We start from the raw sequence: 72,089 nt of genomic DNA on the forward strand, positions 1-72,089 counted from the left end.
TAATAGCTTCAATAGCTTCAATTGCGTATTTGTAATTTTTTTTTGACAAGTTACATATAAAAACAAGTTTTGTAATTGCAAGTGTCACTTTCACTTGCACTTTTGTAAAAATGTAATTACATGTAAGGCAACTACAAGTTGAGTTAGATTAGGACTGTAGTTAGAATAATTCATTGTGGTTGAGAGGATTTCTCAAGTTAGTTAGGATCCTCCCACCTTTTTCTCAAGGATCCTCTCCTATAAATACTTGAGGGGTTCTATTGGGTTAGTGTGGGATCAAGGGGGGGCCAAAAAGTGGCGATGTGAAAAAAATAGCCTTCTTCACTCACCTTAAAATGCGAAAATCCGTGTTGACTTTTTGCTTGGCTTGGGTGTCAGTACACCTTGGCCTGGTAATTACCTATGCAAATCGGATATCCAATTTTTATTTGTAATTTTAATTTAAAAAATATATTGTATATTACATATTATATAATATATAATATATTATTATATTATATAATATATATAATATAATAATATATTATATAATATAATAATATATTATATTATATATATTATATAATATAATATTATAATATAATAATATATTACATAATACACATTATATAATAAATTATTATATTATAATATAATAATATATTATATAATACGTATTATATTATATATATTATATAATATATAATATAATATTATATTATATATTATATAATACAATATTATATTATATTATGTTATATATAATATAAAATAATATAATATAATATAATATTATATATTATATAATACGTATTATATAATATATAATGTATAATATTATATTATATTATATTATATATTATAATATATATAATATAATACAATACATATTATATAATATATTATTATATTATATATGTTATTTTAAAATAATTTAAGTATAAAAAATGGATATGTGATAGAACGGATATCCGATTTTCTGAGACTTTTATATTTCGACAGTGACAACCCATGAGTCGTTTTTAACTCATGGGTTGTGCGATTTTAACAAAATCCAATATCCGGTGTTTTGGCAAAAAATTGCTAAAAAATATATTGAGAGGTAAGAATTTTATCTTTTTCAATCATTTTCATTTATTTTTTGTATTTTTTGTTAATGTTTATTTGATTTTTCATTGAAAATATGGTTTTTTTCATGAAAACTAGGTTTTTTTAAATCAAATACCTAATTGTTTAAATTTATTAACTAAATTTAATTGTTTGCATTCAATTAGGTTAAAAATGGGGGATAACAATGAAAACACTGACCAACCACAACTGCAACAACTAAACCCCCATTTGCCAAACCCCCCCTCAATTCAGGATTTGATTGCACAAAATTTGAATGAATTGAGGGGGATTACAGAAGTATACCGTAGGATGCCTCGTTTAAACCCAATGTTTGATCCTCTCACATCGATCATAAAGAGTATGGAAACCATGACTGAGGAGCACAATGCCACCCTTTTGTGGTGAGATTCTATGAGGGAAAAATATGCAGATGGCTTGTTGTATAAGAATATCAAGGATCTTGAGATATCCAAAGCCGAAATCACCTCATTGTTTGTCAATCCCCGCATTGGTCAACCCATAGATCCAAAAAAAAAATTCTATTAAATGGTGCGCAAATGATGGGATTGTGAAAAACTTTTGGGATTGTTGGTGGATGGTTTTTGACATACCACCCAACAACAATCTTGATATCCCCTTCTATTTTATAAAAAAATTGTATGCTGAGTTTGTTTTACGCAAACATGTGAACTACTTTGACATCCAACTTTTCCAGGGTGTAGGTTTAGGCATGCCCCAAAATAGACCTGAGGCAATCAGAGTAGTCTAGGGCCCATATGTCCCCCCTCCTCCTGTTGATCCCCCACTTGCATTGCAACATCCTGATATCATTTGTGAGGCGGCTTCACGGACCATATCGGTTATTCACTCTTTGAGTAGCCTTTTGGTTTCTCAAGTCGCGTCAGTAGCTTAGCCTACTCTTGATGGTAGTGGTGCATCCAGTGGCGTTGACACTTCATCCTCGGCTCTACACATATGCATACACCATAGTTGTGTCATGCGTGGGCATGTATGCTTGGGTCCAGTTGGACAACCCATTGATCCTCTTGTGGACAGTGCAGATTATGAGGTGCATGAGATGCATGATGCACCAGATATTATTACACAAACTGGAGTATACCCTAGGGAGTCCTCACATGCTAGAGATGAGGAGGTACCATCATCATACATTGATGATGTAGTGGTAAGATTTGTATTTTCACAGTTCATGTTATATTTTAATAAAATATTTATAAATTAGATAATATTAAGTACAAATTTTTATTTACATGGTCTATTTAATAGTTGATGACCGAGGATGAGTTGAGACAGATTCAGGAGGGCACCTTGTTGGCCATTTCATTTGGCCTTGATAGCTTGACGGTACATATATTATTGCACCTAATCATTTGTATTTTATTGTACATAAGTGCTCATCATTTATATTGGTATTAATTAGATTATGTAGTAACTTGCATGTATATCTTATTTTACTCTTGTAGGGCACAAGCAACACGAGTGCGGGGCAGTGTGATTTAGGATCTGGTAGTGCAGTTGGAGACAAGGGAAAGGTAATTGAATGCAAATATGATTGAATGAATAGTTTAAATAACTTATAGTGATTATACATGTCTAGACATAGATTGATAGTTTCATATACTTGTTGTGTATATATATAGAGAATTCTTGGCTTCACATCCTTGATGACTACACCCAATATACCTAAAGAAGAAGAAGAGATGCCTTGGGTAAATGTATGTTTATTTTATTTTTTGATTAGTAGATATAATTTGTTATTATCAGTGACAATTATATGCTAACTTGCATCAATGTCATGTTTCTGAACATATGTAGGTTGTGTATGAAAATATTCAAAACATACCTCCTCTACCGAAGACATACATCAAGAGTCCTGCAAAGCTAAAGAGAAAATGTGGAGATGAGGTAAACATGAATAGTTCAATTATAGTTCATTTTTATGTTAACTTTTCTAATGTGAATTATATAATATAACTAATATTAATCGTGGTTTGTTTTTCTTATGCGGGATCCTTTAGAGCTGAGCAATGTAGCGAAGAGGATCAATTTTGATGATCCATCAACAACTTAGGATGTTATAGATAGTTTTGGGATGCTTACATGTCTAGTTGGCATGTATATTTTGTAAATGGACATACATTCACGTATTTAGACATACATTTTGTTTCAGTTGGTGTTTATGCCATATTTGTGTATGGACATACATTTGTAATCATTTGACATTTTTATATATACAAAAGTTGATATTAGATCATATAAATTGTTGCTCATCTATGCATGGTGTTATCATGGAAATCTTTAATCTTCATTCCAATAAATAACAATGGTTAATAACGGCTATTTAATGAACAATACAATTCATTTCAATCCATCGTAAGTGTTGTTTTTATAATGAACAATATAATTCATTTAATGAACAATATAATACAATTCATTTAATGAACAATACAATTCATTTAATCAACAATACAATACAATTCATTCAATGAACAATACAATTCATTTAATGAATAATACAATGTAATTCATTTAATGAACAATACTTGATACAATTCATTATTACCCTATGCATGGTCCTATTTTGCCCCCCACCTCGGTCGAACGCTCAGGGTTTTAGTAGGGCAGCAATTTTTTGGTTGGCAAAAAAATTGTCAATCTAACTCAATTGAATGTTGTCGGGTGGTCGATTTCTTGTTCTGCTCATTGCAATGATGAACTGTCAGCTTTGACATGTCCAGTTAGGCATTCTTACCCTACGCATGCTCCTATTTCCCCCCTTGCACTTGATCAAACACTTGGGGTCATACCCTACTGATGCCGTCCCTTGAGAGCCCTAAGTGCTCAAAATTGTCAAACTTTGACAGGCCCTAACTCGAAATCCGTGGCACCTACAAACGATTCATTTGAACCTATGGGGCCATGAGAGGGGTCCCTACAAAATCCTATCTTGGTTTTTCAAGTTGCCCTACAGTTTTATTAGGGCAGCAATTTTTCTTTTGGCGAAAAAATCGTCAGTCTCACTCAATCGAATATTGTCACGTGTTTGATTTCTTGTTCTTCTCGTCGTGATGACGAACCATCATCTCCAACATGTCTAGTTAGGCATTATTACCCTATGCATGCTCCTATTTTTCTCCCCCACTCGATCAAATGCTCGGGGTCATACCCTATCGGCGTCGTCCCTTGAGCGCCTTAAGTGCTCAAAATTGTCAAAATTTGACGGGCCCTAACTCAAAATCCATGGCACCTCTGAACGATCCATTTGAACCTACAGAGCCATGAGAGGGGTCCCTACAAAACCCTATCTTGATTTTTCAAGTTGCCCTACGGTTTTATTAGGGCAGCAATTTTTCTGTTGGTAAAAAGATTGTCAGTCTCACTCAATCGAATGTTGTCACGTGGTCGATTTCTCGTTCTGCTCATCACGATGATGAACCATCAGCTCCAACATGTCTAGTTAGGCATTATTACTCTATGCATGCTCCTATTTTTCCCCCCCACTCGATCAAACACTCGGGGTCATACCCTACCGACGTCGTCCCTTGAGCGCCCTAAGTGCTCAAAATTGTCAAACTTTGACGGGCCCTAACTCGAAATCCGTGGCACCTGCGAATAATCCGTTTGAACCTACGGAGCCACAAGAGGGGTCCTTACAAAAGCATATCTTGGTTTTTCAAATTTCCCTATGGTTTTATTAGGGCAGCAATTTTTCTATTGATGAAAAAATCATTAGTCTCACTCAATCGAATGTTGTTGCATGGTCTATTTCTCATTCTGCTTGTCACGATGATGAACCGTCAGCTCCAACATGTTCGAGTTAGGTATTATTACCCTATGCATGCTCTTATTTCCCCCCCCACTTGATCGAACGCTCGGGGTCATACCCTACCAGTGTCATCCCTTGAGTGCCCTAAGTGCTCAAAATTGTCAAACTTTGACGCGCCCTAACTTGGAATCCCTGGCACTTGCAAATGATATGTTTGAACCTACGAGGCCATGAGAGGTGTCCCTACAAAAGCCTATCTCGGTTTTTCAAGTTGCCCTATGGTTTTATTAGGGCAGTAATTTTTCTGTTGGTGAAAAAATCGTCAATCTCACTCAATCAAATGTTGTCACGTGGTCGATTTCTCATTCTACTCATCGCGATGATGAACCATCAGCTCTGACATGTCCAGTTAGGAATTATTACCCTATGCATGCTCCTATTTTTCCCCCCCCACTCGATCGAACGGTCAGGGTCATACCCTACCAACGTCATCCCTTGAGCACCCTAAGTGCTCAAAATTGTCAAACTTTGACGGGCCCTAACTCGGAATCCATAGCACCTCGGAATCCATGGCACCTGTGAATGATCTGTTTGAACCTATGGGGCCATGAGAGGGGTCCCTAAAAAAGCCTATCTTGGTTTTTCAAGTTGCCCTATGGTTTTATTAGGGCAACAATTTTTTTGTTGGTGAAAAAATCGTCAGTCCCACTCAATCAAATGTTGTCGCGTGGTCAATTTCTCGTTCTGCTCATCAGGATGACAAACCGTTAGCTCCAACATGTCCAGTTAGGCATTATTACCCTATGCATCCTCCTATTTCCCCCCCCCACTTGATCGAATGCTCGGGGTCATACCCTACCGATGTCGTCCCTTGAGTGCCCTAAGTGCTCAGAATTGTCAAACTTTGATGGGCCCTAACTCGGAATTCATGGCACCTGTAAATAATCTGTTTGAACCTATGTGGCCACGAGAGGGGTCCCTACAAAAGCCTATCTCAGTTTTTCAAGTTGCCCTACAGTTTTATTAGGGCAGCAATTTTTCTGTTGACAAAAAAAATTGTCAATCTCACTCAATCAAATGTTGTCGCGTGGTCGATTTCTCGTTCTGCTTGTCACGATGATGAACCATTGGCTCCAACATGTCTAGTTAGGAATTATTACCCTACGCATGCTCCTATTTCCCCCCCCCACTCAATCGAACGCTCAGGGTCATACCCTATCGACGTCATCCCTTGAGTGCCCTAAGTGCTCAAAATTATCAAACTTTGACGGGTCCTAACTTGGAATCCATGGCACCTACAAATGATCCATTTGAACCTACAAGGCCATGAGAGGGGTCCCTAAAAAAGTCTATCTCGGTTTTTGAAGTTTCGCTACGGTTTTATTAGGGCAACAATTTTTCTATTGGCAAAAAAATCATCAGTCTCACTCAATCGAATGTTGTCGTGTGGTCAATTTCTCGTTCTACTCATCGCAATGATGAACCGTTAGCTCTGACATGTCTAGTTAGGCATTATTACCCTATTCATTCTCCTATTTTTTCCTCCCACTCGATCGAACACTCGGGGTCATACCCTACCGGCGTCATCCCTTGAGCGCCCTAAGTGCTCAAAATTTTCAAACTTTAACGAGCCCTAATTCAGAATCCGTGACACTTGCAAATGATCTGTTTGAACCTATGGGGCCATGAGAGGGGTCCTTACAAAAGCCTATCTCAATTTTTCAAGTTGCCCTGTGGTTTTATTAGGGCAACAATTTTTCTGCTGGCGAAAAAATCGTCAATCTCACTCAATCGAATCTTGTCACATGGCCGATTTCTTGTTCTGCTCATCGCGATGACAAACTGTTAGCTCCGACATGTCTAGTTAGGCATTATTACCCTATGCATGCTCTTATTTCCCCCCCCCCCCCCCCACTCGATCAAACGCTCAGGGTCATACCCTACCAACGTCGTCCCTTGAGCACCCTAAGTGCTCAAAATTGTCAAACTTTGATGGGCCCTAACTCAGAATTCGTGGCACCTGCAAATGATCCATTTGAACCTACAAGGCCACGAGAGGGGTCCCTACAAAATCCTATCTCGGTTTTTCAAGTCGCCCGACAGTTTTATTAGGGAAGCAATTTTTCTGTTGGCAAAAAAATCGCCAGTCTCACTCAATCGAATTTGTCGCGTGGTTGATTTCTCGTTCTGCTTGTCGCCATGACGAAACATCAGCTCTGACATGTCCAGTTAGGCATTATTACCCTACGCATGCTCCTATTTTGCCCCTATTGAGCAATTCTACCTTCAATGTTAAAGTTTTCCATATTTTCACCTTCTATGTCAAAATTTTGCACATGTTGAGCATTTTCATTATCACTTTCAACATTTTCAAAATTTTCAATATTTTCACTTTCAAAATCTACATTTTCATTTTCAATAACTTGTGGCACATTTTCAAATTCAATTTCCTCTTCAATTGAAGTAACATTAGCAATATTTAACATACCTTGTCTTCTCCTCCTATGACATTCTCTATCTCTTTCTCTATACACTTCAATTTGGTCATTTGAAAGTTTTCTTTTGCATTTAGACTTCCGACGACTACTACTCCCCATTTCCCTCCACACATATGCTCCTACATGATTGACAATGTAAGTTTTCACTTTAAGAATCTCCCAAAAGAACAAATTTGTCTCTACCTGTCTGAAAACCCGTGATGCTTGACAGAAAACAAAATATGTAGACTGTGGGCCGTTGGAATCTACAAAATGGCCCACAAGGATTTTTTTTCTTTTTTTTTGTACTAAAATCAGATATCTGATTTGAGTACAAAAATTTGTGGTCCCCAAAAATTTTCCCGTTGCCGCCTTTTATTTACTAAACTGCCACATGGTAGAAATCCAATATCCAATTAAATCCAATATCTGATTTTATTAGTCATATTTTAGAGAGAGAGAGAGAGAGGGAGAGGGAGAGAGGGAGAAAGAGAGAGAGAGAGATAGAGACAGAGAGAGGTAGAGAGAGAGATTAGGGGAGAGGGAGAGAGAGAGAGACTATAGGACCCAAAGCGACCCAATATGGTGTCATAATGGGTCGTATGGCATCTTAAGGGGTCATATGATGACTTAAAGGGGTCATATGACACAATATGACCCACTAGGACACAATATGACCCACTAGGACACAATATGCCCATAATGACCAAATATGGTGTCTTAAGGGGTCATATGACCCCTATGGACACCATATGACCCCTAACAACACCATATGACCCCTTAAGACACCAAATCGTGTCATTAGGGGTCATATGGTGTCCTAAGGGGTCATATGGTGTCCCATGAACCCTTATGACCTCCTAGGACACCATATGGCCCCTAATGACACCATATTGCATCGCTTTGGGTCATATTGTGTCCTAAGGGGTCATATTATGTCCTACGACTCCTTAGGACACCATATAACCCCTATCAACATGATTTGGTGTCTTAAGGGGTCCTATGGTGTCATTAGGTGTCATATGGTGTCCATAGTGGTCATATGGTGTCTTGGGACACCATATGACCCCTAATGACACCATATTGGGTCGCTTTGGGTCATATTGTGTCCTAAGGGGTTGTAAGACACAATATGACCCCTTAGGACACAATATGACCCAGAGCGACCCAATATGGTGTCATTAGGGGTCATTTGGTGTCCTGAGAGGTCATAAGGGTTCATGGGACACCATATGACCCCTAACAACATAATTTGGTGTCTTAAGGGGTCTTATAGTATCGTTAAGGGTCATATGGTGTCCATAGGGGTCATATGATGTCTTGGGACACCATATGACCCCTAATGACACCATATTGGGTTGCTTTGGGTCATATTGTGTCCTAAGGGGTCATATTGTGTCCTATGACCCCTTAGGACACCATATGACCCCTAATGACATGATTCGATGTCTTAAGGGGTCATATGGTGTCGTTAGGGGTCATATGGTGTCCATAGGGGTCATATGGTGTCTTAGGACACCATAGGACCCCTTAAGACACCAAATTGTGTTGTTAGGGGTCATATGGTGTCCTAAGGGGTTATATGGTGTCCCATGAACCCTTATGACCTCTTAAGACACCATATGACCCCTAATGACACTATATTGGGTTGCTTTGGGTCATATTATGTCCTAAGGGGTCATATTGTGTCTTACGACCCCTTAGGACACAATATGACCCAAAGTGACCCAATATGGTGTCATCAAGGGTCATATGGTGTCCCAAGACACCATATGACCCCTAATGACACCATAGGACCCCTTAAGAAACCAAATCATGTTGTTAGGGGTCATATGGTATTTTAAGGGGTCGTAGGAAACAATATAACCCCTTAGGACACAATATGACCCTAAGTGACCCAATATGGTGTCATTAGGTGTCATATGGTGTCCTAAGAGGTCATAAGGGTTCATGGGACACCATATGACCCCTTAGGACTCCATATGACCCCTAACGACATGATATGGTGTCTTAAGGGGTCCTATGGTGTCCATAGGGGTCATATGGTGTCTTGGGACACCATACGACCCATTATGACACCATATTGGGTTGCTTTGGGTCATATGGTGTCCTAAGGGGTCATACGGTGTCCTAACACCATATGACCCCTTAAGACACCATATTTGGTTGTTATGGGTCATATTGTGTCCTAGTGGGTCATATTATGTCATATGACCCCTTTAAGACATCATATGATCCCTTAGGACACCATATGACCCCTAATGACACCATATTGGTTTGCTTTGGGTCATATGGTGTCTTATGACCCCTTAGGACAACATATGACCCATAACACACAATTTGGTGTCTGAAGGGGTCATATGGTGTCCTAGGACACCATATGATGCCTATGGACACTATATGACCCCTAATGACACCATATGGTGTCATAAGGGGTCGTATGTTTTCCTTAGGGGTCATATGGTGTTCCATAAACCCTTATGACCCTTTAGGATGCCATACGACCTGTTATGCAACCATATTGGGTCACTTTGGGTCCTATGGTGTCTTAATCTCTCTCTCTCTCTCTCTCCCCCTCTCCCTAATCTCTCTCTCTCTCCCCTAATCTATCTCTCCCTCTCCTTCTCTCTCTCTCTCTCCCCTAACCTCCCCCTCCCCATCTCTCTCCCTTCCCCCTCCCCATCTCTCTCCCTTTGTCTCTTTGTCTCTGTCTCTCTCTCCCCTAATCTCTGTCTCTCTCTCTCTCTCTCTCTCTCTCTATCTCTCTCTCTCTCCCCTAAGCTCTCTCTATCCCTCCCCCCTCCCTCCCTCTCTCTCTCTCTCTCTCCCCCCACTCCCCCCTCTCCCTCTCCCTCTCCCTAATATCATATACTAATTTATTTATAAATTAATAAACAAATCTAGTTAGAGAATTTACTGATTAAAATCGGATATCTGATTTTTGCAGTCAAATTTTCAAATTTCAAATTTCGGCTCAGGAATGTTTTGGTATTTGACTTGGAATTGACAAGCCTAGAAAGTCAACTGAAAAAACATGTTTTTCAGTATTCCTTGATTTTCCAGACTTTACATTGGTGGCTGACGACTTTTTTTGTAGCTAAAATTGATAAAACGAAAAGGGTTTTTTAAGGATGTTCCCAAATTTCCAAAAATATAAGGCTTGTCTTATTTCGACTTTAATAAATAATAATTATTTATTTTCTAATTGAATTCTGACAATAGTCTTGATTGATATACTGATTAAAAAACACTCATAACTTTCAAACGGTATAACATTTTTTGAATCCGGAATATGCATCACATGCTATGCTTCATCTACTATAGGGAAAAATTAACAAAAATTAAATTTCATAAGGTTTTGACCAAGTTAAGGTGGTCAGACGTAGGAGTTTCTTAAATTCTGAAAAGCTATAGTAAAAAATTCATAAATAATTATTTACTTTATAAAAAATTAAAAAACAATATGTGTCACATTTGGACATGAGTCTAATACTTATATTATAAATATTATAAAAAAATATTATGATTTGATTGTGATTAGGGTGGTCAGACATATGTGTACTTATATTTTTCCTGAAATTTTAGTACCACTGCATTGAAATTTGAATTTTTTTTTCCAAAAAACAACTAGTAGCTTAGAAACTACATTCAATTTTCTATATATTCTCTTTTTACATATTTTAAAAATAATGTTCATAGCTTATTCAAATTTTCATGTCAAGTTGCATAACTCTGATTTTCTGAATTTTCATTGCCACTTAAGGGCCTATTTTGGCACACCATGATCCTGCACATACCCTATTGTAATTTTTATCTTTTGGCAATGCAACAAAATTATGCCAGTTTGTAGGTGCACTCTAAGGCTTTGAGCTTAGATGTAAATCAAATTGCTTTCAATAAAAGAGGCAAGTTGTGTCGAGACTTTGTGCTAATAAAAGTTGTTATGTGATGACATTTTTTGGAGTTGATTGTGATTTTTGTTCTATTGTTCAAGAGGGATTTAAATTCAATCTGGTAGACTTTGAGCTACTAATTGTATTTAGAGTTATATGTTTGGTTTTTAGATTTGGTCTTGCGGACTTTGAGCTTCTTATCATATTTGTTGTTGGTGTAGAAATCTCAAGTGGGAAGATAGCTTGTAGAATTTGTGTTGCTTCTATTTTTAAGACTTGTGCATATAAGGTGAAGTGCATCATGTAGTTAGACTTTGAGCTACTACATATTGTGCTTGGTTACTAGAAAATCATCTAAGAACGTTGATAGGATAGTAGAAGTGATGAAGACTTTGTGCTTTCATTTCTGCTTTCTCATCCCGAGGAAGTGACAAAGGTCTTTGTGCTTTCATGGAAATTTTGCTTCCCTTTATGTCCCAAAAATCCTACAAAAAAGTCTCATTTATGTATTTGTTGATGTAAAGCGGAAAATCGCGAGCGAACCCTAAGTGTTCCCCCCACCACTCCAAGGAGAGGGGAAGGAGGTCACTAGGGTTGATGGTTTTCACTTAGGGGAGACTTTACATTCAAAAGAGGGGTTGAAACCCACAAGATTCAATCCCACACAATGCAAGATTGGATTCTAAATGAGTTTCAAGGGTTAAGACAACAAGGCTACCCTCTTTTGTAAAGAATGTAGATAGAAAGATTGAACTAGGAATGCAAGAAAAGTGAGAAAGATTCAGTTATAAATAGAGATAGGAATATGGGATGAAGCTGCGGACCTGGAATTAGCAGTAAAATGTTGAGACGGTGCTGTCCTGCAAATTTGAGCCAAAGTTGACAGGAGGATGGCGCCCGGCGTGCACACGGTCCTCCGAAAAATCCGCGAAACGAAGGGGGATCTGTTCATCTCTGCACAAGGATTCCAAATCTTCAATTACAGCTATGTACCTGCAACCTACACACAGAAAAGAGAGGATGATTGGGGGGTTAGGGATTAGGGGTTTGCCCTTAGGTTAAACCCCAGTTTTGGAATTAACCAAGAAATGAGAAATGTTGTAAATGTAAATGTTTGTAATGTAAACAAGTGCTGATACCTTGTTGTAAGAATGTTTGTATTCTTACATGCGAAGGTGTAAATGTTGTTGTATGTTGTATGTGATCTCCTCTTCAATGGTTGAATCCTTGTCTTGAATGCAACACTTAGCCTTGAATGGAGACTTAGAATGATCAATTGCTTGAAGGAATGCTTGAATGCTTGAATGTTTGAGTATCGCTTCCACCTTTTTTTCCATCTTCCCAAAATGGGAGAGGAAATGTAGTTTATATACTTGTCAATTAGGGTTAAAAGATTGATTTTTCCAACCTTAGGCCGACCAAGAAAGATTATTTTCCAATTTGCAAACATAAAGACCCGAAGCCCCATAAGAGACTGGGCCCAAAATAGGGCCAGGGACCAGGGCACTGGGCGCCATGGTCCTGGGGGACCAGGGTGCTGAGTGCCCTAGTCCTGAAGGACCAGGGCGCTGGGCGCCATGGTCCCACCTCCAGGGACAGCAGGGTGCAAGGAGGATCAAGCTAGGGTGCTGAAAAATGCAGTTTTTGATGTCATGAACAAGTTTCGGGGTCTCCATTCAGGTTCAGTGTTGCGTCGCCATCGTGAAGACCCAAATGCGGTCGAAATTGCAAGTGTCGCAATTTTAGGATGCTACATTTAGCCCCCACTTTAGCGGGAGTATAAGCATACACTCATACTTCCGGTAAAGTACAAGGAAACAACATTGAAAGACTTTCACCACATCAAGGAGGCAAGATACACCAAGCCCCCAGTGGACTAAGGATCTTACGACTTTGATTGACAAAGTAAAAGGGAAGATCACGAGGGAGAACCATGACTGTCAGTAGTAAGGTTCCCTCACTATGAGTCATGCAAGAGAAATACCAAAAATTTTGAAGGCAAAGCTAAGTTCACCAAGAAATTTTCAAGTATTCCTAAAGGGATAGACAGGGTGTATGCCCCCCTACGTTAAAGCGATCACACATGCCTCAACGGGGGTGATTGCTTTAAGGCAGTGATACACATAAGAAATGAGAAGGGAAAGGAGCACGTTATCACAAAGATTTAGCCCCCCAAGTGTGAGATAAACCCAAGGATAATGGACACAAAACACAAAGCACGAGGTGACTTCGCTTTCCTCGGGGTTAGTATGCTGTATGATAATTCATGTATATCATATGTATGTATGCATAATTATTCTTCATTCCCCAATCAAGGAAGGTCACCTGGAAGAAGGGAACACATGTGTCTTTTGAGTCAACATGAGAGAGACCAAAAGAGATCTCAATGCTTTGCATCGTCCTCAAGTAGACAACACTAAGGACAACAAATAGAAGAATGAGAATAACACATAGAAGAAGTAACAAAAGAGAGGAGGAGAGAGTTTGCTATGCTAATGAAACTAGTCTAGCACGTCATCCACCCCCCGATCTTGCTGATCAATATTTTGGGAAGGCAGGAAACACGCTAGAGGAGGAACATTCAACACAGCAGATGGAGGTATCCCAAGATCCAAACAAGGGCTATGTTCATGTTCCAAGCCACGTTGTTCTTGTCTAGGAGCTAGGATAAGTACTTTAGAAAATTTGTTAGATAGATGGTTATCAACATCAACAAATTCATATTCACTATCAAAAGCAAGAGGAGTAACATTTTCATCATGAATAACACTTTCATCTATATCATCATCAAGATTTATAAAAATAGGATCTTTAACTCACACAGGATCAAAACCATCATGCATCTTATGTTTAGGAGATTTTGGAGAAAATGGAATAATGCTTGTTGAAGGTGTTTTTGGGGATTGCAAAGTTTGAGAAGTAGCTGCCTGAGCTCTAAGACGACGCTTTCGTCAGCATTCACGCGCAGAACGATTTCGTCTAGTCTTAGTAGGAAGTGGAGAAGATTGAGGAGGAGGAATGTTCTCATCCTTATCACTTGGGTGTTTAGGTTGTGGTCTCTTAGGCTAGATAATAGGAGAAGAGGAAGGTCTCTTCTCTTTATAAAAGGAAGGAGGAGGAACTGCTCCGTATAAAGGAGGAATATTTGGTTTAGGAAGGAGACCAAGTCCACAATGACGAGGAGGTATAGGTCTGCTTTTAGAAAGTTTATTAGACATAGACATAGTCACATCCATAGGAATAGGTTGGGAATCTTCTTGAGGAAAGACATTAGTTTTATCTTTCAAAGGAAGAACTTCCTTCTCAAGAATGATAGGAATATCAAGTTTGGGTGTTCTAGGTTCACTTAGAGATAGGATCATATCTGTTTTCCACTTTTGATAAGATTTGAAAAGATGATCACTTCGCAGAGGAAGAGATTGGAATTGATTAGGCCAAAAATAATCAATAGGAACGCTAGAAGTTCTTTCAGCTAGTTTAAAGAGACTGATTGATAGCAACAACTTCACCATTATGGGTAAATTTCAAACACTTGTGAATAGGAGAAGCAATAGCTTTCATGGAAGATAGCCAAGGATAGCCTAGCTTCACACGAAATTGTTCGGATGATGGAATAATAGCAAAGTCCACATTAAGGGATTTGTTATGGACCTCAATAGGTAATGTAATAGAACCAATTGTAGGAGAAGAAAATGCATCAAATAATTTTACAATCACATTTGTTTTGTCATAGATCACTTGATTCAATTGCAAAGTAAAAAGAAATTCTTCAGTAATAACATTAACCATGCAAGAAGGATCAATAAGCACTCCACGGAAAGGTGTATTCTTGACTTTTGCAACTATATATAAAGGACCATTAGGTGCCCTGATAGTTTCACTAGAATCAAATGTGATGGAAGGTTCTTTAGGGTTTTCTTGCTGCTCTACAAAGTTAATCACATTCGGAGTCATAGACACAAGACCATCAGATGAGAAAGTGGAATCATTAGTCTCAATCACATTAGAGGTATGAGAAGGTAATGGATCAGTAAAAATCTTAAGATTTTGGTTAGGAGGAGCTACAAATGTATTGCCTTTATCATTCACTCCTGAAACAAAGATAGTATTATTATCAATCAAATCTTGAATTTTACCCTTTAAAGCAAAACATTTTTCAGTATCATGCCCAGGTTGATGATGAAATTGACAAAAAGATTTGTTATCAAAATAGGGTGAATTAATCTTTGCAGGATCGATTTTCTTTACAGGAGGGAGAGTAAGCACATTTTGTTCCAATAACTTATTCATAATACTATGCAATGATTCATTCAAAGGAGTAAACTTTCTTTCTTTCTTGAAAAAATTAGAAATAGGAGGCACACCTGATGCTGCATTCACATTGTTGATGATGTTTTCATTGAATTTAATGGACTCTCTGTTTGGTTTAAACTTTCCAAATGGTTGTTGACTACTATCACCCTTATCACTCGGAGCCATAGGATTTGCTTGTTCCATTTGACTCACAGTCAGTTGATAATTGTGAAGAGTTGCACACAACTGTTGGAAAGAAGTAAACTCAGAAAACAGAAGTTTTTCTCTAATATCTTTTTGTAAATTAGAAATAAATATTCTTTGAATATCATTGTCAGGCACTGGAAAAGAGATTTGAGCATACAAATGCTTATATCTACCAATGAAATCAGTCACTTTTTCTTTAACACCTTGTTTACAATGCATTAAATCAATCAAAGTAACTTTAGGACTTATATTGTTTTGAAATTGTTGAATAAAAGCATTTGCAAGTTGTTCGAAAGAAGTAATAGAATAAGAAGGCAACGAGAAATACCATTGTAGGGCTTTATCTCTTAATGTCCTAGTAAACAGTTTTGCAAGCAACCTTTGGTCATAAGCAAAATCGGTATATATTGTTTGAAAAGTCTTAACATGTGTTAGAGGATCACCTTTACCATTATAAAGCTCCAAATGTGGGATTTCAACATGTTTAGGAGGGATAGCTTGAACAATGTCAAGTGAAAGTGGGCTCGCAACATCAAATGTGGGCACACTAAACTTAGATTGATTCATAGAAGCAATTTGTTGTTGTAAAGAAGAGACAGTTTGTGCAAGATTGTTAATGGTCGCTTCAGTCGAAGAGTTCATATTAGATGTGTTAGATTGTGATGGAGGTATTATGTTATTGAAAGAAGGTATTGATTGAGAGTAAGGTGGCAGGACACTATGATAGTTAGTCATAGGAGATGGTTGAAAAAGAGGAGCACTACAAGGAGGAATGGAATGGTTGAATGAATTGCCCCCTTGCGTCATGTTCATTTGTGGAGATGTAATAGGGACGCTCATTGAAGGAATGAATGAAGAAGTCAGATTAAATGAAGGAAGAGGGTTAATTGAAGAGGAAGGATTGCCCCCATGACTGGTGATCATAGGCGGAATGTTTTGTATTGAAGTAGTCATTATGTTTGATGTAAAAGTAGGTATGCTAGCAATAGAAGTTGTCAACGGAATAGAATGATTGACTTGAGTGGGAGGTTGTGTATAACCTAAAGTTTCAGCACAACTCTTCATAGGCATCACATTTGAATCCACAATGTGTGCAATACCACGCAAGATATCAATTCCATTCTTATCAGTTTGAACCATACGTTTTAGACCCTCAATTAATGAAAGAGCTTGACTATCGGGATACTCTTGAGACATCCATTGCTGAAAATCATCAAATTGGTTATCCAATTTCAAAAGTTGTTCTACAGAAACCTCATGGAGAGATTCTTCATCATTAAGAGGATTAGAGGAATTACCCATGTCCTCGTTAAAAAGGCCATTCAAATTAGTTTCCATCTCCTCGGTAATTAAACCTCGGAAAGACTTAATTCTAAGGCTTCGTCTAACGGGAATAGTGTAAGTAGGGCTTATTGTTGTAAAACTCATGCACTAGAGAGAGAGAGAAGATTTTGAATTTAGAGGTAGCAAATTTCAATAGAATCATCCAATCTCCTAGATTTAAGCTGTTAAATGCAATCAGAACAATCTCCCGAAATTTTAGAAAAAATGTCAGGGACCATGGCGAACGGAGTGCACACGGTCCTAGCAACTTTTTTCAAAATTTTCAGGGATGAAAGTTATAATGATTTTAAAGCTAATCTGAAAAAATTGAGTGATTTTATGATCTGTAGATAGGCCAAATTAAAGTTGCAATCTCAAAATTGAACCCTACCAAGATTGTTGAAAAATGCAAAATTTGAATTTTGAAAAAGAGATGGAAACTGAAATTTTGAATTTTATGATTTTAGAGGGAATACCAAAAGCAATGCAAGTTTTGAAATTTAAAAGTTGACTCAATTTCATGCAAAATTCAATTTTGAAAGCGGAAATCAAAGTTGTTGTAATTAAACACTTAATTTCAAAAGTCACAAATTGCAAGAATTTGAATAAAGCACTGAAATTTCGAATGAATGCCAGCACACTTTTCAGATTTAGGATAGTAAGAACACAATTTTGCCACAAAATTTCAATTTCAATAGTTTTTGAATGATTAGAAGCCTTAATCCAAGCAATCACGAGACCAACTTTGACTTTAATTTTGAAAGTGTTAGAATTGATAAAATCAGCCAAAATTCTGGATTTTAGCAGAAAAATACAGTAAGATCTAACTCCCGAAATTTCAGAAAAAATGTTGGGGACGATGGCGCTCGGGGTGCACACGGTCCTCACAACTTTTTTCCAAATTTTCAGGGATGAAAGATATTATGATTTTATTGTGGAATCCAAAGTTACAGCTGATTTGGAGATGTTTTGATCAGTGAAATTATCAGTCAAAGGTTGAACAAAGAGGGTTTTAAAAATTAGGGTTTTGACATTTAACCACTTAATTTTCAGAATTAAAGCACAAATATGAATTGACAATTTGTAATAGAAGGGTAGATTTGAAACAAGCATTAACAATTAAACATTTCGCAAGCTCAGTTACTAAAAAGAAAATTTTAGGGTTTTTTTATGCAATTAACCTCTAAAATTTCTAAAAGATCAAACATGAAAATGTAATCAAGGAAGCCAATTTTCAGATCTAACCATGAATAATCAGAAAGGATGTTCACGTCGGGTTCACCAAAATGTAAAGCGGAAAATCGCGAGCGAACCCTAAGTGTTCCCCCCACTACTCCAAGGAGAGGGGAAGGAGGTCACTAGGGTTGATGGTTTTCACTTAGGGGAGACTTTACATTCAAAAGAGGGGTTGAAACCCTCAAGATTCAATCCCACACAATGCAAGATTGGATTCTAAATGAGTTTCAAGGGTTAAGACAACAAGGCTACCCTCTTTTGTAAAGAATGTAGATAGAAAGATTGAACTAGGAATGCAAGAAAAGTGAGAAAGATTCATTTATAAATAGAGATAGGAATATGGGATGAAGCTGCGGACCTAGAATTAGTAGTAAAATGTCGAGATGGTGTTGTCCTACAAATTTGAGTGAAAGTTGATGAGACGATGGCGCCCGGCGTGCACACGGTCCTCCGAAAAATCCGCGAAACGAAGGGGGATCTGTTCGTCTCTGCACAAGGATTCCAGATCTTCAATTACAGCCGCATACCTGCAACCTACACACAAAAAAGAGAGGACGATTGGGGGGTTAGGGATTAGGGGTTTTCCCTTAGGTCAAACCCCATTTTTGGAATTAACCAAGAAATGAGAAATGCTGTAAATGTAAATGTTTGTAATGTAAACAAGTACTGATACCTTGTTGTAAGAATGTTTGTATTCTTACATGCGAAGGTGTAAATGTTGTTGTATTTTGTATGTGATCTCCTCTTCAATGGTTGAATCCTTGTCTTGAATGCAACACTTAGCCTTGAATGGAGACTTAGAATGATCAATTGCTTGAAGGAATGCTTGAATGCTTGAATGCTTGAATGCTTGAATGCTTGAATGTTTGAGTATCGCTTCCACCTTTTTTTCCATCTTCCCAAAATGGGAGAGGAAATGTAGTTTATATACTTGTCAATTAGGGTTAAAAGACCAATTTTTCTGAACTTAGGCTGACCAGGAAAGATTATTTTCCAATTTGCAAACATAAAGACCCGAAGCCCCATAAGAGACTGGGCCCAAAATAGGGCCAGGGACCAGGGCGCTGGGTGCCGTGGTCCTGGGCGACCAGGGCACTCGGCACCCTAGTCCTGAAGGACCAGGGCACTGGGCGCCATGGTCCCACCTCTAGGGACAGCAGGGTGCAAGGAGGATCAGGCCAGGGTGCTGAAAAATGCAGTTTTTGATGTCATGAACAAGTTTTAGGGTCTCCATTCAGGTTCAGTGTTGTGTCGCCATCGTGAAGACCCAAATGCGATCAAAATTGCAAGTGTCACAATTTTAGGACACTACAGTTGTTATTTATTTCCAATCGCTATTACTTTTCTGTGAAGAGAAAAGAGTATAGTTTTTCTTGAAAGAAGAAGAAAGACTGTTGTCCCACCCATATTAGATTAGTTTAGTTTATAAATAGGGAGAGCCTTCCCTAAATTAGGAGAGTATCATACTCACACACTGTGGCTGAAACCATAATTTTTCACATCCCCCAAGTGTACAAAATTTTCACCCAACAACATTTGGCAACTCTGTTGGGGATACAAATGCATTCAAAAGCCTCATGCTTTCTTTTGAAGTCTAGTATCTTGCTGTTTTTCAAAATAACTTCTCTTGGGTTTTTGTTGAATAAGAGATTTGAAATATTTTGTTAATTTTATCTTAGAATCTGTGATAAAAATTTGTTGAATCATTACATAGTTGATTCACCCATCTGAGTCACCATTGGTGACTCTGCTGAGATACGATATGCATATAAATTCCTCACACTTTTGTTTGAAGTATATAAGTATCCTATTCATTGTAATTGCAGTTTTTCAAGATTTCACCAGGGACATGTAAGATGGCTGCTTAAGGTCCCTGGGGGAATGCTTTTGGTCCATTTAATCTGACTCCACCATTACAGGCTCTTCCTAATGGTTCAAGGAATATTTTTCCCAAGTTATTTGGAGATGGAAGACAACATCTAGATGGGCACATTGCTACCTTCTATATTGCATGTGGTGTGCTTGGTGTGGAACATAAAGATGTTTTTGTGTGACTTTTCATTAAGACACTCCAAGGTGTTGCCATTGATTGGTTCTACCACCTCGCACCACAAACCATCACAAATTGGGATACACTTAGAAAAAAGTTTGAAGAGAGGTTCAAGCTTGTAGAGGACGTGCATGCACTGTTAGCTCAGTTGATTCAAATGAAAAAGGAGCCACATGAACCCATGTAGAAGTTTGTGGCTAAATTTAATAAGATGTCAAATAGAATTTCAATGGTAGCTCAACCTACTTATGCAAATTTGAAGTTCTTCTTCATCAATGCTCGAGTGCCCAAGGTGAGTTTCTTGTTGAGATGGCCTATCTCGAGAGACCTTGCAGTAGTGAAAGCCTTAGCAATTGATATTGAAGATGATCTTATCCTTCCTGGTAAGATAAAGAAAGAGCCAAATGGATCCAAAGAAATCTCTTCATTGGGACCATGGGCTACCAAGAGAACATATCCTATGGTGCAAAGGTTGGCTAATGAGCTGGTTGTCCTCAAAAGGAAAATATCTCAAGGTGTACTATTCTCTTCCCCTTATGATGAAGACATTCCAATGAGGTCATTTCCAAATGTTGCTCCTTATTATGTAGCTGAAAGTCAAGACAAGCTTCCTCCAACACCAGAAGGGATTTCTCTTGAGGCACCACCAACAAATACAACAGTGGAGGATTGTGAATTTGAACAAAGTGATCTTGTTGGTCTCTTCCAAGAGGAGGAAGCAAACATAGCTGGTGATAAATTTTGGTTTATGTAGTTCTAGAAACCTGATGAACAAAAAAAAAGACCATGCAAGATACCATGAGGAATACACATCAAGAGGTTGAAGGCCACTTTGCTAAGGTGCTAGTAGAGGAGGATCATCACATCATGAGATGTGAAAAGATGGACATGCATGAAGGTCCTAGTCAAGTTGAAATGAATGCATTCATGTTCCAAGGTCATGACCTTGGACATATCATGCATAAGAGATCTACCCTAGAACTTGATGAGGATCATTTCATGAGTACTATAGAATAGTTTTATTCAAATCTTGTTGACGATTCTCTCCAATCTAAAGTTTGTGAACAACATACGAGGAATGCAATGCAGTCATGTTTTAATTTGAATCACATGAATATCTTTCCATTGAACATGAGATTGTCATGGTTGAAAAACTAGTTGTTCAAGTTGTAGCTAATAAGAAGGATTCAGTCTTTGTCCCATCAAGAGGATGTCCTATAAGACATCTAGCTTGGTTGGAAGCCAATGGTAGGATAGAGGTTTCACCTATACATGAGCTTGAAGATACACTTGAAGAAGAGGCCAAACATGCATTGTCAACTAAGTGAGAGCAATCTGGTTTCAAAAAACTACTTTGGAGTAGTATCACATATGATTCATTTCAAGAGGAAGCTAAATTTGTTCATCTTTTTCAAGGAGCATTGCATCAAGCTATGGTACGATTGTTTGTGCTTCAATTGGTTGTGGTTGATAATGATCATGCAAGGTACCATAAGTTATTGAAGAAAGGCAACTATTTTGTTGAGCTAGTGAATGGTTTCATTTGAAAGGTTTTCATTGTGGCTAATTTAGGATAGGTAGGTTTTCATTTTCAATAAGTGCAGTTGCACAAGTATATGTCTTATTTTTAGTTAGTTGTTTTGCGTTAGTCATATCATCCTTCTTGTCATTTGTGTCTTTATTTCTTGACTTTGTAGCCTAATGGATACTAAGGCACTTATCCTTCTGGATTACACTCCCTTTAATCATTCCAACAATCAAAGGAAGTTACCTAGTCAGAGCCAGTTGTTGTCCTCATTTTTGAATTTTCAAAAATGTGACAACCCTTAAAAAATTTGGTTTAAATGTGCCATTTTTGTCTTCAAGGCATGTTTTATGAGGTGCAAAAATCAAATTTGTTAGTGTCAAATCATTGGGAGGTGTCTTTGCCATTATTATCCAAATTTGGGTGAGTTTTGGTCTTCTTTTTCCTAGCTTTTTGTGCAAATTCGGGTTTCGGAGTAGTCACTGCAGGTTGAAGATTTTACTCTTAATGCACATTTCCTGATGTAAAATTTTTTCTTTTTATTGAATTGGACTAATCTTCGATCCTTCCTCGATTCACGTTTCAAATTTTATCGTGTTTTGAGTTCGTTTGCTATGTCTTTCCTTCAATTTTGGGTTTTTTCTTCCTGACTGCAGGTGGGAAATTTTCCTTAATTTGATTGCAAGTTTTAATTTTCTCTTGTTTTTGTGTTGTAAAGAAATTTTAAAATAATTACAAGTGCACTTTATTTAAAACTTGTAACTTGTAACTTAGTTTTTTGTTTCCCCCTTGCTTTTTATGTCTTTTAAGTTGTAGGAACTTTTTGGACAAATTGCAAGTGAATTTAAAATTACAAGTTTAATGAGAACTTGTAACTACTCATAAAAGTTCCTACTTTGTGCTTTTAAATTGTAATAGGGATTTTATTTCCCTATTACAAGTCCTTTTAAGTTTTAAAATTGTTTTTGATAGAAATATTTTGAATTCCTCCTTATAGTTACCCTTAGGATTGTTTGGGAAGGACATGCCTTCCACAACCAACCCAGTGGTGGCCACAATAGTCTCTATTGAAATTGTAAAATTCATCTTCCGCACATGGATTTCTCCATCCTCTTAAGAATAGGAAATTTTTTTTGATAATGAGGGTTCAAAGCCCTTCATGCCTTCCACATAGTTTGCTACATTCCTCAACCGCTTTCTCTCGAAGAGCCTCATTTTCTTTGAAATTATCTCAACTACGAGGCTCTCTTTGAATGAAATCACCTCCATTAGTAACCACAACAAAACCAAATCCAAGGGTAGAGCCTAAATTAAATAAAATAGGATTAGGAAAAACATAATTTAAGGTTACTGTTAAAAATGTCACTTTTTCTTTCTTTAAAAAGGCAAGTCCACTTTATGAAATTATTGATCTACACCATGGACAAGATACAAATAAAAATGGTGATTTTCAAATCTTTAGGACTCATCAATTTTAATATCCTCATTAATGATGCCACACATATCTACAAGCAATTCATGTTGATCCATCCAAATTTTAAGCCACTTGAAGAAAGGACTCAGATTGGCTAACATGTTCGCAATCTTGATGTCTTCTCTGGGGATAGGTTGATCTATCACATAGTCTTCTTAGGAGTTGAGAAGGACAACTGAGAGGGGGGGGGGGGTGGGGTGAATCAGTTGTCAATAAATTATAACCCAAAACAAATTATTCCAACTTAAAACATAGTGCCAATAAAACAGATTAACGATTATATTAATATCGGTAAAACTTAATGCATGAAAAAAAAAGAAAAACACATCCACAACACATGACACAAAGATTTTGATGTGGAAACCCTATAAGGGGAAAAGCCACAGTGGGAAACCTTACCCACAATCAGATGATACTACTGCAGATAGTAAGTGAATACAATAATGGGGTCTGCACATGCAGAAAGGCCAACCACCTAGAGCTCACTGCTCAATCACAAAATAGGAGTCACACTAACTATAATTGGATGGTTAAATCCAATAACAATGTACTGCTTCAGTATAGAATCTGCAATGCTGGATTCAGTATCGGTTGAAGCTCTGACCATGAGTGCCAAACCCCTTCATAACCTTTCTTTCAACCTTCAGATAATATCCGTGTGATTCACACAAGGATCTGCTTATTTTTTCTTTTCACAATGATTTTCAGTATTCACACACACTCATATTCTTCTTCCAGATAATATCTTACAATTATTTATACAAAACCTAAGACCTCATGATTAGGTCAACTCCCTAAAGATATTACATTTACAAAATAAGTCTTGATGCAATACAATATGTTGGCCTCAATACATTTACACATTATCCAATCAATAGACCATTTCCAAAACGTGTCGTGTTGATTTGGAACATGATATCTTTTACTGGTCCATAACCTAGACCTATCTATCGGTTAAGGAAAACACCAAATGTAAACATCCAATCCATGTCTTCGACATAACTAAATGATCTCCAAATGATAACAAGTAATCATCAACTTCCTGAGCTGCCAGTGAAACATATAAGCTTCTAGTGAAACATATACCAGCGACTATGCATAAGCCAATATCCATGTCGGGACCACAATGTGCCGGTTCAACAACAAACCAATGTAACCAGAGTGTCAAATCAACAATGTAGACCTCCAAAAAGATAAGTGTTGACATCAATGACAAAACCAATGCAACACATGATGAAGTCATCCATAATACCAACAATCTCCCCCTTTGGCATTGATGGAAACACTAGATGAAAAAACATCTAAGTGCCAAAAATAGAATGTCAAATACCAACAATCTCCCAAAATAGATCAATACAAAGTTTTGTATGAAAAACATAAACAATATAACAAAAACCAAAATACATCTCTCCCCAATCTTCAAAGTACAATGTTTTTCCATAGACATCTCCCCCCCTTTGACATCAAATGTCAAAGTAGTCAAGAATCAAAATCAGAACATAACATACAACTAACTACTCCCCCTAAGCAGTAGCTCTCCTTCATCAAGCTAGAAATATATTTTTCTTTTAGTCCCTGTTGGTTTAATGCCAATCTGCATCATTCAAGTCTCTGTCAGTGGGGTGGTTACCCCAAGCTTCTTTCTGAGATATTCAAATGTTTCCTTAGGCAAAGGCTTTGTAAAAATATCTACAATTTGTTCTTTAGTATTCACATAAACCAATATCACTTCATTTGCTTCAACATTTTCTTTCAGAAAATTATACTTAATAGAAACATGTTTTGTTTTAGAGTGAAATACCAAATTCTTTGATATATCTATTGTTGCTGAGTTATCACAGTAAATAATTATTGGTTCTTTGCATTTTACCTTGATATCCTTCAACATTTGCTTGATCCATAATACCTAGGTGCAATTAGTTGATGCTACAACATATTCTTCTTCTACTGTAGCTAATGATGTACAGGTCTACTTCTTGCTGATCCACAAAATTAATCTTCTGCCAAGAAAGAATGCACCGCCAGTGGTACTCTTTCTGTCATCCACATCTCCTGCCCAATTTGCATCTGTATATGCACATAACTCAAAATTTCCATTCTTAGGATACCATAAACCAAGATTTGTTGTACCTTATAGGTACCGAAAAATCCTTTTCACTGTAGTTTCATGATTTTCTTTAGGATTTCTTTGAAATCTTGAAATAATACATACTGCATTCATTATATCAGGTCCATTTTGTGTCAAATACAGTAACCCTCCAATCATATATTTGTACCTTGTTGGATTTATAAGAGCTAAATCATCCTTTGATGTCAATTTATTAGTTGTAGTCATAGGAGTGCTTACCACTTTGGAGTTTTCCATTCCAAATTTCTTCAAGAGTTCCTTCAAGTATTTTGCTTGACATATGAATATACCTTTATCTATTTGAGAAATCTACAAACCTATAAATATCTTTATCTCTCCAATCATGGACATTTCAAATTCTTCCTGCATCTTGTTAGCAAAGTCTTTACATAACTCTTCTTCACCTCCAAAAATGATATCATCCACAAATACTTCAATAACCAAAATGTCATTATTGGTGATTTTGTAATACAACTATCAGCATTACCTTTTGTGTATCCAAGCTTTAAAATATATCTATCTAGTCTATCATACCAAGCTTTGGGAGCTTGCTTCAATCCATATAAAGATTTCCTTAACCTGCAGACCATATCCTTATCATGTTTGTTAATGAAAATCCATTAGGCTGCTCAATGTAAACTTCTTCTTCAAGATCTCCATTCAAAAATGCACATTTTACATCCATTTGATAAACTTTATAGTTCTTGTGAGTTGCAAATGCAAGAAATAGTCTTACTGCTTCAATTCTGGCTACCGATGCAAAGGTTTCATTATAATCAATTCCTTCTTTCTGAGAATAACCTTTACAAACTAATCTTGCTTTGTTTCTGATTACTTCACCATCTTCATTAAATTTATTTCTAAATACCCATTTAGTTCCAATTACATTTTTTTCTTTAGGTTGGGGAACTAGTGTCCAAGTATTAATCTTTTCAATCTATTCTAATTCATCTTCCATTGCTTTTATCCAGTGTTTATCTTGACATGCTTCAACAACTGATGCTGGTTCAACTTGAGAAATTAAACATACATCTTCATTTTCCAATCTTCCTCTTGTCATAACACCTTTATTTTTATTTCCAATTATCTGATTTTCTGAATGATTCAATATTACATACTTGATTTTATTCTGATTTCCACTTATAGGCTATTGTTCTTCAGTCACGGTTGATTTTTCTGATGATGTCGGTGTGACTAGTTTTTCATTCTGTTCTGGTGCAATCTATGCCAGTTCATTTATGATCATTTCTACTGTCGGTTCAGAACCTATAGATCTTGATTCTCCTTTAAAATGTTCATCTATCTTTGCATTAGTACTTTCAATTATTTTCTGCAATATTTTATTATAACATCTATATGCCTTGCTTCTAGTTGAATAACCAAGAAATATTCCTTCATCACTTCTAGGATCAATTTTTCCATTAGATTCATCTCTCCTAATATGGCATTTGCTTCCAAATATTTTGAAATATTTAAGAGTAGAAATATGACCGAACCATAGTTCATAAGGGGTCTTACTAGTTTCACCTTTGATGTGAACTTTGTTGAAAGTATAAACTATTGTATTCATTGCTTCTCTCCAATACATATGAGGTAGATTTTCTTGCATCATCATGGTTCTTGATGCATCCAGTATAGTTTTGTTCTTCCTTTCCACAATTCCATTATGTTGGGGTGTCTGGGGTGCTGATAGTTGTCTTTTGATTTCATTCACTTCATAGAATGCATTGAATTCCCTAGATGTAAATTCTCCTCCTTGATCAAATCTCAAACATTTGATTTTTTTGTCAGTTTCATTCTCTACCATTTCCTTGTATATCTTGAATCTCCCAAAAGTTTCTAATTTCCCCTTGAGAAAAGTAACCCAACACATTCTAGAATAATCATCAATTATTAGCATAAAGTATCTATCACCCTGAAGACTTATTATTCATGTTGGACCACATAAGTCAGTATGAATTAAATTAAGTATATTATTGGATTTCTCATAAATTCTCTTAAATGTTGTTCTAACTTGCTTTCCCATTTGACATTCCTTACATACTGGATTATGAGGTTTCACAATCTTAGGTAAGTCCCTTACTGCCTTGGTTGAATAGATCTTTACAATGCAATCAAAATTCACATGACAGAGTCTTTTATGCCATAACCGAATTTCATCAATCTATGCAATCAAACATGTCTTATCGTAGGTATTCAAGTGAAAGATATTACCTTTAGTCTGATTACCAGTTGTAATCTCCAATCCAGTTCTATTCATGATTTTGCATTTTCCATTCTTGAATTGTAATTGAAATCCTTTTTCAACTAACCGACCAACACTCAAAATATTATTCTTTAAACCTTCAACATAATAAACATTGTCAGTATTGTGATTACCATCCAAAGATATAGTGCCTCTTCCTTTGATTAAACAAGCTTTGTCATCTCCAAATCTTACTAGACCTCCATGACATTTCCGAAATGATAAGAATTTGCTTTTATCACCAATCATATGATGTGAGAAACCACTATCAATGATCCATTCATCCTTTTCTTCAATTTTTACTACAAATGCCTACTCTACCAATTTGACAATAGGTGTTGGTTGATCTTCCTTTAATGAAACAAATGCCCATCCAATATCTGTTGGATCTTCATTAGAGTCATCTATAACACCTTCATCTGCATAGTAACAAAACTTATCTCTGCTTTTCTTAAATTTGTATCTCTGATATTCAGGGTTAGGTTTATATGTTCTTTTTGCCTCCTCTTGTAGTCTTGAATTTCTATCAAGATACCTAGATGCCATATGACCAACTTTATTGCAATTAAAACATTTGAAAGGTGCTTTACCTTCATACTTCCTTCCTGCTAGACCTTTAGGCATATTTCTTGCAAATAGTGCTTCAAGTTCTTCAAGTTCTTCATTTTCTCTTCTGATATCTTCAAGTTCTTTTGCATAAAGTGCTTTCCAATCAGATTTGTCAGATGATGATGATGCTTTGAAGGCTATATTACTCTTGACTATAGCAACGAGACCAAATTCTTCAAGCTCAAATGCTAAAAGTTTTCCAACCAGAGTATCTCTAGATACTGATGTATTAGGCATTGTTCTCAACTCATTAATAGTTGTCACTTTCATTTTGTAAGCTAGTGGAAAAGCTCTTAAAACTTTAGAAATAATTTCATCTTCACTTAAAGATCCTCCACAACATTGTATTCTTAAAACAATTTCATTAACTCTTTCCATAAATGCAGAAATTCTTTCATCCTCTTCCATTTTTAAATTTTCATACCTGACCCAGTAACATTCCAATTTTGCAATTTTGACAGTGGTATCTCCTTCATTAAATGTTTCTAGTTTATCCCAAATAGCTTTTGCAGTAGATCTATGTGATAATCCCATGATTTGTTGATCTGATAATGCGCTTATAAGTGCTTCTCTTGATTTGCAATCATTCTCAAAGTCTTTAGCCAAGGTTAGTGGATTAGGGTTATTTTGATTAGGAGCAACATACCCATTCTTTGTAACATCCCATATATCTCTTCCAATGCAATTTAGAAGTGTTTCCATTCTGATCTTCCATATACTATAGTTAGTTCCATCAAGTTTGGGACTATCCTTCATAAAGACATTTGCTGCCATAAGATCTCCTCAATTTGTTATGCTTCTACAAAAAGAGGACTAGGCTCTAATACCAATTGTTAGGAATCGAGAAGGACAACTAAGAGAGGGGGGTGAATCAGTTGTCAATAAATTATAACCCAAAATAAATTATTCCAACTTAAAACTTAGTGCTGGTAAAATAGATTAACAATTATATTAATACGGGTACAACTTAATAAATGAAACATAAAGCAAAACACATCCACAACACATGAGACATAGATTTTGATGTGGAAACTCTGTAAGGGGAAAAACAATGGTGGTAAACCTTACCCACAATCAGATGATACTACTACAAATAGTAAGTGAATACAATAATGGGGTTTGCACATGCAGAAAGGCCAACTGCCTAGAGCTCAATCACAAAATAGTTGTCACACTGACTACAATTGGATGGTTAAATCCAATAACAATGTATTGCTTCAATATAGCATCTACAATGATGGATTCAGTACCGGTTTAAGCTCTGACCATGAGTACCAACCACCTTCATAACCTTTCCTTCAACCTTTAGATAATATCTACATAATTCGCACAAGGATCTTATTATTTTTTCTCTTCATGATGATCTTCAATATTCACACACACTCATATTCTTCTTCCAAATAAGATCTTACAATTATTTATATAAAACCTAAGACCTCATGATTAGGTTAGCTCCCTAAAGATATTACATTTACAAAATAATTCCTGATGCAATACAATATGTTGGCCTCAATACATTTACACATTATCCAATCAATAGACCATTTCCAAAACGTGTCGTGCTAATCTGGAACATGATATCTTGTATCGGTCCATAACCTAGATCTATTTGCTGGTTAAGGTAAATATGTGAACTTGAATAGTCCAGTAAGAAAAACACCAAATGTAAACATCCAATCCATGTCTTCGACATAACCAAATGATCTCCAAATGATAACAAGTCATCATTGACTTCCTGAGCTGCCGGTGAAACATATAAGCTGTCGGTGAAATATATACTAGTGACTATGCATAAGCCAATATCCATGTTGGGACCATAATGTGTCGATTCAACAACAAACCAATATAACTAGAGTGCCAAATCAACAATGTAGACCTCCAGAAAGATAAGTGTTGACATCAATGACAAAACCAATTCAGCACATGACGAAGTCATCCATAATACCAACAAGTCTAATATATTAGTGACACCTTGGCACCTATAAACAATGTCTGCCACCTACTAGCCTAGTTTTATTGTACCTTATAACATCATAATAACATTCTTGGAATCACCTTCGATGATTAATTTTTGTGCTTTATTTTTTGCAATAGAAATTCCATGAAATGTCGCCATCATGTTAGCCATGCTGAAGGTTTGAATACCTAGATTAGCCAAGTAGGCCACCACCACTTTGCCTTCCAAGTTTTTGACGATGACTCCCACCCCCACCTTAGCCAAGTTCCCTTTAGAGGACCCATCAAAATTCAACAACAACCAACTAGAACTAGGGGGGAACATTTAATTCTATTTCTAAACCCAATAGTAGGGTAATTAAAGTTAAACATGGCAACCACTAACTCCTATTTTTTGGCCAAACACCAGTCTAGATGCGGGGGGGTTTGAATACCTATTCTTACTAAGGACTTTCATGTTCTCCTTAACCTTATTAATGATCACATTGGTTAGGACCATCCAATGAGACTTGTGATCCTTGAAAATTATATTATTCGGTTCTTTTCATAAGCTTCATCCCGTATGGAGAAAGTCTTGCCACTAGAGCTCCCAGATGAGAGGATGTTTAGTATGTAGATTCCAACCAATAGAGGCCATCTTACGACATTGGTGCCACATCCAGAGAGACAAAAAGGTTCTAGTGATCTTCTACCTAAACTAACAAGAACAAATACAATGGAAGAAAAGATGGTCAAAGATTCCCTTGGTTCTTCATAAAGAATACATCCATTCACCATATGGAATTCTCTCTTTTGAAGATTGTTTGTGGTTAGAATCTTCCTATGATAGACCATCCAATAGAAAAAATAGATCTTGGGGGTAGTTTTAGAACTTAAAACCAACTACCAATTTGTAAAGGGTTGTAGAGAAGGAAAAATGATCTTGAAATTAGATTTCATAGAGTAATGACCATCCTTAGAATGAGCACAAACTAGGTTATCATCAGCATCTTGTTAGTAGCAGACAAGAGGGAAGACTGAGAGGGGGGAATCAGTCTTCACCGAAATAACAAACTTAACCACAAAACACAAATATAATAAACTATAGCAAAAAGATAGATAATAAATTTAACAACACAACACAAAACAACACACAACACCAATATTTTGATGTGGAAAACCCAGTTAAGGGAAAAACCATGGTGGGAACCTACCCACAGTAAGATGATACTCTGCAATACTATGTAGAAATATTATATGGGGAATGCAAATGCATTTAGGAACACTGCCTAGAGCTCACTACTCAAATAATATTTTCCTAGAAGGCTACAACCCTCAGGGAAGTCTCACTGACTTACAATAAGATTCAAAATACAATCTAGAAGAAATAAACTGAAAGAATAGCATCTCCAAATGCTTGATTACAGTTCTGGTTAAGCAAATATGTCTACCCTGCAACACCAATCTCACCACAAACTTGACACCAAAGGATAAATCAATTGCTCACACACAAACCTCTCTTTGATAATGCAGACACAACCTCGACACCCAAACTACATGACAATATCAACTATATATACAATTCATCAACCTTGACAATGAGGTCGACTAAATCCTCAACCCTCAATTACAAAATTATATCCCATGATACAAAGATCAACCACCAGACTAATATAATTATTTATATGACATAACATGGTCCTAAATCAAATTCTCAAATGCACAACTCCATCGGAAATCGTGCCAAGATCAACTGCAACACGCTACACCACCAAAAATATTGCATAACACGCAAATCATCACCAATTGATAGAAACCACAAAAAAATTGCATAATAATCAATGTAGATCACCAAGAGAAATAGGAAATAACTAAGAAACACCAGCAAGCATGTTAGAATTATCCAGAACAACTGCACCAACACCACTTTTCAAATCTTCATCGATTAATGTCTGAAAGCTCAAGAACACAACCAATTAGCAACTGTCACAAAGAAAGATAACTTGTAGAGCACCAAATCAAAATTCAACTGAAATGAAGATATGAAAGACCATCCAAAGCAATATCCCAAAATCTCAGCACCAGATTTGATCACACCAGAATATACCGAAGGATATATCGGACTCAACAAAATAGTGATCAACAAACCACAATAAATCAGATTAAAAAATCTTCCCAATCTATAATGACTTGAGAAAATCACAAGAATATGTTGACATCAATGAAAACAACATATCCTAGTAGTAGCAATATCCAACAATCTCCCCCTTTGGCATTGATGGCAACATATGAATGTGAAAAACAATCAATGCAAAGAAAAGAAGATATCTCTAGCAAACTCCCCCTAAGATCAAGACTTAGAAAGAATTTTTTCACATGATCTCTCTCCCCCTTTAACTGATGAATACTAAGAGGGTGGGAGGGGGGGTGTGAATTAGTATGCCAAAAAATACTATAAGCAAACTCTTAAACATTTTAGCAGATAACCGGTGCAACAGATTCACTAATAAATCGGTTAAGAAAAATACAAACCAAATAGAAAACAAAGAATTCACCCACAAGAGCACAATCACCATAACACAAGATATTTGACTTGGAAACACAAATGGGAAAAACCACGGTGAGCAAAAACTCACAAGTAACTATCTGCAAAATAGTAACCAGACTAGTTAAGGTCATACAATGTTCTTCACCAGAATAGATCCTGTTAGGATTCTAGATCTCTTGTTAGGAGATAAGTCCTGTTAAAGACTACCCATTAGAGGATTTAAGATCCACAGTTGTGAACCATCTTGTTAGAGGATTTACAAAGGTTTTGCTGATCCTACCTGGTTAAGGGCTTTAGACTTGTCAAAGATGTGAGTAATCAACAAGTGAATGATCTAGATAATAGCACAATATGCTTAATTAGATCCTTGACAACTCCTTGTTAATGCATTTTAGCATTACTTTAGTCTTCTATATCTGCACACTCTATCTCTTCACACAGACCTAACCTTCTCTTTTTTGTGTCACTTGCAAAACCTAGGCATGATGTCCTTATAAAGGAATCTGATTTCATGTCGGTCCTCTAAGATTAGACTACAAGTTCCTAGGTACAGTGCATCTAGACACATTTGGTAACACGACACAAAAACACCGCCAAAGTGTCGGTGGATGATAACTCATCACACATTACAATAATACCAGTTGGTAACTCATCAAGGATATATATCGGTTAATACAATATACCGATTACCCATTGTCAAAAATGAAGACTGGAAGATCATAGTTTTCCGATCAAAAATTAACTACCACTCGGGTCCTTCATTTTTCTTGAGATCCTCATACTGCTTGGGGTCTTCAGTCAATCTGTGACCAGTAAACCATCTTCTGCAAAATACCAATAGTCTAAAGACTACACATTCAATGACATACAATACCGGTTGGAACAACTACTGGTTGAGCATAACTCATACATCAAGAAAGTGTGTGTCCATCAATGACAATCAAAACATCATCAAAATACCAACAATCTCCCCCTTTGGCATTGATGGCGACACTTAGGAAAATTTTGACATCTAAGTGCTTTACAAAAAAAATGATGCCATAATCAAAATTACTCCCCCTAAGCATATATACTCCTCCCTTTGCATAAAATGGTAACATTCATCAAAATTTTAATGTACACTACTCCTCCTTTGCCAACAATAACAAAGTAATGCAAAGTATCCCTTTTTTTTCATAAAATAAAATAGAGTAGATGTTCATGACAATAAGGAATGAAATTTCTCAAAAATAGATTTAAAGTTCTGCACAAAAGTCTTCATGTTCGATGTCCATGACTCAAGTAGCAAGGTAGAAATCTCAATTTCAGTCTTCATCTGGAATGCTTGTTCTTCCATTGCATCAATGGTACTCATCTCTTGAGATACTGTGATAGCTTTCAAGTTGAGAAAACATCTCTGAAGAACCTGCAGTTTTGGCAATAGGAGCAGTTGAAGCTCCTGCAAATCTTGAGTCCGGTTGCTAATTTCTAAGTCCATCTTGGCAATCTGATGCTGAAAATGATGATAAGTTTGTCCATAGATAGTGAATAAATCATAGGGCATCTTGAAGTTGCAGATGTATTTCTATAACTCTGATTGGAGTTGAGCTTTCTATTTGATCACATCTTCACAAAATAGATGGGGTTGATAGATTTTACTCAAAAGTATTTTACCCTCGCCCATAGCAACTCTAATATCATCCTTCTACTTCAGTAGTTGTGTCCTGAATTCATTCATTTGCTTGACTAAGGCAATATTGAGTGCCTTTTCATGGTTCTTGCTTGAAATTGCTTGAGCAACATCTTCCAAGCATTGTACCTAGTCCTCCACTATGGTACAAAGAATCTTGAGCTTGGATAGAGAGGAGTCAGTACTGGGGAGGTTAGTACTAGGAATTAGACTAGTAAGGGTGTCAACAACAAATTATATGACATCCTATTCTTTCTTCTTCTGTAATTCTTCCAGTCTCTCCTATGCAAGTTTAATGCTTCATAGTAGCTCATACTCATCTGCTAATTGAGTCAGACATGGAAGATTTAGATCAATAGGATTGGTGGAATCAACCTGCTTGGTTTTATCACCGGTTGCCTTAGGAGTCTTCCCTCCTTCTTTGGCCTTGATCTTCGCTTGTTTTCTCTTCTCTTCTTCTTTCTCCTCTTCCACTCTTTTCTTTTCTTCTTCTTTCTTCTTTTCTTCTTCTTTTTTCTTGTCTTCTTCTTTCCTCTTTTCTTCTTCTTTTCTCTTGTCTTCTTCTTTCCTCTTCTCTTCTTGTTTCCTCTTTTCTTCTTCTTGTCTTTCTTTTTCTTCTTGTTCTTTCTCCACTTTTTCTTTGTTTTTTTTCTCTTTCTCATCTTTGTCTTTGTCTAGAGTGACATCCTCATTTTATAATGCATCAATATCAATAGGGTCATTATGTTTTGTCACTCTTTCACCTTGACTGTCAAATACCTCATCCGGTTTGACTGCAGATATGTCAGGTTCTTGATCAGCCTACCTAGTGGCTTTAGATACTTGGTGCATTTTGATAGCAGCTTTAACATGTACATGTGTATCTTTTTCTACTTCAAAGGTTTTACCTTCTAGTAGCCTGAGTCGCCTCCTTCTCATAAAGAAAATGCTTTTGTGCTTATCAATAATTTCAAATAACTCAGAATTTGAAGCATCAAGAAAGTATTGTGCAAAAATTTTCTCCCTGATCTCTTGTTCTCTTTCAATGGCAATGTGCCATTTATTATCCAAAGAATCATACAAAGAATTTGGAGTAACAAATTTAATCTCAAAAGGTGACCGATTATTAATACATAAATATTTAATGACCTCTTGTTCTACATCCTCTTTCTCACTATCATTAAAGTCATCAAAATATTCCTTTAAGTCATCAAGCACTTTCCTCCTAATATTCTTTATTGTCCTTTGACAATGTGTCATTGGTTTATAATAAGTAATATCTAAATTTACCGGTGCAGAAGTTGCTGGTACATTATCGGTAGACTTCGGCTTTTTGCTTGATTGCCTTGATTTCTTTATTTCAATCTCCAGTTCAGTGTCTTCCGACTCCGGTAAGTGAGTCCTAGATTTCTGCTTCCTCTCGAATACTTTTGCCAAAATAATCTCAAGTTTCTTTTTGGCTGGTGACCACTTGGTCACTTTTGGACTGGCAGATGTAACCAATGCTGATACTGATGGCAATTCTTTGCTCTTTTTTCTGCTTTGGTTCCTCAATCGATATGACCCTCTCCAAGTAAGTACTGGTTCTTTTCTTCTTTGCATCCAGTGGTGAAGCAAGTAGGGTAGAGGCATACTCGAGCAATATGTCATACACCACTTCATACCCCATAGGGTCAACTACTTCCTTTCTAGGTTCGACTGCTTCCATTATGCAGTGATCTATCCTTATTGTGAAGCATATGTCATCTTCATACTTCTTCACTAAATCACCTGATATCCTTATTTGCTGGTTCATCTTTAGTTTTAATTTGTCAAAATGCTTATTAAGAACCTTAGGATATGTAGTTCCCACTTCTTATAGACTCTCCTTAATCTATTTGGAAACCGATAGGTTAGTAGACCATTGAACATCACCGATTCCAAGGGAATAACCTTGAAAATAGAAGCATAGAACGACCAGAAGTTGGCCAAACTTGAACTTTAGTGATTTGTCTTGTTTGATGGACTTTAGATTCTCCAACAATTGCTTCTGTAAACAAGTACATAGGTCATATTCAGTATTTTCCTTAATCATCCTGTAAGCAGCATTTACTGTAGCAATAGGGACAAAATTCATTCTACTGGCATAAAATATCCTGTAACCAATCACCATGCAAGCATATTTCACCAGATCATCATTAATGGTGTTGACAGTCATTGCCCATTGGTCACTCACAGAATTGGTGAGCTCTTTCATTTTAGTTTTGGTGACCTTCCATAGAACTGGTACTTCTCCAACATTGCATAATCTAGTGATGGAATGAATCGCTTCCAGTGTGATGTCATGGGTCCGATCGAGGTACATCTTGTCACCATGCACTCTACTGAGGATAATGTGAATATGTTCTTTTGATAATTCTTCCAGAAAGTATACCACATTGTGCAGTTTCATCTTCTCAAGGATGCTATACTCTAATTTAATCTTCTTGTCATCTCCACAAAACAAACTTAGCTGGGAGTGAATTGCTAGAGATCCTAGGTCTTCCAGCTTATAGTCTATATACCCTGAAATATTTCCCTCGACAATAACTCCGGTGGGAATTTGAGATAGGGCATTGTATCTCATTTTCTTCTGAAGAAAATCGGGTGTATCTATGGGTGCACTAGGACTAGAGTGCGATGCAGAAGCCATAACCAAATGATAAGAATGAATTTCTAAAAATACCTTCACAATCTGAAATTTAGGTTTTGCCAATATCACGCACAATACACCACTTCGGTCACTAGTCCATCGCTTAGTGTTCTTCACTGGTTGCTTGAAAATGATTGCAAGATTTCACAAGATTTCTTCAAATTCTAAACAAATCACTCTGGTTGCTCTGCTCTTGAAAATTCTTCTTTCGAAAATAGATAAGTAAAAATGACGACGAAAATCCCTTTTAAACAAACTCTCACCTACCATAATAAATGCATCACCGCTAGGGTACAAACCCTAGTTTTTCCTTTTACCACTTCATATCTTCTGTCGATTGACAGGTAACATATACTGATAAAGGTCTTTATTGATATAAATTGGGGGTTCAAAATATTTCATCGATATATTCCCCCTAAGCTTTTCTGAAGCTCAGTTTGTCAGTTTAGAGACTTCCACACTAGGTGTAGAAATAGGTTCATCCTGTGACTCTTTTTCTAATTTATTTTTCCAATTTTTATTCATTTCCACTTGAACGGTTTCAACATCAATCTTCCCTTTTGGAGTGATCGGTATATCACCCTATAGGTTCTTTCTCAATCTACAAGTTCTAGCAATGTGTCCCAGTTTGTTGCAATGATAGCATACCATTCCAGGTGTTCTCCATGGCCCATCATTCATACTTCCATTCTTCCTTCTGCATGTTGCAATAGTGTGACCACTGCCACAACAGATCAAACAAATTTCTCTCCAACTAGTTACCGCTTGATAACCGATTGACCGATGGTCATAGGTATTGTACCGGTTGGGATTCTAGTTCACAGAAAGTTCTGGGATAACTCCTTGAGTCCTTGGAGGATATCTCCCAGTGTTGTGCAAATATGACATGCATTCAAATGCTCTATGCCCAAACTTGTTGCATGCACAACAATTTCCATTGAATCTATTGGATCTAGGCACATTGTTTTAAAAATAAGGAAAATTGTTGTAGGCCTTGCTTCTACACACATTGGCAGTATGTCCTTCTTTGAGACAATTAAAGCAAACAGGTTTAAATTTTTTCTTACCTTTACCCTTGGATGTCGGTTGCTTCTTTGATACTTCAGCATGTGTTCCAGAGGTCTCACCTTCCTCATACCCAGAGAAACCAAGTCCAATGGTATCCTTTTCTGGCTTTGCCGATTCTAGCTTTTGCTCTAGCTTAGTAGTACTTTGATTGAATTTGGCAAGTATCTCCTTTGACTTAGTAAGTTCCTTGGAAATAGCAGCATTAGATTCCATCAAGGTTGCATTCTCAAAAATAGCCATGTTTAGTTCACCTTGCATTTCTTCTTTTTCCACTTTACTCTCTTGGAGATGAGCGGTCAGGGTACTGATTTCTTGCTTCAGCTTGGAGATCTCATGATCTTTGTCTTTTACCAGATCTTCAACTTTCCTTCTATTCTCAAGCTCCTGACTCATTCTAATAGCCAATCCTTCCAACTCCCTTCTCAGGTTGGCTTTAGATTTATTTAGTTTTTCAACTTCTTCAACTAGGGCATCCATGTCTGCTTCATCAGAAGAGCTATTTTCAGTAAGTTCCATCAGTTTCTCAGCATGCTCTCTTCTTTTTTCCAAATAGGCTTTATACTTGATATTGAGTTCATCATAGGCTCTCTCAGTCAGAGTGAGACGATGAGTAAGTTCCCTCACACTATATTCCCCCATATCTCCTTCCAAGTGGTTAGACTTATACAAAGGTTGGCTCTCATACCAATTGATGAATACTAAGAGGGGGGGGGGGGTGAATTAGTATGCCAAAAAATACTATAAGCAAACTCTTAAATAGTTTAGCAGATAATCGGTGCAACCGATTCACTAATAAACCGGTTAAGATAAATGCAAACCAAATAGCAAACAAAGCATTCACCCACAAGAGCACAATCACCATAACATAAGATATTTGATGTGGAAACCCAAACGGGAAAAACCATGGTGAGCAGAAACTCACAAGGAACTATCTATAGAATAATAACCAGGCCGATTAAGGCTAGACCAATTAAGGTCATACAATGTTCTTCACCAGAATAGATCCTGTTAGGAATCTATATCTCTTGTTAGGAGATAAGTCTTGTTAAAGACTACCTGTTAGAGGATTTAAGATCCATAGTTGTGAACCACCTTGTTAGAGGATTTACAAAGGCTTTGTTGAGCCTACCTGGTTAAGGGCATTAGAGTTGTCCAGGATGTGAGTAATCAACAAGTGAATGATCTAGATAATAGCACAATATGCTTAATTAGATCCTTGACAGCTCCTTGTTAATACATTTCAACATTACTTCAGTTTTTTATATCTGCACACTCTATCTCTTCACATAGACCTAACCTTCTCTTTTTTGTGTCACTTGCAAATCCTAGACATGATCCCTTTATAAAGGAATTTGATTTCATGTCGGTCCAATAAGATTAGACTACAAGTTCCTAGGTACAATGCATCTAGACACATTTGGTAACATGACAAAACATAGCCAAAGTATCGGTGGATGATAACTCATCACACATTATAATAATACCGGTTGGTAACTCATCACAGATATATATCGGTTAATATAATATACCGATTAGCGATTGTAAAAAATGAAGATTGGAAGATTGTAGTGTTCCGATCAAAACTTAACTACTGCTTGGGTCCTTCATTCCACTTGAGATCCTCGTACTGCTTGGGGTCTTTAGTCAATCTATGACTGGTAAACCATATTCTGCAAAATACTGATAGTCTAAAGACTACACATTCAATGACATACAATACCAGTTGGAACAACTACCGATTGAGCATAACTCATACATCAAGTAAGTGTGTGTCCATCAATGACAATCAAAACATCATCAAAAAATGAACATTAACATCAATGCCAAAGTTCACAAAATAGAAAAACAAACTCTCCAAAATAGAAACATGAATCTTCCTCCCCAAAACACAAACTACTCCAACAGAGGAGCAACACCAGCTGACGAATCTGGATAAAAAGATAAAACTCTGAAATCCACCGGATTAATGCAACTTAATGCATCTATTTCTTATCATGAGGGGTGGATACCCCTAACTTGTCTCTTAAGTAGTCAAATGTATCTACAGAGAAAGGTTTAGTGAAAATATTAGCTATTTGTTCCTTTGTAGATACATACTCCAACTTCACCTTCTCTTCACTAACTTGCTCTCTCAAGTAATGATATTTGATTGACACATGTTTAGTCTTTGAATATTGCACCAGATTATTTGACATGTTGATAGCACTAGAATTATCACAGTATATAACATTAGGCTCATCATAAATAACTCTGTTATCCTTCAACATTTGTTTCATCCAAACTACCAGAGTGCAATTACTAGTAGCAATAGATAAGGACATTGAATCTTGTTTCTTGCTAGCCCATGAAACCAACTTCTTACCCAAAAGGAATGTTCCATCAAGAGTTCTCTTTCAGTCATCAACATCACTAGCCCAATCAGCATTAGTATATGCACAAAGCATGAAATCATCATTCCTAGGATACCATAATCCATAGTCCACAGTTCCCTTCAGGTATCTGAATATCCTCTTCACAATAGTGACATGACTCTCTTTTGGATCAACTTGATATCTAGAAGCCATGCACACAACATGCATAATTTCTGGCCTAGTCTGAGTAAGATACAACAGTCCACCGACCATAGACCTGTACAAACTCTGATTAGTTTTAGGAGATTCATCACTCTTGGACAATTTGCAACCAATCACCATAGGAGTTCCAACCAGTTTGGAGTCATCTAATCCAAACTTCTTCAACAATTCCTTTGTATACTTGGTTTGAGATATGAATATACCTTTTCTAGTTTGTGTAATCTACAAACCTAAGAAAAATTAAATTCATGCTCAAATTATCATCACCGCTAAAGATTATATCATCAAAAAAGATTTCAACAATTAGGATGTTATCATTTTCTATCTGAAAGTACATATTTATATCAACAACACCTTAACTAAATCCCAATTTCAATAAGTATTTATCTAGTCTAGCATAACAGGCTCTAGGAGCTTGTTTCAGTCCATAAAGAGCTTTCTTCAACTTACATACCATGTCTCCATCATTTGACAATGAAAATCCATTAGGTTGTTCAATGTAAACTTTTTCGTTAAGATCACCATTCAAAAAGGTAGATTTGACATCCATCTGATATACCTTAAAATATTTATAAGCAGCACAAGCAAGAAAAGGTCTAACAACTTCAAGTGTGGCAACCAGAGAAAACACAAAGCATGAGGTGGCTTTGCTTTCCTCGAGGTCAGTATGTTGTATGATAACTCATGTGTATCATGTATATATATGCATAAAATAGTCCTCATTCCCAAAAGAAAGGAAACCACCTTGGAAGAAAGGGAACACATGTGTCTTTTGAGTCAACATGAAAGAGACCAAAAGAGATCTCAATGCTTTGCATCATCCTCAAGTAGACATCACTAGGGAAAACAAATAGAAGAATAGGGATACACATAGAAGAATAGTCACAAAAGAGCAAGAAAGTAGAGAGGTAGAGGTATATGGTGCTAATGTAGCTAGTCTAGCACGACATCTACCTCCCGATCTTGCTGATCATTATTTTGGGAAGGTGGGAAACACACCAAAGGAGAGACATCGAGCATAGAAGATGGAGGTATCAGAAGATCCAAACAAGGACTATGCTCGTGTGCTAAGTCACTTTGTTTGTTTCTATGAGTTAGGATTAAGCCTTTTGAAAATTTTGCAGATAAATGTTTGTCAACATCAACATATTTATATTCACTATCAAAACCATTAGGAGTTGTATTGTGATCATGAATAAAATTTTCACCCATTTCTTCATCAAGATTTATAAAAAGAGGAGCTTTAACATGAATAGAAGTAAAACCATCACATGTTTTTTGCATCTTATGATTTGGAGATTTAAGTTCAACAAATTTCTTAGGAGAATATTGAATCATGTCAACTATTGGTGTTTTGGGAGTTTGACTAGTTTGAGAAACAACTTCATGAGCTCTAGCATGACGTTTTTATCAGTGTTCTCTCACACAACAATTTCATCTAGTCTTAGCAGAAGGCTAAGAAGATTGAGGTATATTTTTTGAAGAAGGAATGTTCTCATCTTTGGTAGTTGGATGTTTAGGTTGAGGTCTTGTAGGTTGGACAAGAGAAGAAGCATGTCTCTTCTCTTTAGAAGAGGAAGGAGGTGGAACTACACCATATAAAGGAGGAATGTTTAGTGTAGGAAGGAGACCAGATCCATCATGAGGAGGAGGTATAGGTCTAACCTTAGGAGGAATATTATTGTTCTTTTTAGGAGAAGGCATAGTCTCATCCATAGAAATAGGTTGGGAATCTTCTTTAGGAGGAAGATTAGTTCTATCCATTAGGGGAAGAACTTCATCTTCAAGAATGATGAGAATATCAAGTTTTTGACTCTTAGGTTGGCTTAAGGATAAAATCATATCTTTCTTCCATTTTTTATAAGATTGAAAGAGAGAATCACTTCTTTGTGGAAGAGATTCAAATTGTTGAGGCCAAAAGTAATCAATAGGAACAGCTAGGCTTCTTTCATTTGGCCAAAAAAATCTATGGTTAACAGTTATGATTTCTCCATTGTGTGGAAATTTCAAACACTTATGGATTGGAGAAGCAATAGCTTTCATGGAAGATAGCCAAGGGTATTCTAACTTCACATGGAATTGTTTAGACGAAGGAATGATAACAAAGTTGACATCTATAGTTTTAGTATGAACCTCAATAGGAAGTGTGATACAACCAATAGTGGGACAAGAAAATCCATCAAATAACTTAACAACCACATTAGTATCATCATAGATTGGTTGATGCAAATGTAAAGTATAAAGATAGTATTCAGTGATGACATTAACCATGCAAGAGGGATCAATAAGCACACCACGACAAGGTTTGCCTTGGATCTTCGCAACTATGTCTAAAGGGCCATCAGGTGCCCTAATGGTCTCACTAGGGTCAAATGTGATACTTGGGTCCTTAGGTGTTTCTTGTTTCTCTACCATATAAACCACATTTGGAATTGTAAAAGTTACATCAGTGGGAGAGAAAGAGGTGTGTTCAATCTCAATTGCATTAAAGGTATGAGAAGGTAAAGGATCAGTGAAAATATTAAGATTTTGATTAGGAGGAGCTACTAATTTGTTTCCCTTATCATTCACACCTACCACAGATATAGTATTATTATAAATCAAGTCTTGAATCTTACATTTTAATGCATAACATTTTTTAGTAGCATGACCAGGTTGATGATGAAATTGACAAAAAGAATTATTATCAAAGTTAGGTGAGGTTTCTTTAGAAGGATCAACTGGTTTTATTGGAGGAATTTTGATAACATTTCTTTGTAACAACTAAGACATGGTGCTATACAAAGATTCATTCAAAGGAGTAAATTCTTTCTCTCTTTTGAAAAATTTAAAAATAGGAGGCACACCTATTGTAGCATTCACATTGTTGTTGTTGTTGTTGATGGTGTCAAAGTGATTTTAGGACCTATGTTGTTTTAAAATCGCTGGATAAAAACATTTGCTAATTGTTGAAAAGAAGTAATAGAATAAGAAGGCAAAGAGAAATACCATTGTAAAGCCTTATCTCTTAATGTTCTAGTAAACAATTTGGCAAGCAATCTTTGATCATGAGCAAAGTTAGTACACAAAGTTTGGAATGTTTTAACATGTGGTAAAGGATCACCTTTCCCATTATAGAGTTCCAATTGAGGGACTTCGACATGTTTAGGAGGGACAACTCTTACAATATCAAGAGAAAGTGGGCTCACAACATCAAATGTGGATACACTAAACTTGGATTGACTCATAGAAGCAATTTGTTGTTGCAATGAAGACACAGTTTGAGCAAGGTTATTAATGGTTGCTTCGGTTGAAGAATTTATGCTAGACATGTTTGATTAAGAATTTCGGTTATTAAGGTTTGAATGTCAAAATAGGACCCTATCATGGTTTTGAAAAAGATAAGAAATTGAATTACAATTTTGAAAAAGGTCAAACTTAATGGATAGGGCCACCTTAAATAATATTTAGAAAACTAAAATTGGTTGAAAATGATTGAAATTTACACAAAATTCAATTAAATTTGAAAATTAAGGTTTTAGAACCTAACCACAGACACACAGATACATATATACATACACACATACATACATACATACAAACATACAATTGATCTTTCAGACTTCTTTCCTACAATTGAAGCATCAGATCGGGCTGGCAGCGTTATTGGAATAGAGCCCATTTTTCTTGTTCACAACAATTTGTATCAAAATATTTTGAATGCATACAATATGCAAGATGCATGAATATATTATTATTGTTGACGTACAATTGCACTGACCTATTTAGTATCATAATGTATTGGTGGTGCAAGAAAACTCGTAAGTTTCGTCGGCGTAAGACAAAACTGATCTATTTCCTATCATAATGTATTTGTCGTTCCTTGGCCAGCGTGGCCCGAACGCTTTGAATAAGTGAAGGCTGAAGATGATTCTGTTCTATGAATAATTGAAAGCTGAAGATGACCTGCACATTATTGTGTCTATTCTTGCATCGTAGCCCAGACGCTTGCCAAGAAAAACACGCTATACTCATTGGAAAGAGAAGATTAATACAAAGTCAAGTCATTGGCTAACTTTCATTGAGCTGTAATATTTGTCATTACTAAAATATTCTTTTGCGTGCAAGAAGATTATTTAGCTCACTATCGTAGTCGACATGTTTGTCAAATCAATTGGGTCCACAAGTGATGAATGAAGTGTCTATTGTTGGAGTCGTAACATTTGTTCTTACTGCAATTTTCTTCTACGTGCGAGAAGACTCATTAGTTTGAACAGTTTCGTCGGCATAAGACAAAACTAAGCTACTTTCGTCGGCATTATTGTGTCTATTCTTGCATCGTAGCCCAGACGCTTGCCAAGAAAAACACGCTATACTCATTGGGAAGAGAAGATTAATACAAAGTCAAGTCATTGGCTAACTTTCATAGAGCTGTAATATTTGTCATTACTAAGATATTCTTTTGCGTGCAAGAAGATTATTTAGCTCACTATCGTAGTCGACATGTTTGTCAAATCAATTGGGTCCACAAGTGATGAATGAAGTGTCTATTGTTGGAGTCGTAACATTTGTTCTTACTGCAATTTTCTTCTGCGTGCGAAAAGACTCATTAATTTGAACAGTTTCGTCGGCATAAGACAAAACTAAGCTACTTTCGTCGGCATTAGTTTGGTTCACATCATTGTTGTCTTTGTCAAGGCTGAAGATGACTTGCACATCCTTCATTCAATCTATTCTCGCATTACCAACGTAATGCAAGAAAAACAAGACTTTCTTTTGTCATTACTAAAATTTTCTTTAGCGTGCAAGAAGATTAATTAGCTCACTATCATAGTCGACGTGCTTGCCAAATCAATTGAATCCAGAGAGGAAAGTCTAGTGGAATATCCTTCAAAATGGAATTGAGTACGTTTATTCGATTCAAAATTATTAATCTCTATCTTACCAATTCGAGAGAACCGAACAACAACATAAGACATTTTTATTAGCATAATATCAAATGGTATTAGCAGCCTTACAATGCTATCATAATATGTATCTAAAAATCATTTCAATAGAATTATTTCAATCTATTTCTACATCTTTAAAATATTTGTTTTAGATAAATTTTTTTATATGGTTGTATTTCAAAAAAAAATATCATGTTCTTTTTATCATAAGATTTTTAGATGTTCTTTAAGCTTATTTTTTCTTTTCTCAGAGGTTTGAGAAAATAAATTAGTAAAATGACTTTGCAATAATTTGATGTCTTATTTTATGTGCATTCAAACTATAGAGACTTTTACATATGATATAATCAAATTTTACTCTTTTAATGTTGTCAGTCAAACATATGTGTGTGGGGCTACTTAAAATTTTATAAAACCATTTCAACAAATACTTTTTGTACATCCTTGATATGGAACACAAAACTTGCTCATTTTATTTGCAAAGATACTATTCTCTGCTTTATCTACATTTCCATATTTCTTGTGTATTTATACAAAAGAGCATCCAAAGATACCAAAAATCTTATTTTGACATAAGCAAACATTGTCAAACCTTAATTTACTCTTGCAATTTGCATTAACTTGAATGTTTTAAAGAAATTACAATAATAAATTTTGTGCATGTGCTAGAATCATTATAATCCAAGAGAGCACATCTCTTTGAGGCACTACTTCAAATTCTTTATATTCCTTTTTTAGGTTTTCCTTTTTTAATATACTTCTACTAAGGGAATTCTAATTACAACATGGGGCAAAGTTAAACATCTAATGAAATTCATTTCTTTACTATGCTTTGATGGATGTCCATATTATATTCTAGAAATCTTAATTTGGTAGATGGAAAATTATGTTAGAAAAGGGAGTGGAATTTGTCTATCCACTTACCAAATGTATTTTCTTTAAATTTTAAAATCTTTTCAATATATCTATTTTATGTATATCTCAGTATTATTACAATTAATGATGACATATCTCTTTAAAACATTTTTAAGTTGTTCACATCAATACTATTATTAGTGTGTGAAAATGTATACTAAACATGATGCAAAAATGCCCTTGTTAGCAACCCAAAAACATTCATAAGTTTCTTCCAATATAAATACAAGGAATCGTCCATCAACATAAAGAAGTAAAAAGACATTAACAAAGGTTGTGAAATTCCAAATCATGAATAGAGAACAATGTTTCATGCATAATCTAGTATGACAAATTGAGTTATCATTTACTTCATTAATATAAACTAGAATGCCCCTCTGTTGTTTACATTGGTTGGTAACATTACAAAATAAGAGTGATTCAAATTTAACATCTCTCTCACACACTCTCTCTCTCTCTTAAAGGTGAATATACTCATATTAATTTGGGATGTCTTTGTTTAGAGCTCTTGTTGATAGTCAATCAGTCCTCAATATTGCAAGTCCTTCATTCATAATGATGACCTCCTTTACTTATATTCTACTCTTTGTTATTGTAATTGACTCTTCCTTTGTCCTTCCTACCCTATGCTTTTCCCTTTCTCTTTCTAATAACAAACATTAAGTTTCCACAATCCATATGTTAAGAATTAGTGCTTCTGAATTAGATTGCGTGAAGTTTTTTTACATCAATGTTTTGGATCACACTCTCTGATCCATCGTCAGGATCACCCTTTATGAAGTTTTTTGCTCTTTCTCTCAAGCATACTTGCAATGTCAATTGTAGCACATAACAAAAATATTCACATATAATAGACTAATAACTTCCTTCACATTCTCTCCCACTAATAGACTTCTTGGGTTTCTTCCCACTTCTAAGTAGCTCTCCTCTTCCATAATATTCCACCCCTAATGGAATATTTGAATTCTTATTTGTTTTGGTTTTAAACAATTTTTTATTGCAATGGACTAAATTTAAATTGTAGAAAAATAAAATAAATAATATTCTAAACAAATAAACCAATAATCCTATCCAACTTAGTTTATCTACAAATAATTGGAAAGTTATAACATATCATAGTTCCAACACCTTGCAAGCAAAACAAATCAACATGAATTAATAATTATGTTTTCTATGTTCAAGAAAATTAGGAATTAATTTCTAAGAATCAATTTTTAATAGTATTATAGTGCCTAGACTCTTGTTGAAACCTTTGATAGATGAAGCATCCAACTATAGGGCCAATACACTCCAAAATAGCAATAAATAATCATCTAATTTGGGGTGGCCAATATGATGTTTGAAATTGGATCGTAACCCTTGCTTAAAATCTCATTCCTTGACCCTAAATGGTACAACTTTTATGTTATATTGTTATGATTGTTATGTAGAGTGGTACATCTGCCCCTGAATATAATTAAATACTTGGATCTGCATTTTAAATAAGTTTGTGATAATGTTGATATTTGTTCTCTCAAACCCCTATAATAATTCTCTGAATTTGAGATACAATTGAAACTTTTGTGTGAAGTTAGAGGCACCCTTGGATGATCTTTCACAGCCGAGGGTAACTAAATCAAGAAGGAAACCAACCCTCTCTAATTATTGATCTAAGAAATTCTAGTTTCTCTTCTCCAAGCCAAAGGCAAGTTCTCGAAAATAATATGTAGTTGAATGAATGAATTATTTTACCTTCAAAAATTATTTTCTCCTCCTCCAGAAAGCCAATGCCACTTCTCCTCAAATTAAAACTTTAAAACATTTTAAAACATTAAAATCTTTCTTTTTAATTTTTACTTTATTCCTCCTCAAATAGGCATTCACTTTATTTGCAATTTATTTGTTCCTTAAAATGCACTTTATTAATATAATAATAAAGCTACTTTATGAATTATTAAAAAGTAACTTTAACTTATTTAATGAAAACAATAAACTTGACTATAGAGAAACTTAAATATTTTAATATTTATTTTGAGACATCACCAGGTCATTGAAAATTATTGATGGATGTTGTGTTTGTTAACCCCACTAATGATTCCTAAAAATAGTAATACCTCCTAAAAAATAGAAAGTTGGCTCCAAGCTCCTAAAACACCATAAATGACCCCCTACAACATCCTCAAATCCCTAGAATGAAAATCTAACAACATGGAGATGAAGTGTGAAGGGTCATTCAGAGAATTGGAACTCAATGTGCCCAATGATATAGCTAGAAATGTCTCCAATCCATCTCGTTAGCCTACAAAAACCCAAGTGATAGGTTAATCCATAGAATTGAAGGTGACACATGCTAAAACTAAGATGAAAGTGAAACACTATGACCTTCTACCAAAAACAGTAGTTACTATAAATAGTAACTCCTAAAAATAAGAATTCTGAAAATAAAAACTCACTAGAAATAGTAAGGCTCCCAACTAACCAAAAGGTGTCAAAATTTATGCTTCCTAAAAAATAGTAACTTACTACAAATAGTAGGTCTTGGACAAGTCCAAAATCATCCCGAAAAATGTCATTCATGTCTTCCAATCTATTTGAACATGTCTACAACATAAAAAACCTCACCTAACTATGATGGTACTAACCCAAAGACCAACACTATCTGAACTACAAGAGGGCCTAAAAATGGGGACATTACAGTTAGCCCTCCCCCAAATTGCTTTGTACTCAACAAATTCCAACTCAACCTCATAAGTACCATACTAATCCAATGCAAATCCTAAATATGATCCAAGGGTCCCAAGTCATTTTGTGATATCTGCACCATCACCTACTGTAGACACATCTAATGAAGACAAAAAAGTGTCCAAACCATTGATCTCCTATAAACCTGCTACATCAAATCATCCTCCCCTCTCTAGGGACCTCATAAGGTAAACATCATCTGAACCAATATTGAAATACCTGAGAGGACTGGAATATATCTTACCAAAGAATCCCAGAGGAGATCAAATCAATAACCTAATTGCCTATCATGATCATAGGTAACCATAAAAATCCTCTACCCAACCATATATCATAACCCCAAGCATCACCCCACATAACATCCCCAAAGTGAAAATCAATCACTAGAACAACTCTATAATAAACCAACCAAGGGATGTCTCTATTGTCACTGACTAGAATAATGGTATTGATATTTGATTTCCAAGTGTTAAGGGTAACACCTCAAGAATAAAGATCAACCAAACATCATCCAAAATCATGAACCAATGTCGAATGTCCATCTAAATGGGAATAAACTCTCATGGATGTGAAGAATGATCATCATAGGTACATAATCAATCATATCCTTCTACCACATACTACTTGTATGTAAATTAGAACAACATTGGTCGAACTAAAACTCTCACTCAAAAAAATGAAACTAGCATCAGCATTGTCAAAATAAGATGAAATCTCATCATTGTACCCACCTCCAACAAAGAGTGGGTGATCCCAAACTTTCCAAATCCTCCAATTAACTGCTATCCTAAAGGAACAAATTGAACTCTCTATAATTAGAAGTATAGAACAACCATCAATCACCAATGTGAGAGCTCCAACCCAATCGTACAAACGGGTATGTGCACCAAGTTGTGGTACCAAAAGGAGGTCTTAAGATGCCACTTTTTTTCTGAAATCAGCAAAGTCTGAACTTCAACGACAAATTAAAGATAGTTACACTCCAAATTTGAAGATGCAACAAGAACAAGAGTCAGAGTGCTTTGAGTCTACTTTCTAAACTACTATTTTTTTTTGAAAATGGTGGAGATTAAGGGCTTCAAAAAGGGCGGCCACAAAAAGTGGTCATATTTTTATGCAAAAAACATAAAATAGCATTTGTTGTGGCCCTCCTAAAATGTTAACTTTTTTTTTGAATTTTTAAAACCGCTTCGATGAGAAATTAGCTAACACCTTGTAGTTTATGCCAGAATTTTCAACTAATTTTTCACTAATTTTTCAAGTGGACACATCCTGAAAAACAAAAATTTGAGCATGCTCCCCCCTAAAATCATTGAAAACAAATCAAAAATCAAAACTTTTTTTTTAAAATTGTGTAGAATGGAGTTTAGTTTCTAAAAATGTATTTTTTTCAAAATCTGATGAACGTGTAAAAATCTATACCCAAAATAGTGCATGTTGGTTTTTGACAAAAAACGGACACACTAACAAAAGAAATTATAGATGAAAGACTTAACGAAATCAAAATTTGAAATAAATTACATTTTTGGATAGCTAAGAGGGAGATCAAGTTTACCACGGTATTTTTTTTAACTTCATTGAAACACGTGCAAACTTGATGGAGAGCACGACCAAAAATATGTCAAAATTTTCAATGTTCTGACAAAAACACATCTCTAGCTTGAAATGGTCATCCAAACCTTTGGGTTGGATGCCCAAGGCAAATCCAAACCATAGGTTTGGTGTTTCCCAAAGCGGGCCATTTGGCACTCGCCAAATTTGGCGAGCGCCCTATTTGGCGTGTGCCAAATGTGATGAATGGATATTCCATTTGGCGCGCACCAAATGTGGTCCATATTCCACATTTGGCATGCGCCAAATAAGGATGAAGAGGGAGATAGCTCAAGGGATAGGAGAATAAGGGAATTATGAGAGCTAGCAAGGGGAGGGGCAAAGAAGAGTATGTATCTATAAGAATGAAGAGCTCCAAAAGAGGTAATGGGAGAGAGAGAATATAAGATCTAGTTCATAGAGAGAGATGGAACTACGAGGGAAGGGAGATAAAGAAGGGAGAGGTGAGATGGGGGTTTCTATGTACACATTTGGCACTCTCCCTATTTGGCGTGTGCCAAATGTGGAATAGATACATATTCTTCTTTGTCCCTCCCCTCTCTATCTCTCACAATTCCCTTATTCTCCTATCCCTCGAGCTATCTCCCTCTTCATCCTTACACCCATATAATTCCCTCTCTCACCTCTTTCTCTTGATTTCTTCCTCACTCCCTCCTCTCTCTACGTCCTAAGGGGTCATAGGCCACCATATGACCCCTTAGGACACAAAATGACCCCTAATGACACCTAAGTGGTCATAGGACACCATATGACCTCTTAGGTTACCATAGGACCCATAACGACACCATATTTTGTTCTAAGTGGTCATAGGAAACCATATGACAATTTAGGACACCATACAACCCATAACAACACCATATGGATTCTTAATGGGTCACAGGACACCATATAACCCCTTAGGTGTTGTTAGGGGTCATATTGTGTCCTAAGGGGTTATATGGACACCATATGACCCCTTAGGACACCATACGACCCATAACGACACCATATTGTGTGCTAAGGGGTCATATGGTGTCTTAAGGGGTCATAAGACACCATATGACCCCTTACGACACTATACAACCCATAACAACACCTAAGGGGTCATATGGTGTCCTATGGCCCCATACGACACCATATGACCCCTTAGGTGTCCATACGACCCATAACGACACCATATTGTGTCCTAAGGGGTCATATGGTGTCCTAAGGGGTCATAGGACACCATATGACCCCTTAGGAATCCATACAACCCATAACGACACCACATTGTTTCCTAAGGGATCATATGGTGTCCTAAGGGGTCATAAGACACCATATGACCCCTTAGGACACCATACGACCCATAACAACACCGTATTGTGTCCTAGGGGGTCATATGGTGTCCTAAGGGGTCATAGGACACAATATGACCCCTTACAACACTATACGACCCATAACGACACTGTATTAGGGGTCACAACACACCATATGACCCCTTAGGACACCATACAAACTATAACGACATCATATTGTGTCCTAAGGGGTCATATGGTGTCCTAAAGGGTCATAAGACACCATATGACCCCTTAGGACACCATACGACCCATAACAACACCTAAGGGGTCATAAGATGTCCTATCGCCCCATAGGACACCATATGACCCCTTAGGTGTCCATACAACCCATAATGACACCATATTGTGTCCTAAGGGGTCATATAGTGTTCTAACAAGTCATAGGACCTTAGGACACCATACGACCCATAACCACACCATATTCTGTCCTAAGGGGTCATAGGACACCATATGACCCCTTACGACACCATACAACCCATAATGACACCGTATTGTATCTTGAGGGGTCATATGGTGTCCTAACGGGTCATAGGATACCATATGACACCTTACAACACCATACAAAACCTAAGGACACCATATTGTGTCCTAAGGGGTCATATGGTGTCTTAAGGGGTCATAACACACCATATAACCCATTAAGACACTATAGGATCCCTAACGACACCTAAGGGGTCATATGGTGTCATATGGCCCCATAAGAAACCATATGACCCCTTAGGTGTCCATACGACCCATAACAACACCATATTGTGTCCCAAGGAGTCATATGGTGTTCTAAGGGGTCAAAGGACACCATATGACCCCTTAGAACACCATACGAACCATAACAACACCATATTGTGTCCTAAGGGGTCATATGGTGTCCTAAGGGGTCATATGGTGTCGTAAGGGGTCATAGGACACCATATGACCCCTTAGGACAACATACGACCCATAAGGACACTGTATTGTGTCCTAGGGGGTCATATGGTAACCTAAGGGGTCACATGACACCATATGGCCCCTTACAACACCATACAACCCATAACGACACCTAAGGGGTCATATGGTGTCCTATGTCCTCTGGGGTCATATAGTGTCCTACCGCCCCATAGGACACCATATGACCCCTTGGGTGTCCATACGACTCGTAAAAACACCATATTGTGTCCTAAGGGGTCATATGGTGTCCTAAGGGGTCATAGGACACCATATGACCCCTTAGGACACCATACGACCCATAACGACACCATATTGTGTCCTAAGCGGTCATATGGTGTTCTAAGGGTTCATATGGTGTCCTGAGGGGTCATAAGACACCATATGACCCTTTAGGACACCATACAATTGATAACAACATGGTATTATGTCCTAGGGGTTCGTATGGTATCCTAAGGGGTCATTAGACAACATATGACCCCTTACGAAACCATACGACCCATAACGACACCATATTGTGTCCTAAGGGGGCATATGGTGTCCTAAGGGGTCACAAGACACCATATGACCCCTTAGGACACCATACAACCCATAACGACACCATATTGTGTCCTAAGGGGTCATATGGTGTCCTAAGGGGTCATAAGAAACCATATGACCCCTTAGGACACCATACGACCCATAACGACACCTAAGTGGTCATATGGTGTCCGATGACCCCATAGGACACCATATGACACCTTAGGTGTCCATACGACCCATAACGACACCATATTATTTCCTAAGGGGTCATTTGGTGTCCTAAGGGGTCATAGGACCTTAGGACACCATACAACCCATAACGACACCATATTGTGTCCTAAGGGGTCATATGGTGTCCTAAGGGGTACGACATCATACGACCCATAATGACACCATATTTTGTCTTAAGGGTCATATGGTGTCCTAAGGGGTCATACGATACCATATGACCCCTTACAACACCATATGACACCTAAGGATGCCATATTGTGTCCTGAAGGGTCGTATGGTGTCTTAAGGGGTCATAACACACCATATGACCCGTTAAGACACAATATCATCCCTAACAATACGTAAGGGGCCATATGGTGTCATATGGCCCCATAGGACACCATATGACCCCTTAGGTGTCCATACGACCCATAATGATGCCATATTGTGTCCTAAGGGATCATATGGTGTCCTAAGGGGTCATGGACACCATATGACCCCTTAGGACACCATACGACCCATAAAGACACCATATTGTGTCCTAAGGGGTCATAAGACACCATATGACACCTTAGGAAACCATACAACCCATAACGACACCATATTGTGTCCTAGGGGGTCATATGGTGTCCTAAGGGGTCATAGGACACCATATGACCCCTTACGACACCATACAACCTATAACGACACCGAATGGGTCATATGGTGTCCTATGGCCCCATAGGACACCATATGACCCCTTAGATGTCCATACGAACCATAACAACACAATATTGTGTCCTAAGGGGTCATATGGTGTCCTGAGGGGTCATAGGACACCATATGACCCCTTAGGACACCATACGACCCATAACAAAACCATATTGTGTCCTAAGGGGTCATATGGTGTCCTAAGGGGTCATAAGACACCATATGACCCCTTAGGACACCATACGACCTATAATGATACCATATTGTGTTCTAGGAGGTCCTATGGTGTCCTAAGGGGTCATAAGACAACATATGACCCCTTACGACACCATACGACCCATAATGACTCCGTATTGTGTCCTAAGGGGTCATATGGTGTCCTAAGGGGTCATGAGACACCATATGACCCCTTAGGACACCATACGACCCATAATGACACCTAAGCGATCATATGATGTGTAGGATTTTGCCAAGATCAAGGGCACAATGAAAAGCATAAAAAGAGAGACAATAGAATGACAAGAACAAACTGTATTCTCATCAATATGCAAAATGATCAACTGGATTAACCAATATAATGAATATAGGCCTGCTTATATAGGCAAGGCCATATAGATGTATGAGCACACAATTATGACATGTGGCTCAATGAGAAACAAGGGTAGGTAAGAAATACTAAGGGTAGGTAGGAGAAATAATATAATATTCCACAAGAGGTGGATGACCCACCGAATACGGAGTGTAACAGCAAAATAAGACCACAAAAGGTGGAATTTCTCCTACAAGCTCTATCCCTATGTGCACACTTCCCTAAGTGTCTCAAATCCAAACTACGAAGAGATGCATTATCCTAAGTTAACTTAAGTAAAGTGTAATAATATCCAAAATGAATATTTATTTACACCAACACCCCCCTTAAGTGCAACTTAGGGGAATGAAGACTCAAGTCAACAATGCAAGATGGGTCCCAGCTACTAAGCCATGATAGGTACCCATGTATAATATGCAAATGCAAGCAAAATAATGCAATGCAATCTCTCACAAATGGAGAAAGGGAGAAAACCCAGTGGGAAAAAACTCCCCCCAAAAGAGAGATGAATGTACAAAAGACTCTCAAAGAAGAAGGACAAAACCTCAAAGAGGAAAAAGTCACCCCCATAAGAGAGGAAGGAGAAGTCAGCTGGCCCCCCCTAATGACACATCCCGCACCCCCAAGAGAGCTCGCAACTGCTGGAACTTACTCTCGGTGAAAGGTTTGGTGAATATGTCAGCAACTTGCTCTGTTGTAGGACAATACTACAAATCAATGTCCTACTCCTAGATGACCTCTCGGATATAGTGCATATGAATCTTGATGTGTTTGGTCTGCTAGTGCTAGACTAGGTTCTTCAAGATTGCAATAGCACCTTGATTGTCGCAATGTAGAACTGTCGGTCGTGGAGTGGTGAATCCAAACTCTGTGAGGATCTGCTGGAGCCAAATGGTCTCAATTTCTGCGTTAACAGCACCTTGATACTCAACCTCAGTCGAAGAGAGAGAAATAGCATGTTGCTTCTTGCTTTGCCAACAAATGGGGCCCGAACCAAGGTGAAAACTGTAACCAGAAGTAGACTTATGATCATCAAGATTGCTAGCCCAATCGGAGTCTGTGTAACCAACCAAGTGAAGTCCTGTGCCTGCTGCATAGTGAATCCCATAGTGATGTGTACCCTGGATGTAATGAAGGATGCATTTGGCAGCTTTCCAATGAAGCTCATGTGGTTCCTGCATGAAGCGGGAAACCATGCCAACTACAAACAAAATAATAGGGCGTGTATGGGTTAAGTAGACGAGACTACCCACAAGCTGACGATACAAAGTGGTATCAACTCATGGAGAAGAACACTGAGCCTCAAGCTTGACTCCTGAAAGAAAGGGAGTCAGGGCAGGCTTACAATCAGCCATATGAAAGCATGCAAGTAGATCAAGAGCATACTTGGGCTATGATAGTGTAATCCTAGAAGGTGACTGTGAAATCTCTATCCCGAGGAAGTAGTGCAAAAGACCCAAGTCAGTCATAGCAAATCTATCATGCAAAGCAGATTTGACCCTGCTAATGATGGATGAAGTACTCCCTGTAATGATCAAGTCATCAACATAGAGAACAAGTATCAAGTGAGAGTCATCTTGTCGCAAAATGTAGACATTCAGATCGGAATGACAGCTGGTGAACCCTGCGAAGAGAAGAAAGGAATCCATCTTGGCGTACCAAGCCCTGGGGACCTGGTTAAGGCCATAGAGAGATTTCCTTAGTCTACAAATCAAGGAAGTATCTTGGATGAAACCCTATGGCTGCTCCATATAAATCTCCTCATCAAGGTCACCATGAAGAAAAGCACTCTTCACATCCATCTGATGTATAGCCCAACCATGAGCTGCAATAATAGCAAGAGTCAAACGAATGGAGTTCATCTTGGCTATGGGTGCAAAGATCTCAGTATAGTCAACACCTACAACCTGAGAGAAACCTTTCACAACAAGCCGAGCCTTATACTTATCCACACTACCATCCGCTGCAAACTTGGTCTGATAGATCCACTTACATCGAACCATCTTTCTCCCCTTAGGGAGATGAACTAGATCCCATGTGTTGTTCCTCATCAAGGAACTATACTTTTCCTCCATAGCTTGGTCCCACTCAGGAACCCCTAATGCTTCCCTAAATGTCTATGGATCGGAAGTGGTAGAAATGAATGCATGAGGAAGATCCTGATGTTGTGATCGAGGTCTTCATGTATCTGAAGGATCCCTAACAAGAAAACCCACGGACTCAAGTGTTTGTTGAGCCCAACGAGGTCTAGGTGGAGGTGGAGAATGAGGCTCCTCAACTTCAAGTGGACCCTACGGAGGTGTAACCCTGCGAGTCAGAGTTGAAGGAGTCTCATCATCTGAATCACTAGCATCACTATCCACAATGGAGGAAGGTGGAGAAGGTAGAGAGGCTAAGCTAGGAGAGCTTTCCTCAAAGTGAACACTCCTCTCAATGAACACCTCATGTGTCTCTAGATCCATCAATCTGTATGCCTTAACACCCTCAGGATATCCAATAAATATGCAAGGCCGACTCTGAGGTTCCAATGCCTTACATTTTTGCGGAGTTATGCGAGCCCATGTTGGACACCCAAAGACTCTGAAATGTCTCACAATCAGTTTCCTACTAGCCCAAGCCTCAAAAGGAGTAATACCTTGCAAAGCTTTGTGAGGAACCCAATTCTGGATGTGTGTGGCACAACTGATAGCCTCTGCCCAAAAGGTGAGATCAAGAGAACGTGCATGTATCATACAACTAGCCATTTCTTTGAGAGTTCTATTCTTGTGTTCTGCAACCCCATTCTACTATGGAGTGTAAGCAACAGAATGTTGAAGATCAATCCCCTCAAATGTACAAAAATCCTCAAGTCTTTTGTTCACATATTCCCTTCCATTATCTGTGCGAAGAATCTTGACCACTTTCCCTTATTGCTTCTCCACACGAGTCTTGAAGTCCTGAAATCTGTCAAATACTTCACTCTCATGAATGAGAAAGTAGACCCAAGTGAAGTGGGAGTAGTCATCAATGAAGGTGAGAACATAGCGGGCCTTACTAAATGAAGGTGCTGGAAATGGACCTGCTACATTGCTATGAACAAGTTGAAGAACTTCCAAAGCTCTCCAAGCTTTCCCCTTATCAAACTTCCCTTTGGGATGCTTGCCCATGGAACAATCTGAACATACACCCTCAGAAAAACTGATTTGAGGTAGACCTATGACTATGTCTTTAGTGCTTAGCTGCTGAAGATAGCGGTAGTTGAGGTGACCAAACCGCTCATGCCATAGCTTACTTTCTGAATTTGAATGAGTAAGCAAGGCCCTAGAAGGTGAACTTGGCACAAAGTGAGAGAAAGAATAAAGCCTTGAGTTGTCATTGACTTGTCCCACTGCTACCAAGGCATCATCATCAAGTTCCTTTACCACAACTGAATTTGGTGTAAACTCAACCTTTTTCCCATTCCCATAGTGAGTGATTTGGTAGATGGAGAGAAGGTTGGTAGACAAGTTAGGAACATAGAGAACATTCTCAAATGTTCCATCATCCATTTCAACTGAACCTTTCCCTTCAACCTCTACTTGTGTATCATCACCTATGTAAATGTGAGGTACCTTAGATGGCTCCAATGAAGAAAACTACTCCTTTGTAGAACCCATGTGATATGAGGCACTCGAGTCAAGTATCCATTGATGTGAAGAACCTGTTGTAGCCACAAATGCTTGCCCTTTTCCCTTAGACTATGAGGAAGAGGAAGGAGATGAATCCTTCTTTGTGTAGGTGGATGGCAAGTTGATATTGTTTTTCTTAAGAAGATTAGTTAACTCATCAACTTGCTTTGCATGGCATCGATGCTCATCATGACCATACTTCTTGCAATATGCACAAGTTGGTTTATCCTTCTTAGGTGGTGTCCCCTTCTTGGAAGAGGATGAAAACTCGCCTTGTGATGGAGAGGATGATTGTCCTTTTTCTTGGTGTGGCTTAGACTTAGAGTGCTTCTTCTTCTTGTTGGAATCTTTGCCTTGACTTCCTTGATTCCCTTGATTTGCCACCAAAGCCTTGGACTTTGAAGACATGAGAAGCCCAATGTTCAACAACTTAGATTGTTCCAATATCAACATTTCTGTGAAAACATCAAATGAAGGCATAACATAGGAACACCCCACTATCAAATGATGAGTTTGGAAGCTAGACACAAATGTTGCATATTCTGGTGCAAGCTTGTCCAACAAGTTGAATATCAACTAAGCATCCTTTTTGTCAATTCCACAATCCTTAAGCTTTGCTCTTAGCTCATTTGCTTTGGTGACATAATCTTGGATTGTATCAAAACTCTTGGGATCCAAATTGGTAAGCTCATTGTCAATCTAATAGCCTCTGATTTCATCAACTTGACCATACAATTTCTGAAACATATCCCAAGCCTCTTTGATTGTTTTACACTTCTCAATGTGAAAAATGAGGTCATCTGATACATACTTGTGCAAAGTTCCAAGAGCCATGCAATTCTTTGTGATCCATTCTAATTGAGCATTTGGATCAACCTTAGGATCAGGTGGTGCTGTTATTGTTCCATCTATGTAATGTGTGAGACCCTTTTCCATTAATTTACTCCAAACTTAAATTTTCCATGATGCATAATTATGTGGAGTTAAAGGTGGAAATTTATTAGGACTCATTGCAACAAAAATGGAAAGAGAACAAAGAGAGGCACAATCACACAAGACACCCCCCCAAATTCACTCAATCAAAGAACCCCCCCCAAAAATGATGATTTGGCACTTTATAATTAGTGCGTATACAATGGGCCACTTGCAAAAAATGGCAAAGTGGACTTCTGATTACAATTGTACAACTGCATCAATAAGGCCAGAAAAGACTCAAACTGATAATGCAAGAGATCTAAACTAAGATCCAAGCACATTACAAACACCTAATAGGTCAAATAAGACCAATGTTTGAAAGTACAATTTCCACTCAAAATATCTGAAATCTAATCATAGATTATGAAAGTAGATGAAAAAAACATGCACTTTCAAAAAAAATGACACCTGAAAAGGAGGTCGTATGAGCTCAAATGAGGCCTTTGAAGTTGCAAAATTGAGGATTGGATAGGTACAACTGAGAGAGTCCAAAAATTCTGAAAAACCTGTGCACCAAAATCAGAAAATAACCACACCACTGCGAAGATCACGAAATTTTAGCCCATTTCAAAAAAAATTGCACCAAAAAAGGAGCAAAACTGAAAAGCTCAATGGAGAAGGGTCAAAAAAATTTCAAAAAGCTGCTGATGTGGCACTGATGTCAGCAATTCATGAGCTTAAATTTGACACCCGTTTGGCCGTCACAAAAATGTCATCCCCCTTGCATGGCATCCATACTGTATGGACATGCTGACTGTGCAAGCTGACTGGTTGTACGGACAGATGACGTGGCCCTGTGACTGGGCATATGGTGGTGACCGCGGGCCAGTGGCCGCCTACCACGTGGCGGGCGCGAGTCCATCTGTTTAGTAACCGCTGGTGGGAGGATGGCGTCACCGAAGGCGGAAGCGGGCTGCCAGAGTCGCCGGAGGCAAGAGCGAGCTGCTGGAGGGATGAAGACTGGCGGGCCAGGAGCCGAGGGAAACCGACGTCAGGTACACTTCGGCAGCTCCAACAGTAGGTACGACCTGCAACCTGCAACACACGCAGGGTACGAAGGGCACGGGGGGGGTCTGCGGACCCCCCAAAAATATATATATATATTTTTTTTTAATTTAATTTTTTTTTTTGAAAATTTGGATCGCCCTTTTGAATTTTTTTATTTTTTATTTTTTTGAAAAATTATTTTTTTGAAAAAAAATTTCAAAATCCATACGATAATAGCCAAAATGGGGAAAAAAAATTTCTCACCAAAATAGGTCAACTTTATAGTCAAATTTTTTGGAAACGACCTCCTGGATTCAACGGTGATGTGCAAATCGCTATACGACGCCCCAAAAAAATGAAGATCCCCAAATCTGAAAATAGAAGCCTCCAAAATGTCTCCAAAAAACTAATCAATGAAGCCCCAATGGCTCTGATACCATGTAGGATTTTGCCAAGATCAAGGGCACAATGAAAAGCATAAAAAGAGAGACAATAGAATGACAAGAACAAATTGTATTCTCATCAATATGCAAAATGATCAACTCGATTAACCAATACAATGAATATAAGCCTGCTTATATAGGCAAGGCCATATGGATGTATGAGCACACAATTATGACATGTGGCTCAATGAGAAACAAGGGTAGGTAAGAAATACTAAGGGTAGGTAGGAGAAATAATATAATATTCCATAAGAGGTGGATGACCCACCGAATGTGGAGTGTAACAGCAAAATAAGACCACAAAAGGTGGAATTTCTCCTACAAGCTCTATCCCTATGTGCACACTTCCCTAAGTGTCTCAAATCCAAACTACAAAGAGATGCATTATCCTAAGTTAACTTAAGTAAAGTGTAATAATATCCAAAATGAATATTTATTTACACCAACATGATGTCTTGTGGCCCCATAGGACACCATATGACCCCTTAGGAGTCCATACGACCCATAATGACACCATATTGTGTCCTAAGGGGTCATAGGACCTTAGGACACCATACGACCCTTAACAACACCATATTGTGTCTTAAGGGCTCATATGGTGTCCTAAGGGGTACGACATCATACGGCCCATAACGACACTGTGTATTTTCATAAGGGGTCATATGGTGTCCTAAGGGGTCATAGGATACCATGTGACCCCTTACGACACCATATGACACCTAAGGACACCATATTGTGTCCTAAAGGGTGATATGGTGTCTTAAGGGGTCATAACACACCATATGACCTGTTAAGACACAATATGATCCCTAACAATACCTAAGGGGTCATAAGGTATCATATGGCCCCATAGGACACCATATGACCCCTTTGGTGTCCATACGAGCCATAACGATGCCATATTGTGTCCTAAGGGGTCATATGGTGTCCTAAGGGGTCATGGGACACCATATGACCACTTAGGACACCATACAACCCATAACGACACCATATTGTGTCCTAAGGGGTCATATTGTTTCCTAAGGGGTCATAAGATGCCATATGACCCTTTAGGACACCATACGACCCATAACGACACCGTATTGTGTCCTAGGGGTTCATATGGTGTGCTAAGGGGTCATAGGACACCATATGACCCCTTACGACACCATACAACCCATAATGACACCTAAGGGATCATATGGTGTCTTATGGCCCCATAGGACACCATATGACCCCTTAGGTGTCCATACAACCCATAACGACACCATATTGTGTCCTAAGGGGTCATATACCATATGACCCCTTAGGGCACCATATGAACCATAATTACATCGTATTGTGTCCTAGGGGGTCATATGGTGTCATAAGGGGTCATAGGACACCATATGACCCCTTATGACACTATACAACCCATAACGACACCGAAGGGGTCATATGGTGACCTATGGCCCATAGGACACCATATGACCCCTTAGGTGTCCATACGACCCATAATGAAACCATATTGTGTCCTAAGGGGTCATAGGACACCATATGACCCCTAAGGACACTATACGACCCATAACAACACCATATTGTGTCCTAAGGGGTCATATGGGGTCATAGAACACCATATGACCACTTACGACACCATACGGCCCATAACGACACTATATTATGTCTTAAGGGGTCATAGGATACCATATGACCCCTTACAACACCATACAACACCTAAGGACATCATATTGTTTCCTAAGGGGTCATAACACACCATATGACCCGTTAAGACACAATATGATTCCTAACGACACCTAAGGGGTTATATGGTGTCCTATGGCCCCATAGGACACCATATGATCCCTTAGGTGTCCATATGACCCATAATGACACCATATTGTGTCCTAAGGGGTCATATGGTGTCCTAAGGGGTCATAGGACACCATATGACCCCTTAGGAATCCATACAACCCATAACGACACCACATTGTTTCCTAAGGGATCATATGGTGTCCTAAGGGGTCATAAGACACCATATGACCCCTTAGGACACCATATGACCCATAACAACACCCTATTGTGTCCTAGGGGGTCATATGATGTCCTAAGGGCTCATAGGACACCATACAATCCATAACGACACCTAAGGGGTCATATGGTATCCTATGGCCACATAGGACACCATATGATCCCTTAGGTGTCCATACGACCCATAACAACACCATATTATGTCCTAAGGTGTCATAAGGTGTCCTAAGTGGTTATAGGACACCATATGACCCCTTAGGACACCATACAACCCATAATGACACCATATTGTTTCCTAAGGGATCATATCGTGTCCTAAGGAGCATAAGGTGTCCTAAGTGGTTATAGGACACCATATGACCCCTTAGGACACCATACGACCCACAATGACACCATATTGTGTCCTAAGGGATCATATGGTGTCCTAAGGGGTCATAACACACCATATGACCCCTTAGGTTTCCATACGACCCATAACGACACCATATTGTTTCATAAGGGGTCATAAGACACCATATGACCCCTTAGGCCACTATACGACCCATAATGACACTATATTGTGTCCTAGGGGGTCATATGGTGTCCTAAGGGGTCATAGGACACCATATGACCCTTTACAACACCATACAACCCATAATGACACCTAAGGTGTCATATGGTGTCCTATGGCCCCATAGGACACCATATGACCCCTTAGTTGTCCATACGACCCATAACGACACAATATTGTGTCCTAAGGGGTCATATGGTGTTGTAAGGGGTCATAGGACACCATATGACCCCTTAGGACACCATACGACCCATAATGACACCATATTATGTCCTAAGGGGATATATGGTGTCCTAAGGGGTTATATGGTGTCCTAAGGGGTCATAAGACACCATATGACTCCTTAGGACACTATACAACCCATAATGACACCGTATTGTGTCCTAGGGGGTCATGCGATGTCTTGTGGCCCCATAGGACACCATATGACCCCTTAGGTGTCCATACGACCCATAACGACACTATATTATGTCCTAAGGGGTCATTGGACACCATATGACCCCTTATGACACCATACGATGCATAACGACAACATAATGTGTCCTAAGGGGTCATATGGTATCCTAAGAGGTCATAAGACACCATATGACCCCTTAGGACACCATACAACCCATAACGACACTGTATTGTGTCCTAGGGGGTCATATGGTGTCCTAAGGGGTCATAGGACACCATATGACCCCTTACGACACTATATTTTGTCTTCAAGGGTCATATGGTGTCCTAAGGGGTCATAAGACACCATATGACCCCGTAGGACATTATACGACCCATAACAACACCGTATTGTGTCCTAGGGGTCATATGGTGTCCTAAGGGGTCATAGGACACCATATGACCCCTTAGGACACCATACGACCCATAACGACACCTAAGGGGTTATATGGTGTCCAATGGCCCCATAGGACAACATATGACCCCTTAGGTGTCCATATGACTCATATTGACGCCATATTGTGTCCTAAGGGGTCATATGGTGTCCTAAGGGGTCATAAGACACCATATGACCCCTTAGGACACAATATGGTGTCGTTATGAGTCATATGGACACCTAAGGGGTCATATGTTGTCTGACACCATATGACCCCTTAGGACACCATACGACCCATAACGACACCTAAGGGGTCATATGGTGTCCTAAGACACCTTATTATGTCCTAAAGAGTCATATGGTTTAATTTTTATGGTAGTGGCTATCAAACTATAAGGCATAGAGTATAGATTATAGGGTATAGAGTAGAAATTTACCAAAGGTTAAAAAATTTCAATGGAAGTCATTTGGCACTAGCCAAATGAGCTGCACAAAAAAACGGTTATAGGGTATAGAGTAGAAATTTATAAAAGCTAAATTTTTTTAATGAAAGTCATTTGTCTAGCGCCAAATATGGCTAGCACCGTATTTGGTGCTAGCCAAATGAGGTGCACTAAAAAATAGTTATATGGGACCCTTGACCCGTGTTCCAAACCCACATTCTCTCATTTTGTCTTGTTTCTGTGCATGATCAGACAAAAAAATGCTTTTCGCATGGTGTTGACATTTTATGCAAGGTTATTTTATACATTCCATTAGCTCTCCACCACCTTTTTTTTCATTTGGCAACATCAAAGAGGAAGAACATAGTTATTTTTATCAAATTTGAATAATTGAGGTAATATTTTCTTGTTTTTAGAATTCAAATACTTATTAAGTGTTATTTTGTTTAAATGTTAGAATAAAAGTGTGAGTCAAAATTGGTTATAATCCTATTAGATTTACATTAGATTTAACAATGCATTTGAATGAAGTTGCATACAAAAATTATTTGTTTAGTGGTTTAAAACAAAATTTGCAATTTCATACATCCTTTTTAAGATCTTATGAAATAATTTAGAAAAGGAATACATGAAATAATTTCCATTTCATATATCCATTTTAACATATGCATAATTAGGATAGTCATAGATGCATAATTAGGACAGTTATAGATGCATAATCTCACTTTATTCTCTTTTATGTGCATGTACATGTAGAAATCATCATCATGCTGAGGAAATGACCAAAAAATGTAACACCGAAAGAGCATGAAGCTAAGAATGAAAAAAAAGAGAAGGAATGAAGCAACTTTGTGAACAAAGGAAATTGAATACCATAGAAGAAGAGGTGCCAATTGAAGAGGAACATGAAATATCCATCCAATCTAAGAGAGACAAAATTGGCAACACAAAGGCAACAGATGCAAAACCTTTGTGCAATGAGATAATTGAATCCCAAGGTTGAGAGAATGTCTACCACAATTCAAGTTGAAGGCACCCCATCTCTTACATCTCAAGCTGAAGTCACACCATCTCTTATTGGCACACCGTTGGTGTCTACAACATCTCATATTGAATGCACTCCCTCTATGACATTTGATGTTGCAAGTACTTCATGATTGACATCAAGTATTGGAGCTACACCATCTTGTACACCTCAATTTCAAGGTATGTCATCATTTTCATCTCTGGTTGAAGGTATGCCACCTATCCCTAATGTTGTTGACATTCCTAATCTTGAGGTAACTCAAAGTTTGAGAACACCTCCTAGAGTTTTGCATAGAAAGCCTAGTATTTGATTGATATTGATGCTAATGTTTTGAAACCAATGGTTGACAAGATTCCGAAGCGTACTTGTCAAAGACATGCTAACTGGATATGGAAAATATTTTTTGAGCCTTTAAATGAGACAGGAAGATGTCAACTATTTGTTGAAATGATGAGAAATATAAAATTTAGGCCTATAATGAAGATTCTTGGGATAAGAACATTGATTGAATCAAGCGACAAATCTATTGTGAAGAATCTGATGAATGCATATGATACTATTTGTTCTAACTCACGCGCAAAAGATAGTAATGCCACACAACATGTCATTACATCAGCAATTGTAAGCACTCAAACTAAGAAATCTCACCTCCTTAGAAAGACAAGTAAACAATTGAAGATAAGTAGACAAACTCTAATGAGAGCTATGGGAAGGCAACAAAGAGCGGAGGATCCATATAACAATGAGTTATGGGCATTTTCTGGTAGATTACCACAGATAGATAAAGTAATTGTTGAAGCCTTGAGATCCCTAATTGAAGATTTTTGGAAGAATAACACAAGGGTCTCTCCAAATCAAAGAGATGTTATGAGAAGGAGGATTGGTAGTAAAATCTATGATCCACATCTGAAACATTTTTTGGATATGACTCAAACACAATTTTTTGCCAAGTTTCAACGTATGTATCCTCAAATAAAAATTAGTCAAAGATTCTTTGAAATGGTAAAGCCTTTTTATGTCAAAATAAATCACACACGCACAACTTGTTGTAGAGTACATATTGAATTTTCTAATCATTATGATGTTTATCAATGCATATGTATAGATTTGCATGCTAACAATGTTTTGTAGGAATGCAACATAAATGGTCCATCGACATCTTCAAGGGAATTCATATCTAGCATATTATGTGAAAGAGTAGATGGTCAAGTATATTACAATAAGTGTTGCTTGGATGGCACGTGTTGATTGTGGTGGATTGTGACATTTACAAATTTGTCAACATATGGATATTGGACAAGAAATTGGTAATGAATTAGTAGAATTTGGAAAATATAAGACAGTGGCCTACATGCTAAAAGATGGAAAAGAAGCAAAAAGGTGTGAATTGGTTAGTGAGAAGATTCCAGTGTATCAGTTTATGGGCATCTTTCATGAGAATATAGTGTATGAGTATGCAAGGCATAACCATCGAGCTCGTTGGTTGGACTCACAATTTAAGCTATGCAAGGACACATTTCCACTTCATACAATTGTTTCAATTGTGGACTTTGCAAAGAACTACACATTACAACCATAGAATGAGGTGCAATCACAATATTACAACTCCACACAAGTTGCCATATTTGTGCACATAGAATTCATTCATGCACATGATAGTATGGAAGAGGATAGGAAGATATTGAGGGAGTATCATATTTACATCAGTGATGATCACTCACACTCTACAGAGCTTGTGTAAGGTTGTTTTCAGATATTCTACAATGATTTGGCTAGCCGAGGCATATCATTCCATCAATATATCATATGGTCATATAATTATGCATTGCAATTTAAGAACTCTCAAATGTTTTATTGGTTGAGTAGGATGCATAAGTTGACTGCTATTCAACATATGTGGAATTTCTTTGAGGCTGGGCATGGAAAAGGGGAGCATGATGGTGCAGGAGCATGTAATAAAAGAGATTTAGCACGATAAGAGTTAAAGTACAAAGGGAATGCAAACTTGAAAGATGCAAAATTAATTGTTCAATGGTGCAATGGTACAATTGGTCTAGGTAATCAAGGTAAGTCTTCAGTTCATAGATTTTTTTGGTTGGTAGATGATACTAACATTGCAAAATTGGAAGATTATTGTACATTGATAGGATCGAGTGAGCTACACTCTTTCAAAAGCCCTAATGTAGGTTCATGGATTATCCATATGCAGCGGATGGCATTTTATTGTTCTTCATGTAGAGACGGTGCCTATAATGGTTGTGAGTCAAAGGAGTGGGTGGACGAATGGTGTATGAGACCTCTAATCCCACTTGAGACATACCGACCTCCGAGTGCACTACAACTCACACAGATGGAAGCATCAATTGACTTTGACCATGTGTTAGGTTTAGTCCAACCAGGTAAATTATCCACATGCAATTTTTTGTACTTTAATATTTTACCTTAGTTGTTTGCTAGATTCTTCTCACTTTATCATTGCAGTTGAAGATAATGAAGAAGGAACATATTATTACCTGTGTCATTGTGTGGACGCAAAAAAGAAATTAGATTTCCTTGTGGTAGATGGAGAAAATATTTAGTACCCCACATGATCATTAGTTGTTACTAGTACATGCCCTAGAAGGTACCCAGTGAAGAAGTCTAACTTGTGGTTGTTCAAGGACTTCAAGACACATAGGAAGATTCTTCATTATTCTAACCTTGTTGTAGCTTCAAATGTTCATTTGATCAGATATGGGGGTAGACCACTAAACAAGAACCTATGGAAGGTTCATGAGTTTGATCATGAGGCCATACTAGACATGATAAAGAGTAGAGAAGATCTAGATGGTTCATTGGATTAAATGTAAATGTAAAATATTATAATATCAATCTTATTTGGATATATGTACATGACTTGTATTTTTTACTACTCGAGGCATTGTAATATAAAAATTGTGCTTTTGTCTTGTTTTGTGTGATTTTATGTAAATAATGTTATTTTGGACTATTAGAGATCACATGGGATCATTTCATGAAGTATACCCTGCTAATATGGTAAAAGATGTAAAAATTGCTCATTTGTTGTCAATCACTCAAAGTGTGAAAAATTGTCAAAATTTGGTATGGTTTTTCTTAATGTTAGTGACATGTAAGAATGATATGTCTGATCCTACAGGGTCATGTTGTGGCACTCTAAAAAAGCCTCTCTCAGTTTTGGTAGACTTGGATCCAGTTGCTCGTGGTGACACTTTCTCGGTTGCGACAAAAAGTGTTAGATGAGTTCAATGAAAAGTTGCACAATGCCCCATCTTTCAATCCGCTAATCATGACACCAAACCATCATCTCATACGCATCAGGGTGGTTGGGTTTACACTTGGAATGCCTTATTTTTTCTCTCCAACTCACCCGATCATTGCGGGCCACACCCTAGCAGCGAAATCGCCTAAGTGCTCAAGTTGCTCAAAATTATCAATATTCGGCATCACGTTTCTCGATGGTTGTTAATCATAAGAATGATCCATTTGATCCTACAGGGTCATGTTGTGGCACTCTAAAAAAGCCTCTCTCAGTTTCGGTAGACTTGGATCCAGTTGCTCATGGTGACACTTTCTCGGTTGCGACAAAAAGCATCAAATGAGTTCAATGAAAAGTTGCACAATGCCCCATCTTTCAATCTACTCATATGTGTTGGGGTGGCTAGGTTTACACTAGGAATGCCTTCTTTTTTCTCTCCAACTCGCTCGATCGTTGTAGGCCACACCCTAGCAGCGAAATCGCCCAAGTGCTTAAGTTGCTCAAAGTTGTGAATATTCGGCATCGCATTTCTCGACACTCGTTAATCATAAGAATGATTCGTCTGATCCTGCAGGGTCATTTTGTCACACTCTAAAAAATCCTCTCTTGGTTTTGGTAGACTTGGATCCAGTTGCTCCGGGCAACACTTTCTCGATTGTGACAAAAAGCATCAGATGAGTTCAATGAAAAGTTGCACAATGCCCCATCTTTCAATCTGCTCGTCACGACACCAAACCATCAACTTGTATGCATCAGGGTGGCCGAGTTTATGCTAGGAATTCCTTCTTTTTTCTCTCCAACTCGCTCGATCGTTGTGGGCCACACCCTAGCAGCGAAATCGCCTAAGTGCTCAAGTTGCTGAAAGTTGTCAATATTTGGCATCGCGTTTCTTGGCGCTCGTTAATCATAAGAATGATCCATCTGATCCTACAGGTTCATGTTGTGACACTGTAAAAAATCCTCTCTCGGTTTTGGTAGACTCGGATCTAGTTGCTCATGGTGACACTTTCTTGGTTGCGACAAAAAGCGTCAGATGAGTTCAATGAAAAGTTGCACAATGCCCCTGTTGGTATTTTGGTATTGTTTTGTCATTGATGTCAACACCTACTGAATACAAGCACTTTGAAGATCCAGCAACATTCACTGGCAAGCAAGTAAACTGTGCAACAGTTACTGGTATATGGTTCACCGACAGAATATATTGTTCGCTGGTACCTGGAATGATATGGAAGACACTTGGTAATGTTGAAGACATCGTGTGGACACTTTGTTTTGAAGAATTAATCATTGGTATATTCATATTTGCATATTTGTTTTTACCGGCAAATAGGCCCAGGTTATCTAGGGTTACATCGGCAGATTTATCTTTTCCAGATCAACATGACACACTATGGAGATGATTTATTATTGTTGTAAATGCATTTAGCCGACATGTTTAATTGGTTATTGCATCGGATATTATATTGTATGAAAAATGTTTATTGTAATATCTTGTAGAGCCAACCTACTAAAATTGGTCTTAGCGTATGGTATAAATGTAAGATCTTATTTATAAGATCAAGTGTGGAATGCAAAAAAGAATTGTGTGAAGGTATATGCGAGATCAAGCAGAGATATACATGAAGACATCATTTGAAGGTGAAGTTAGGTTTTTGTAGAAACATATCAGCATTACATCGGTACTGAATCCAACATATGAAGATGTTATTTTGTGCAGTACATTGTTATTGGATTTAACCATCCAACTGTAGTCAGTGCGACTCCCATTTTGTGATTGAGCAATGAGCTCTAGGCTGTTGGCCTTTCTGCATGTGCAAACCCCATTATGTACACTTACTATCTGTAGTAGTATCATCTAATTGTGGGTAAGGTTTCCCACCATGGTTTTTCCCCTTACAGGGTTTCCACGTACAAATATTGGTGTTATGTGTTGTGGATGACCTTATGTTTATGTTTCATGCATTAATCTTTACCAGTATAGCAATTTACTATTGACACTGTCTACCGACATACTTAACTAGTTTACTGGTATTAAGAATTAAGTTGGTTAGTTAGTTTTTGGTTTGAATTTACTAGACAACTAGTTCACCCCCCCCCCCCCGCCTCTCAGTTGTCTCTGGGACCTAACAATTGGTATCAGAGCCTAGTCCTCTTTTGCAGAAGTTTAACAACTTGAGGAGATCCAATGTCTACTAATTATTTTAGGAAGGATAGTCCTAAACTTGATGGAACCAACTACGGGATATGGAAGATCAGAATGGAGACACATCTGAATTACATTGGTAAAGACATCTGGGAAGTTACTAAAAATGGTTATACTACTACTGTAGCTGGTCAGACTGCTCCAACTAGCTTAGCCAAAGATGAAGAGAATGATTGCAAAGCAAGAGAAGCACTTTTGAGCGCATTATCAGATCAACAAATCATGGGATTATCAGATAGGTCTATTGCCAAAGCTATTTGGGATCATTTTGAAACATTGAATGAGGGAGATTTCACAGTCAAAATTGCAAAACTTGAAAGCTTCCAAGTCAGATACGAACATCTGAAAATGGAAGAAGATGAAAGGATTTCTACTTTTATGGAAAGAGTAAATGAAATTGTTTTGGGTATTAAATGTTGTGGAGGAACTTTGAGTGAGGATGAAATTGTTTCAAAAATCTTAAGAGGTTTTCCATTGGCATATAAAATGATGGTTGCTGCTATAAATGAGTTGAGAACAATGCCTAATACATCAGTAACTA

This window comes from Cryptomeria japonica, chromosome 8, assembly GCF_030272615.1.
Source record: "Cryptomeria japonica chromosome 8, Sugi_1.0, whole genome shotgun sequence".
In the NCBI taxonomy this organism is placed as follows: domain Eukaryota; kingdom Viridiplantae; phylum Streptophyta; class Pinopsida; order Cupressales; family Cupressaceae; genus Cryptomeria; species Cryptomeria japonica.